Here is a 58,367-nt window from a genome sequence, read left to right as displayed (position 1 = left end):
AACTGTTAGACTCTGCCTCTTCTCTGTCCCACAGAGTTTGAGCATAATGCAGCAGAAGCTAAAGTTGGGCTGGGGAGAAACTGTGTGTGTGTGACTGACGGTAAATGTGGTTAAGAGGAAACATCCCTAGCAGCGGGTGGGGTGTGCAATGCTTGGTGCATATACTATTTTGCAGAGCCCCAGCACCTGGTGGGCTGCTACCAGATAAAATCCATGTATGGCAGGGGTGGGAACCTCAGACCCAGGGCCAAATGTGGCCCTCCAAGCTTCTCTGTGGCCCTAAGGATCCTTCAGATGCCATATCCCCTCCTAATCCACACTTCTCCATCCCTCCCCAAGTGCTTTGGTATGTCCTTAATCTAGCTTGTCAGGATGGCATCGTAAGAGTGTAGAAATGTCTCTTTTGTGTGGCTGGAATGCGGCCTATCATATAAAGGTAAGAGTAACACCTTTTGCCCACGCACTGTCATCTCTAGCCCTATCCACCACTGGCAAATGGCTCCTGGAAGTTTTCCCTTGAGATAATGTGGGTGTTTTTTTTTACTAAAAAAATGTTCCCCATTCCTGGTGTAAGGGATCTGGGCAAGGTTATCCACACTGCAGTTAGAGCAATTGCAGCAGGGCCCATGCCTGCAGTGGGCCCCAGATTCTGAGCTTCCTTTTTTTTCAAGAAAAAAGCAACAGTCTTTTGGAAGCTGAGTTAGGAATCAAAATGTGACTGGAGAGGACCCTTTTTTTACTCGAAGTCAAGGATGCAGGTTTCATATAGCTCGCCTGAGCAATTCCCGATGTCTGAAGGGTCCATCACCTTCCATTGTGATTGTCTGTGAAGTAATCCTCTCCTTTTCCTTGGAGTTTGTGTTGTAAGGGGGTTGCAGCCAAAGGTAGCCCCCCCCCCACTTTTTGTGAGATATTTGGAGGTGGGTGGTGGCAAAAATTGGCACTGGAATGGTGGCAGAGGTAATATTTTGTGGCCCAGAAGGGTTTTACTAGAGGGAGAAGAACCAGACCGGAGAAGACCGCCCGCTCCTCCTTCCACTCCTCCCAGACTGAGGCTGAACTACATGCGACAAGAGCCAGCATGAGAAACAGCCTCGCGTTGAGCTCCGCGCTGGCCACGCCCCCCGGGTCGGTGATTAGCCGCTGAGTTTTGCGCGTCCTGATTGGCTGAGCGGGCCGACCGCGAGGTTTGAAAGAGCAGGAGAAGCAGAAGAGGATTTCGAGGGCTCCATTGTGGCTCGTACGGACACCGGCGATCGAGCGGACAAAGCTTGGCGGGCCGGGCAGAGGAGAGCACGGAGCGGGGGAAAGCCTGGTGAGAGGGGGGGCGGGGGGGAATTGCTTTGGACTCAATCCTTGCTACTGGTGTCGGGGAGAAGGCGGCTCGGGCGTGAGTTGCTCCTTTACTTCTGCAACGGCCGCGGCGGGTGATTTAAGTCTCCCGCTGCCCCTCCTAATGTAAGCGCTGAGCATGTCTCATTTTAGGTACTCGTGAAAACCTCCCCCTTTCACTAGGTTGGCAGTCGTATTCGTAATTCTGGGCATTTATTTACCCACCTTATTCCAGTTCCTCTTTATCTTATGGGACCTGGAAGATACGTTACAGACGCTAGGCTTGAGGCGGGTCTCCTGAATTGAGTTGCTCTCATAGGGAAAGGAAGAGGTGGATCCCAAAGCAAGGCAGATTAGGTCGAGTGGCATGTTCTTTTTAAATAACCCTTTGCAGAAGCTGGTTAAAGAAGCTAAGCTTGCACGAAGGTCACATTCGTTGCTGCTACAATAGTGTCTGAGCCAAACAATGCACTTTCTAGTACAGTACTCCCATAACGAAACAAAGTGCCCACATGACAGTGTTTTCGCTGTAGTCCTAACCCCACTTCCTTGGAACTAAGTCCCAGTGGATTTATTTCTGAGGATATGTAGTTGGGAGTGTACTTAAGGGCTGTCCCTTGGTTGGTAGAGACCACATGTGTTGAATACAGAAGGTCCCAGGTTCAGTCTCTAACATCCCAGTACGTTTCCGAGCACAATTCAAAGTATTGGACCTTTAAAGCCCTAAACGGCCTCGGTCCAGTATACCTGAAGGAGCATCTCCACCCCCATCGTTCTGCCAGGACACTGAGGTCCAGCACCGAGGGCCTTCTGGCGGTTCCCTCACTGCGAGAAGCCAAGTTACACTGAACCAGGCAGAGGGCCTTCTCGGTAGTGGCGCCCTCCCTGTGGAACGCCCTCCCACCAGATGTCAAAGAGAACAGCAACTACCAGACTTTTAGAAGACATCTGAAGGCAACCCTGTTTAGGGAAGCTTTTAATGTTTGGTGTATCACAGTATTTTAATATTCTTTTGGAAGCCGCCCAGAGTGGCTGGGGAAACCCAGCCAGATGGGCGGGGTATAAATAATAAATTGTTATTATTATTATCCTCAGGTAGTGCACAGACTGGGAAAGATGCTCTTATATAAATAAATAAAATGCTCTTATGTAAATAAAAGATCACCTTTTCTGTGATGTATGGAGGGCTGGTCTTGAGCTCCAGAGCAGGGAATTTCAAAATGTCTGGGCACACCTTTGTTCTGGGTCCTCCTCTCTCCTGCGTGTGGAGGAGCACCCTGTTGCAACAGTTAATAAAGATCTGGCTTACTAGCTGCTTTGCTTCTCAATATTCTCTGGTTGGCCTCTGTTATTTTCTCCTACCGATGGAGAACCTACAAAGGACTCTATAAGGGCTCTTGTGTACCCCATAAGGGAATAAGGACAGATTTTGTTTACATCATGGGCTGCTTCTTCATTGTTTTAGTTTGGGAATAGAAATCTTGCTGCAACAATAAAGCGATCAAGGCTTCCTAGCTGCTGTTTTGCCTCGATTCGTCCAGCTATGGTTTCTTGCTTGAACCTGACCAATTCAGAACCCGCAGGGCTAGGCCCTAGCGAAGCTGGGAAACGATTTCAGTATTGTACCCCAAGATTATATCCTTATCATAGGCATCACACATTTTGCAGTTATAGGAAGTGTTGTTATAATTTATTTAGAAGTGGCAAGGAACCTGGAAACCAGTGGCAAAGTCTGGCAGTGGAACTTATGCTTCTTTTTTTATTCCTCATCCTATGATGGGCTTCTCTTGCAGCATCAGTGTGTAGCCACTATGGCCTCCCCAGTAGGGCTGTTATCTGACGAAGAAGCTGTCACTTCTCCTGTGCTGGAGTCCACTGTGGCAGAATGTGGGGCTGGCTTGCGCCGAGACCTCTTGGCGGAGTTCTCTGCCATCTCTTCAAGCAGTGAGCAGGTAAGACCAGTGAGGTGAAGAACTAAAACCCTTGTTTGTGCTCCTTCGGGGGTAGCCAATGTGATGCTCTTTAATATGGTTGGACTGCAGCTGCCCATCAGCCCTGTCCAGCAGGACCCATGGTTGGGAAAGATGGAGCTGTAGACCAACAGCGTCTGAAAAGCACCTGATTGGCTACCTCTGGTCTGGTTTCAAAACAATTAAAAAACAGCAAAATGAATGGGCTAGTATTGCCTACCTCTCCTAGGTATGAACCTAAAAGTCACATGTGGCTTCTCCATAGGCCGCTTCTGATGACAATGGAAAAGTGAAGGTATATGCAAGAGTGCGACCCCTGACACCAGCCGAGATGGATAAACAGGAAGATAAAGTGAGTTTATAGGCAATGCATGGGCCAGCATCTAACGTGGGGGGAGGGGGGCTGATTTTGCCAATCTCCTGGGAGGGGATAGACACTGGTCTCTGCCCTTATCCAGAGGTATAATCACACCAGGAGGTTGCCCCCTTTCGCTCTCTGGCAAGGGGAAGAGTAGTCTGGCCCCAGCCTATCCCCCTCACCAAGCTACAATTCCCCGAGTTCCTTATAAAGAAGGATTGATTGTTAAGCCATTCTGGTAATTGCAGCTCTGTGAAGGGAATAGGGGCTCTTAACGACTCTCAGCACCTTTTGAAAAAACAACAACAAAGCTCCCATAATTCTTTGGGGGAAGCCACAAATGTTTAAACTAGTATCAGGGGGTGCTCCTGCTGCGGCACATAATGTTGAATGCAGAATGTTAACTGTCCTCTCTAGGGCTGCGCCTGTATTGACGATTCCGAGACCCTTCTTCTCAAAGCACCAAAGGATTCCTTCACCATGAGAAACACTGAACGGGGGCTTGGTCAGGCGGTGCACAAATTCACCTTCACTCAGGTACATACTTGGGTCTTGGGTTTATGTAGGATTCAACATGGACACCAGTTTTTTTTTTAAGGATTTTGCAGGGCTCCACTGAGGAAAAAGTGGAGAAGCAGGGGCAAGCCTTCCCCTCTTTGTTTGACTTCCTAACTCTAACCCCCTGAGGGGGAATGTGTGGCCTGCCTCATATTTTGACCTGCAACTCCCATCAGCCCTGCCAATGGTCAGGGATAATGGAAGTTGTAGTTCAACAATGTCTGGAAGGCCCCAGTTCCCTTTCTCTGCTCTCTAAAGGGACTAACCTGTAACATTTGGGGTTGCAGATCTTTGGGCCAGAGGTGGGCCAGGCGGCTTTCTTTGATGCAACGATGAAGGATGTGGTGAAGGGTGTGCTCCATGGGCAGAACTGGCTTGTTTACACCTATGGCGTCACTAATTCAGGGAAGACTTACACCATCCAGGGTAAGAAGCACTCACTCTGTGCTGGCTCAGGCAAGCACCTCTGCCTAGTGGCGGCGGCGGGGGCACTTGTCTCAGTGTCTGCTCACTTCTTCTTTGACTTGCAGGTAGTGGTGCTGATGCTGGGATCCTGCCTCGCTCCCTGGCCATCATTTTCAATAGTATTGGGACACGGTTGTACCGGGCCATGGATCTGAAGCCCTTCCTCTCGAGTGAGGTGATCTGGCTGGACAGCAAGCAGGTTCGACAGGAGGAAATGAAAAAGCAGGCCCTGCTTTGCGGCAAGATGAAGGAGGTGAGTGTCCCTCCTGCTCGTCGAGTCTCTTGTTATAAGAAGAAAAATGCCCTGATCTGCAACTCAGTGGTCTTCCTTCCTTCCTTTGGAATTACAGGAGGAGCTGTATACTTCTCTGAATAGAAGTCACAGCACAGCATCCCAGCTGCAAGCAGGCACAAGCGGAAGCATTGACAGTGGCTTAGGTGGCCTCTCTTACAGCTGCCAGTCTGCCAACCTGACAAGCACCAGCCAACTAGAAGGTACCTACCGCCCTGAGCCACCTGTTTGGGGACAGGTGGTTTTCTAATTGTCACGATCAAAGCTGAGAAGTACCTCAAGAGGTGTGGAATCTCAAAATAGATAGGGCCACCCAACCCACAAGAGAGCAAGGGGGGGATATCTAGTGATAGCATCCATATATCAATTTTATAACAATGTTGAGGTGGTTTATGGGGACTCATTGATGGGCTTTACAGGAGAGGGTCTTTGGGCTTCCTCTGGAGGGGCTTGTAAAATACTCCCTCAAATCGCTTTTGGCTTGGCCATTGCTTGATGACCAAAGCCAGTCTTCTGTCACTAACTATAAAGCAGAAAGCTGGACTGTTGCTAAAATCTTATTTACCATTCAGTAGAAGATTTGTATTTTACCACTCTCTGATTTCACACCAGTGAGGGCATGCAAAGGCCTTCAGAAGAGTGAGTGGGCTAACAATGAAGGGACTTACAGGAAACTTAAAATCAAGGCCTTCTTTAACAGAGCAACTGCTGTGTGTTAAAGGGGGGGGGGGGAATTATAAAGTTAATGGGGAGCCAGGCGAGGGCATTGGGAAGGGACATTGTGCCTTTTGGATGAATTTCAGCTGTGGCAATCACTGGCAATATACACGTTTGGCTTTCATTGACAGAGACAGGGCCTCGCTGGGCTGACCCAGATAATGTCTCAGTGCTGGCACAAGACGATGTGCAGTTTTCCATTTGGGTCTCCTTCTTTGAGATCTACAATGAACAGATTTATGACTTGCTGGAGACGACCACACTTGGCCCAAACTGCAAGAGGCCCACCTTGCGGCTGTGCGAAGATCAGACCGGCAACCCCTACGTCAAAGGTAGAGACTGGCCAGCTTACCCAGCCAGCGGTTTTCCCATAGCTTGATCCACTGGCAGTCTGTGGGTGGCAGCATTGATAACGTGGGCTGTGTAATGGAAGAGGGTCTTGTCTGCTTGCTGAGGGTGATCCCTTGTAGGGATGTGAAGCCTGAAGCCACATATTCCTGTTCCCAGATCTGAACTGGATCAATGTTCAAGATGCTGCTGAGGCCTGGAGACTGCTGAAACTGGGCAGGAGAAATCAGAGCGTTGCCAGCACCCACCTGAACCAGCATTCTAGCCGCAGGTCTGTAACAGCACCATAATTTTATTTATGAGCAGAGGGGTGGGGTGAAAGTGTGTGTCTCAGGATTGGCAAAACATCTCTTTCGCACAAGAAAACAAAACCCATGGAGGTAGGAGGGCAGGCCTGTGTGTATGAGATAGGGAATGGGGGTGACAATCTGAGCCCAAGCTACTGGTTTTCATTACTCTTTTGCTCTTTGCAGTCACAGCATTTTCTCCATTCGCATTCTGCACCTCCAGGAAAGCAGCAGTGGGATGGAGCCAAAAATCAGCGAGTAAGTCAAAGTTTTTGCATGCAGCGAAGGGGAGAATTATGAGTTTCCCTGTCAGTTGGCTGAAGGGCAATCTCATTTAAGGGTAGGGGAGTTCAGAAGGGCAAATGGGGTGTGTGGGAGAGAGTCCTCCCCCCCAGTCACAATGGGCACTTCTCAGACAGACGCCCACTGTATGCGTCGGTGTAAAGCTTTCAGGGGCTTTTCCAGTATCCCTGCAATGTGCCAGACCTGGAATGAAAATCTGTAATTAGTCCCCCGTTTTGCTTACCTGAAGCAGAGCAACCTAAATCTTCCACAGTGCTGAATTAACAGGTTTTAGTTGGGTGTATCTGGCAGTGGTTGACCTGTCTGGTGTGCAGGATTTCTAACCTGAAGAATGCAGCACTTGGGTCTGGTAGGATTAGACTTCCTGTATCCTGATACTGACACCACCCTCCCTCCCGCCCAGGATGTCCCTCTGTGACCTGGCCGGCTCAGAGCGCTGCAAAGAACAGAGAGTCGGGGACCGCCTGAAAGAGGCAAATAACATCAACACCTCCTTGCACACGTTGGGGCGTTGCCTCACTTTGCTGCGCCAGAACCAGCAGACCAGGTAAAGCTCTTCCTAGCTCTCAGTCTGACAGCTCCTCATAGCTCTGACTTGAACCCAGCAAGGAGCGCTTCCTGTAGGACGTCCTCTCCAACTTGAGGTGTTGCTGGTTGTGTGTAGGGTTTGTCGAATTTGATTCCCACCAGCAGGTGGGGTGCCAGCTATGGTTGCTGCTTTTCTGCTCCATTTCTGGGGCTTAAATCCTCTTCCTGTACCCTTAACAGGCTGAAGCAGAGTGTCGTTCCTTTCCGGGACAGCAAGCTCACCCGCGTGTTCCAAGGCTTCTTCACAGGACGTGGGCAGTCCTGTATGATTGTTAATATCAACCCATGCGCTTCATCGTACTATGAGACTCTTCACGTGGCTAAGTTTTCAGCTATTGCTAGTCAGGTGAGACACCAAGTTGTTGAAGGTGAAACCTGCAAGGTTCCATAAATGTTGGCTGGCCTTTGAAGTTTCACTGCTAATCCCTCCCCCCCCTCTCTCTTCTCCCCTCCCCTCCCCCCGGTGTACCCCAAAGTGTCCTTGTTGCACTTGTAGTCTCTCTCCTACACCTCTTACGTGTTTCCCCATTTTCTTTCCTTTAATAATAATAATAATGATGATAATAATAATTAATAATAATTTATTATTAATTTATTATTTATACCCCACCCATCTGGCTGGGTTTCCCCAACTCCCAACAGAATATTAAAAACACGATAAAACATCAAACATTAAAAACTTCCCTAAACAGGGCTGCCTTCAGATTTCTTCTAAAAGTCAGATAATTGTTTATTTCCTTGACATCTGATGGGAGGGCATTCCACAGGGCGGGCGCCACTACCAAGAAGGCCCTCTGCCTGGTTCCCTGTAACCTGACTTCTCGCTGGGAGGGAACCGCCAGAAGGCCCTCGGTGCTAGACCTTGGTGTATGAGCTGAACAATGGGGGTGGAGATGCTCCTTCAGGTATACTGAGTCGAGGCCGTTTAGGGTTTAAAGGTCAACACCAATACTTTGAATTGTGCTCAGAAACGTACCTACGTACCTATTTATTTGTATTTATTGCATTTGTTTACTACAATTTGCCTGTAGATCTCAAGGCAGTCCACGACATAAAAATGCAAAATGCATAATAAAAACAAGAATGGAAACAAACTAATAAGCCCCCAGACCCCAGCCTCTCTTCTCCAGTATCTTCTCCACACCTTACCTTGGCAACCTTTGGCTAAGTTCAGCAGCACCTGCAATTCCCTCTCTGAAGGACCCTTGGGTGCTGGTGTGCTATGTAGCACAGCTGGTTGGCTGCAAGAGAGCGGAGAAACGGGCAAGATTAGGGAATATGCTATATCTCAATCCTTGCCAGGGAAGAAACAGACTTTCCAAGGTATGAGGAAGGACAGATAGCTGATTGTACTTCTAGGGAGGGCTAGATGTGGCTTATTAACCTCCAGGCATGGATGTCAACTGGGGCAGGAGAATTTCCGACAATGTGTTAAACTGGCTAGGTTAAACATAAGGCTGTAGCACATGGGTGGGAAAGCGAGGGCCAGATGCAGGCCTCTGCCTTGGCCCTGGGATTCTCCCTAGGCCACATCCCCCTGTGCTATCCTCAGGTGCTTTTGCCTGGCTGGGATGTGCCCATTGCTCTTTGGAATATGCCAACAGCAACACTTTGTATACCTTCCAGATCCTACAAGCTCCTACAAAGCTCCTGTCGATTCAGTCTCTCATCAAGGAGCACAGCCTCCGGGGGAAGAAGATCACTGAAGAAGTACCGTATCAAGAAGCTGAATCGGACGAAGAGAGCGAGGATGAAATGGATGTGACCACATATGACAAAGAGGCAAGTGCTCGTTTGTCTGTCACTCGCTGAGAAAGTCTCCCATTGGCAGGGTCCTTTGGAAGACTGGAGCAGTCAGAAAACCTCTTATGGACCCAGCCAAGAATAGACCGTGAAGTGTCAACTGAGGTTCAAAAATTCTGTGCCCTCACGCAGGAAAAAATGCAAAGCTGTCTGATGCAATGATAGCCAGTTACCGCTAGGCTCCAAAACCTCCTTTGGATACTTACTTGCCCATTAAAAATTGAGTAGCTGTAGTAATGCTTGGATGTCTGGGGCAATTCCTCAACTTGGCTGTTCTGGAAAACCTGGGACTCAGCTACATTAGTCAAAAACCTGCATTTTAAATGCGTTATAAACATGCAACACTAGATGGCGCTGGAGTGCACAAAACTTTTCTGTGCGATTTTACATACAGGTTTTTTTTTAAAAAATTGTTAAATGATTGAATTTATGACTTACAGCGTTTTATTCCTGTGTGTAGATCCACCCCAGTTGTCATGTTCCTTTCCTCTCTTCCTTCAGGACCTGTTGCGTGTGGTTGAAGCTGTGCGAGACCTTCTGCTGAAAGAGCGGCAGGAGAAGTTTCAGCTGGAAATGCGTCTCCGCGATGAGATCTGCAATGAAATGATGGATCTCCTACAGAAGAAGGAACAGTGGACCAGGTACTGTTGGTGGCAGAGGGCTGTGGAGGCACGTCTCCTCCTTTCTAGGATTGGGCCTTGGCGGTCCATCCCACATCTTGTCTGTTCTTGATATGACACTTTCCCTGCCCACCCACTTTCACCTTCCTCTCTGCAGTGAGCATGTGGACATCCAAAAGGAGATGCTGGAGGACGTTTATGAGGAGAAACTGAACAGTCTGAAGGAGTCACTTACGGACTACTATCAGGAGAAGATTGAGGTGCGTGGGGTGAAAGAGCTGTGGGAAGGAGGTGCTGGAGGGTTTCCTGAGGGCAGGACATTGCAGTTCCAAACCTTAGCACTGACCTGAAGCAAGGCACCCAGTTTTATTGGCATCTGCAAAACTGCAGGGCCTCATGACATCTTTTAAAAGATTTAACAAATTTATAACGGCATACGTGTCGTCAAATGTGCGCTCTAAGTCCATGAAAGCTTATGCCAGGGACACCCCAACATTTTTGGAACCAGGGGAACATTTGGAAATCTCAGAAACTGTCATGGGCACTAATCAAAAGCCATTTTACATAAAGAAAAAAGCACACCTGCCAGTTCTCAGAACCCCCAAAACACCCACACCACGCTCCCCAAAACGAAGACAGGCAAAAGCATGCCATACACCCCAAAATAAGGCAACCCCCACAAAGAAAGCCTTTTAAAAGGACAATTGAAGCAATTCAGGAAGAGCAGAGGGTGTTTGGGGGGTTCAGTGAGGGTGTCTGAGGGTTCCATGGTCGGAAACCCTAGCTTATGACATGGTGATTTTAGTCCACACAGAAGCAAGTTTGGGCAAGCAGGAGTGACCTGTGCACAGTTCAGGAACGTTTTCATATAACTGGAGAATGCGGGGCAGGGGGGTGGGGAGAAAAATGCTTTTCCATGTGTGTGTGGAACAGATCTGATCTGCGAAGAGACTAGCTATCTCCCAAACAGCCTACTGAAGGCTTATAAATAAAAATGCAAGAGGTTTGTGTGTGTTGCCACCTAAAACCCTTGGAGGAGTGAACTACAAATGTGATTTGATAGGTTCTGTATGCAGGCGCATTCGTGGAATCCTTTGCACACTTGGCACTGAAACTTGGCTCTGCCATGGATTTCTGGGTGCATGAGAGTCTGCCCAAATGAGACTCTCACAACCTTGCAGGACAGGGATGGCAACCCATGGCCCTTCCAGATGTTGTTGGGCTCCAATTCTCCAGGGGTGATGGAAGCTGTGGTCCAGTAACAACCGGAGAGTAGTTGCCGGTTCCCCATTCCTACTATAGGAGATTCTGGGGAAGTTTGATCAGCTTATCTTCTGCTGCTGCTGCTGTTCATTCTCATCTCAAGTTGGCAGGCTGCATCTTCCCAAACAGAGCCTTTCCTGGAAATTGTCTTGTTTGTCTCCCTCAGAGTCAGGATGAAAAGATAAAAGAGCTGCAGGATGCCTTGCAAGAAGCAAAACGGCAACAGCAGCTCCAGGAGAGAAAGGAGGCAGATCCGGAGCAGACTCCTCGCAAATCCAAACGACTGGCAGCAGCAACGCCTGCCCAGAATCAGGAATTGCTGCAGGCGAAAGCCAAGTTAGAGCAGTGTCAAGCAGAGCTGCAAAGAACTACAGAAGGTGAGGCGTTCTCCCCCTTGTAGTCGCATGGGCGCCAAGCAGGTGGTTGTCAAGAGATCAGGCTGCGCAGCATCAGTCTAGTGAACTGCAAGCTGACCTAGCATTTGGGAACCTTGGCTTCTGTGAGTGAGCGGCCATGAAGTGTTAAAGCACACCTAGGATATCTGCCTGTTATTAGTGTGGGACCCCTGCTCCTCCTTGAGAGCAGGTCTCATTTTAAGAAGCTGTATTATAACAGGTCAGGCCATGGGACCAGTTTTGTCTTTCCCATCCACCGATATATGGCTTTTAAAGTGGAGGTACCTGGGAGGGAACCCGAAAAGCTTTGCATGCAAATCCCATTCCCCATCTTTATCTCTGTAAATGGTTGCACATTGCAAGAAGTACAAGCAATGGAGACTTAATATTAAATACTTTTTTTAATATGGCAGGTTCCCACCTGACAGAGGTCAAAATTAGAGGGGGGGGGAGAATCCAAATAATTGATTTAAGGCCATTTTTGTTTAATATTTTAAATGCCCTACCAAAATTATGCACTTTGGTCAAATTATAAATTTCTTTGAGCATGTTGCTTTGCAAGACAATTGAAATACTCGTAGCCCTGAAATAGCAAGGTCTGGGGTGGTGAAAGGCAAAGAAGGGGGATAAAGTCCCCTTGACTATTAGGATCCCACCCTGTCGTCATCCTTCAAATGCTCCCCCTGCCCCACAAGCATGAGGGCTAGAGACATACCGTATTTTTCGCTCTATAACACGCACCCGACCATAACACGCACGTAGTTTTTAGAGGAGGAAAACAAGAAAAAAATATTCTAAACGAAACAGTGGATGTATGATTTTTGTGGTTCATGCTGTGGCCACAGACATGTGATCTGACGGTGAGTTTGGGGTAGCCCAATGCAAAAATCCTGAGGATCCATGTGGATCCATGCTTTGTAACCACGTTTTTGCGCCATTGCGGCCCCATGAAACAGTGGGTGCATGTGTATTTTTTGGTGCAGGCTGTAGCCATGGACATGCTATCTGATCTGATGGTGAATTTGGGGTGACCCAGTGCAAAAATCCTGAGGATCCATGTGGATCTGTGCTTTGTAACCACGTTTTAAGTGGGGAGGGAAGGAAAAGCACTCAAGGGAACAAGGAGCATGTGTGGGGTGTGTAGAGAAGGATGCTGCTAGTAATGCAGGAGAGGAGTTTAAGGGGAGAAGGAACACGCGTGGGGGGTGTGGAGAAGGATGCTGCTAATAATGCAGGAGAGGCTCCTCTCCTCTCCCGCTTTGCTCCTTTAAAACAAGCAGCACTCGTGTAAGCGGCTCCTCTCCTCTCCCGCTCTGCTTCTTTCCCTCCTCCCTGGCTGGGCTCGCTGACAAGAGCCTCTTACACCCTCTTTGCTGTTTCAAAGCAAGCCACGGACTGCTCACGACTGCAGCAGATTCCCCCGCCATCCGTAGGCATTCGCTCCATAACACGCACAGACATTTCCCCTTACTTTCTAGGAGGAAAAAACTGCGTGTTATGGAGCGAAAATTACGGTAATGCAGAGACAAACCTGGAAAATATACAGTAGTACCTCAGGTTACATACGCTTCAGGTTACAGGCTCCGCTAACCCAGAAATAGTGCTTCAGGTTAAGAACTTTGCTTCAGGATGAGAACAGAAATTGTGCTCTGGTGGCGCAGCGGCAGCGGGAGGCCCCATTGGCTAAAGTGGTGCTTCAGGTTAAGAACAGTTTCAAGTTAAGTATGTACCTCCGGAACGAATTAAATACTTAACCTGAGGTACCACTGTAGTTCATTCCTATGTTTAGTGCCCCTAGTCTAGCAGTATATTTTCTAAATCTTCACCATTTCCCATTTTGCTCTCCTCTGGCCTGGTCAGACTTCCAAACTGCATTCTTGCTATAGGACATGGCTCTGTAGCAGAAGGAAGGGGATTAAAGCGATGCACAACTTCTCTAAAAATGGCACTGTCGGGGTTCAAATCTGGCTTGAAACATTGCTCCTTAAACTGAAGAGTGTGGGGAAAGGCCTGGGTAGCCTGGCAGTTCTTGGGGAGTATGTTCACATTTAAGAATTCAGCTCTTGTGTTGAGGACTGGCAAAAATAATTTTAACGGTTGGGCTAAATTGCAATGATCTGTGGTTTGTCCTTAGAGTTGCGTAAACACCAGAAGATGCTGGAGCCTCCACTTTCCTCAAAGCCCATTACAACAAATGTAGACCGGAAGCTGGAAGAAGGCCAAAAGGTAACTGCCAGACCTTCCTTTCCTGGCATCTGCCAACCTCCTTCCTTTACCCTGGCCTGAATGGCACTGAAACCTTCATCTGCTGCCAATGGGTGCATAACTTCTTGTTCTCCCCAACCCCAACTTGCCACTGTATGTAGTCCAGTCTTCCTTAAGAGGCTGGATGCTACCTTGTGCTTAAATGTCCTTCCCTCTCTCAGAATGTAAGGATGCTGAGATCTGAACTGCAGAAACTTGGGGAGTCCCTCCAGTCAGCCGAAAGAGCATGTTGCCACAGCACAGGAGCCGGGAAACTCCGTGAAGCTCTCTCAAAGTGTGACAACATCCTGGCGAAGCAGGTAGGTGAAGGGGTCTCCCAAATTTCAGCAGCTTACAGGGGGCATGCATGCTCAAGATTTAGTTTTGTCCATTTTAGTTTACATTGGTGCCTATAGACTGAACCATAAAAATTTCAGATCCAGCAGCACAACACACACACACGTATATCCAAGGTGACCTTTGATTTGATGGTGGAAAGCCTATGAAATAGATAGATAAATCCTTAGTGTCCTTAAGGTTCTGTGCCTTGATCCATTTTTATCTTGTAAACTGCTCTGAGATCTTCAGATGGAGTGTGGTGTATAAATTAAATACATTGTTGTTGTTGTTATTACTACTACTATTATTTATTTGTACCAAGATTGTGCTTGAAAGTGCCAGATCTGATGTTTATGTTTTGGTCCATGGAGACAGATGCCACTGGCTGGGGAGAGGTGGGGGAAATACCATATAAAAACATTGTGCCAGTTTTTAAAAAACATTAAACCATTTTCTGGAGTAGTTTGTGCTCACCACCACACTGCATTACACAACAGTAGTGACCATAGAATCAACTCCTCCTCCCTCAGTTGTCATAGACCAGTCCACAGGATTTGGTGGCTGGCTGAAGCAGTCCCAGAGGGCCCTTGTTAAGGTCCAGGCACCTGTCATCTTCATCTCTAATGTTTCTGAGTCCATAAGCATTTTCAGAAGTCTTCACATTCAGGGTAATTGGCTGAAATGATTGGCACCTGTCTGACAAGAGGGGAGGCTCCATCTTCATAAAACTGAATTTCTCCCCTGGCTCTTCCAGGACCAGACTTTGGCCGAGCTGCAGAACAACATGATGCTAGTGAAGATGGATTTGAGGAAGAAAGCAGCCTGTATTGCAGAGCAATTTCACACCGTGCAGAAGCTCCAAGCAGCACCGACCTCTTGCAGCAAGAAACGGTTTTGTACCAACAATGAAAATGTGCAGCCCAGAAGTCAACCTCCCTTCAAGAAGCCTTTCTTGCACAATTTCCTGACTTGCACAACAGCCATGCCTGCTGTAGCAATAGAGACCCCCTATAGTAGTATCCTGCGTGCCCGTGGCTCTCCAACATTTAAATCCACGCCCTTTGGCAAAAAACACTGACTTTTGGGGGGTTGTAGTGTACCTGGGAACAAGCAACCGGTTGATAACTTTAATATTTTTCTTCACATTAATGTGTTGAGGCCTGAGCTAACTAAATCTTTGGCTTCCCAAAGATGGTTACTTACTATGCATGCCCTCGGTTTCAGGCCAGCTGCTACTCCAGTGTATATGGAACCTGGATTCATATTCCTTATGTTTATCACCTCCAATAGCTTATGTTATGCATGTGAAATGTTTATTATCTATGTTAATTGTATAATAAATGTACCTTGTGTCTTCTAAAACCTCATGTTTATGTGAACAAGCTCTAATAAGGGAAACCTTTCTGGCATTTGTTTTTAAGTTTCTTCTATTTGCCTGGTGGACTAGGCTCCACAACCACGAGGCCATAGCTGTTAACTTTTCCCTTTTCTTGCAAGGAATCCTATTCGGAATAAGGGAAACGTTGACAGCTATGCACGAGGCTGATTTTTGTGTCCCTCTGGTAGCCCAGGCATGAGACTTCAATGGTTAATCTACACATGATCCCTAATGCAGAAAGTATTCAAAATTCAAAGATTTTAATGGAACAGGCTATGTATCCTACTCAGTTGTGCATTTCTGGACAAAGGGAATCTAGGTCCTTGGGAGTGGGTAGAAGAACAGACTATATTTTCCATTAGTGCTACTCTTAGTATAAATAAAAGTACTTAACTGATGCTAAATTGGATTCCCAGCCTTAAGACAATTATGAGCAGTGCAAACTATTCCAAACCAACAAGACAGATAATAACTACATCTATGGGCATAAATCCTGACAAAGTTCCAAGTCTGGCCTGCTGATTCCGGTTCTTGACTGAGGGCACAAATAGAAAGGACTCCCATCTCTTAAGGTTGTAGTTTTAAATCATGGCTATAATTCTACAGCGGTGGAGAGAAACTTGTTGCAGGCATCACATACTGACACCAGGGCAAGGTGTCTACTCTAAAAATACCCAGTTTAAACTGATCCTTAGAGGTGGTACAGTATTGTAATTGTCCTATATTTAGTTTTCTACAAAGCTGAAACCAAGGCATATACTATTAGATACTGATAACATACACAGTAGAGCAAATTATGTGTACTACATTTTCTAAAAGCCACTCGCCAGGAAATTACCCTAGAGACTTAACTGTTACTTAGGCAGTGGCACAGCGGGTGTGGTTCTGGAGGGTCAATAATTAAAATTATATATGATTTACACCAAACCTCTATACAATTTTGACAACCTACAATACCCTAAATAGGCAGAATCCTTATTTACATGGTGCCTGGGTTTTGTTTTGCATATATTGCAAGTATGGTGTATGGATTGGAATGCAGTGGATTAATAACTGCATTAACGTGAAAAATGTTAGCCTCCAATATCATTGGTTTTCAGTGCTAAGCAAGGCTATCTAGGATATAAGCTAAGTTAGTACAGTGCTGGCAGAGCTGAACCAAGACATTTTGCTGCCTAAGCCAAGGTAATTTGGCACACAAGATAGAAAATCCCACAACTGCTTTTGCCCGGGAGTAAAAATACATTAAAAATAAAATTTTTATTTACAGTCCTTTCACGGCATCTAAAATCAGCTGTGACACTGCCCAATGGCAGGGTGGCATTGAATGTTTGAATTTGACAGGACAGATCTGGGCCCAAGTTTGTAGCTCACTGACTATGAATCAGTCTCTCTTAGCCTACCCACCACCACCACCAATTGTGATGATAAAATGAGGGCTCTGTATGAAACCCTGCCTGCAAGGATCTCTAGATAAGATAAAAATTAACAAAATGTGAGTCCAACATCTGTGCAGTACAACAGAAGTCAAAGTTCTGTATTTTACTAACATAAATGACAAGAATGTGTAGTAAAAACAATTTAATAGTGGAAGCAGAATTCAAGCTTGCTTGATACCATTACCTGCTCAACTGTAGACAAGCCAAGTTTGGATACCTGAATTCTCATGTCAGCTGAAGAAAATCACACCATTGTTATTCTTTACCACTTAGTTTTTTCTGCTAAGTCACATTGAGGATAGATCACAACCATTATTTTATGTCATAGGATCATATTCAACAAAACTGCATCCCTGCTAGGATACTAGTTTACAACACCCCAGCTTCTAGTTCAAAGAACTAAGCAATAGGTTTTTTTCTACTGAACGTGTGTTCCTGGGCAACAAAAATGTGTGGATGAGTTTTGCCACTCAAATAGTGGTGGATACTTCTAGAGCCCATATATATGGATAAGCTATGTCAACACTGACATAGAACACATAGAAGTCCCACCACTTCATTGTTACCAGGCTACACAACAGCATCAGCTGCTGCATTAGTAAGGGAAATGATGGGATATGAATTACTACATTTTTCACCCATGTCTCTACATTTGTGCTAGACAAACGGCAGTCCCTTTGTTCTCTCCACTTGCTCCTTTTACTAGCTAGTGAATCTAATACAGCGATTTTGCTTGAAAAGTAACTAAAACCAAAAGGAAAAGGGACCAACTGCTGCAAGGACAATTCTTTCCATCATGAAATAAGAGCGAGGCAGCACCATTTCTCCTCCAAAAGATGACACACTGGTAGCCAGCAAGACATTACGAAGGAATGCCATGAACATGACAGGCAGAGAAGCAACTCCAATTGATGTCAGTGGAGGAAAGTGACTTTGGAATCGCTTCTTACACCAAGATGTCATGCTGGAAAGGAGAGGCATAACAGGAGTAGAATGGATTCAGTCACTCACTACGAAATATGGTGCCGCCAGCCTTTGATGCCCGCAATGTAACGATCTTCAACAATGAGTTATCAGCCCTTCTAGGAAGGCATCACTGGATACAGAACTCTCCTTAGAGAGGCAGTATTGGAAGGAAAACCCAGGCTCCAGCTGGATTACATTTGCAGTTCACATCAGCCCAGAGGGGCAGGCACACTTTAAGGTGTAATATTGGACAAGTTCAGGGGTGACACACGGCGTGTTGGAGTGTTATTGGCAGATAGTGAAGAAGGAAGCAAGAAAGGTGTGGCAATCTCTGTGGACGAGGTCTCCCCTTGATTTCGTAACTGTAAGATTTGCCGCAAGAGGGCCTTCCCTTCTTCTCTTGTCTGGAAGAGAAATGAAGTTGCATGAGCAAAGAGCAAACACAGTGCAATAACTAGAAAGGGGGCACATGGGTGTTCCTGTGCAAAGATCAGCCATTCTGAATTGCAATCAGACTTGTGGTTCAATGTCAGATCTAGCGAGCCTTTAGATACTCCAAATCCCATGATATATTTCTCCCTGAAGTGGCTACTCCAGCAAACTATTCACTAACTCTGGGGTGGGGAACATCTGGCCCATGTGCCAAATTTGGCCTGCAAATCTGTTTTCTCTAAACCATGCCCACCTGTCCCATACCCAGTGTCCTATGTGACATCAGGTGTGGAGAAGGTAGAGACATGGCTTTGTCAGCCTCACAACCAAGTTTCCCTTTAAGAAAGCTGGCTGTCAAGCATTTGGGAAGTGCTGAGCAATGAAACTTTGGCAGGTGAGGTAGGGCAACCCACCTGTCAATCATCTGATATCACGATGCCACCCACCTGTCAAGGTTGGCCCAACGGGGTGGGGAACATCTGGCCTGCTGTGCCAAAAGGATTCCCCATGCCAAACCAACTCATCAACAGGATTCTAAATACTTTACTTCCTGTTCATGCTTTCTCTTTATCTATTTCATGGGCAAGCTAACCTGCAGGCCATATAAAGCCCACTAAGATGTTTTTGGGTGACCTGCACATTTTCATGTTTTATCCATGTAACTAGCAACACATTTCTTACCAGGCAAAAACTAGCTACCTCCATTTCCACAAGGAATGAAAACTTGTTAGCAGATTTCTTTACTTGCTTTTCACACAGCTCTTGTCATGATCTGGTGTATTATTGATTGGTTCTATTATTAGAGGTAGATGGGTGAGCTCTTTGACAATCCTGAAGGATTTAGATTGTTGTTCTAGAAAAGAGTTGGGCTTTCAGTCTCTCTTTTAGGTTCTTTCAAAATCCTGTGTAAGTATGACTTAACACATGTGTGGCCTCAAACCATTATAGCCATATCCAAGAGGGGTCTCAGTGGTGGCACTGTGGGTAGAAGCAGGAATTGGACCCAGTGAAGAAGTCCAGAGATGATGTGCTGGGTACTCACGTCATTGAATGCACAGCATTTCTGGGCACAGGCTGAGGCTTCATCCCAGAGTTTACACTTGAAATAATATTGAGCCAGGTAGCGGAAGGCAGTGCTTACTTCCAGGTGCTCCACTATCTCCTAGAATAGAATAAAGGTATTTATGGTTTGGTCCAGGGTAAATTCATTTCTTATATCAAGATTTAGTATTAACCTGGGAGAAACTGAGTATTTACAACTTTTTATTTAAAAAATCCAATTTAAATACAATGTTTTTCTTTTTTAAAAAACAACAACAGCAGCTGTTTTTATCCACTCTGTATATCCTTCACTCTTTCATTCCCAAAATCATTTGGAACTGACTCACCCCACAAGAATAGATATCTTGTATGTATTTGATATAGCACTGAGCAGCTTGCTCCGATTCATTCAACTGTTCATGAAGCCTGGGAAAGAAGAAAAAAAGGCAAAAGTGTGTTCTTGCTTAAAGGATAAGACCACCACTATAATAGAAGAAGCTACCTCTTGTCCACTATAAGTATTCAATATGTAGTTGATGGGATTATCCTAATAACAAATGACATGCTTTGGAGTAAGCCTAGGTAGCCTATCAAATGTGAGCTGCATTTATGGGGGGAAAGACATTAAGCAATGTCTTAATCTCTGCGCCTGTCACTCACAGATATTTCCCAGGGGTCATTTTCATCAAGGTAGGCAAACATCCCATTTCCATACTGTAGCAATTTTAGTTTTATATTTATCTTGATATACATTATAAAATACTTTTTATACTTAGTTCATGTGTAGCCATTTAATTATTGCCAGTACCTGTATGAATGCACACTGTGTGATGCACCAAGAGCACATGCCGATACCAAGAACTATGGAAAAACCACTAGTAGTTATCCAGAATATTGCTGCCATAAAGGTCAAAGATAATCTGGAGTACTTCCCCTAAATAATTTCCTGGTATCGCAAGGACTAAGAGCTATGCAGAAAGACAGGAAACATCCACATCATAAAGTCTGCAGACTAAGATTTCAGTCCAAAAGGCAGTGGTCAGATAAGGAGGTTTTGCCAATCTATCCAAGAAAAGCAATATAAAACTACTACTTACTTTGCTAGTTTCACCAGTGCCATTTTTTCCACATCTCCAACAGCATAGGCTCTCCAATAACACTGTCAAGAAAAAAACAACAAATGCAAAACTGTCTAGTCCAGAGTCAGAGGTGATATTGCCTACTATCCTGCCTAGCAGAGATGAATGAATAGTATGAAGCATATCAGAAGTAACATAATACAAGACTATAGGAGTGATAACTCCAATAAACCTAGCTCCAAGTTTTGGACAATATTTCCCTCTTTTTTTCGAACAGAGGAAGAAGAAATAATGCCATCTGAAGATCTGATTGCTATTATTACATGGAAGAAAAGTGCAAACAGAATAAAAGCTCAATTCTGGAAACTGCTCAATTTTTAGCACTTTCCCCCAGTACCTATGTTCCAGCTACATAGCCTACATTCACCAGTCCGTTCTCAAGAGGCAATGAATGGACAGAGGCAATTCAATTGTTATGACAAAACAGCACAGCAGAAATACACTAGCATTTGCTTTATCTGGTTCAGGATAATCCCCACTGCTGCTGCTGAAATGCAAATCCATGTCCCGCCCTACCTTTTTGGCTTCCACTAGCTGATTCAATTTCTCGTAACATTCTCCAAGAGCTACCAGCATACGGGAATCATTGGGCCTGTGAAAAACATGAAACTATCAGCTGGCTCACAAAAAGACCGAACAAGCTCAGACTTCTAAAGCTACCTAAAACCTCACTTTTAAATCTAGTAGCACAACAGTCTTTTTTTTGTCAACGTCCCGAAAGAAGAGACTAAAATCAAACACTTAAAACCCAGCTGTTGGGACTTGTTATGATTTCAAAATTGAGTTTTAAAATTTGGATTGTCCCATGCACTCTTCCTTTAACTGTAGAGTAGGAAGAGTCTGGGAGCAATGGAGAGATACGGGGAGCTATATTAAGTGCCAAATTCTCATTATTTTTTTGCAAAAGTAAAGATCAGATTATATTTTAAATGACATGTAAGATCTCCTGCCTCTGGTCAATCTGCACTGAAACATTAGATTTTGTAATTTGCAGGGCAGCCATGGCAATGCGCATCCCTATTTCATTTACAGCAAGCTGACTCCATACAAATGGCAGCTACTAAAAAGAGTTAGACACAAGGACAGTTTTACCTGAGCTGATGGGCCCGCCGATAGTAATAGAGACAGTAAAAGGGCATCTTGAGGATCTCATATGTTTGCCCCAATCCGTACCATGCTCTGTAGTCTCTTTTATTCACTTCTATGGCATGTCTAGAAGAGAGAAAGCCACAGGAATTCTTTGAAAGAGTATACAGGGATACGGCACAAATGGAGGTAAGATCATAACAGTCTGCATTTGTTAAAAAAGAAAGGCACAAGCAGAATCAATTGGGAGAGTAACAACAATGGAAAAAGATCTTGTTAAAAGTACTCCCCACCCTAGGTGGGAACCAGAAGTAAGCCTTCGTTTTTGGAAGGCATCTGCACACGCACCTATAGGCCTGAATAGCTGCTGATGTGTTTTTCATTTCCATATATTCGTGTCCCATGAGGGTCCATGCTCCAAGGTATCGAGGATTCAGCTTCAACGCTCTCTGGAAGTAGAGAGCTGCTTTTTCATGCTGTGAGCGCAAACTATAGTAGTTCCCTATGGCAAAATCACAGTGAAAAGTGAGCAGAGAGCAGCCAGGGACTGGGAAACAACAACTCTGCTAACACCCTTTCATGTGAAAGAGGATCATGTCCTGCAGCTTCCTCCCATCCCTCTTCAAGCAAGCAAGGCCTCTCACCAATCACACAGCAGGTCTCAACACGGTACTTGTCAATCTCACATAGGTTGTGGGCCAAATAGCTCAGTTCAGGCTTCATACTCTAGGGGGATAAAGGAAAGTGGTAAGCTTAAGGACAGAAACCAGTGGGTGGGGGTGGAACTGCAGGGATGGAAACACACCCTTGTAACACCACTGCATGAAAAAAAAAGAAGGAACAGCCTTCAAGCCACAAAATCAGTCACTAGATTGTCTGAACTAGGAGAGTCCAACGAGAACAACAAATCTTGGGATATTTGGAAGTCATCAGCAACAGGGACTACCGAGGACTTGGCAATTTCATACAATATCCAGAATAACTTCACAAACCGGTTCCAGGCAACTGGAACATCTCCCTGTAGCAAATGTTTCCTGATTCTGTTTGCCGTTATATACTTTCACTTGATAGCGCAATGCTGTTATTTCCTTACAGACCAAATTTCCCTACTGGGGTTTACCGCTAAGAAAACATGAGTAAGTTTAAGGGATATAGACAGAAAAGTTCTCTACACAAACTGAAGGATTGCGAGCAATTTAAGGTTGAGGTAGGGTCATATGCAGCAGCGGCCAGCATGGTAGCACAGGAAGTGACTGCCTACCTGGCACCCCAATGCAATGCATTGCTGCCAGTTACCAAGACGTCAGGCAGCAGGGAAGTCAGCACAATACAGACAGAGCAGCTCAGCCAATCCAGTGCTCCTCCCACTGTGCCAAGCTCCCTGCTCCCTCCCACTCTCCCCTTCAGTAACATGGCTTTGGGAAGACTGCTAAGCAACTCCATCCTGCCCACACCACCCACTACTCAACCTACAACGTATTTCAGATTGAGAAAAAAAGGACTCACCCTGACATAGAGCAGATTAGAGAAGGTGTCCATATTTTCTATCCTGTAAGGGTCTTGTTTTCTTAGTTCATTGAAGATGGACAAAGCTTTATCAATATCTGAGGAAAGAGAAAGGCAGGCACTGAGGAAAAAAGCAGGAAACAAAACACCAGAAGGCCCAAATCTGGAAGGATTCACTGACCTCTGATATTGTGATAGGCCACTGCAATCTGAGAGATAATGTAGGTGCTCTTCGAAAATCCCGCATCAATAAGACTCTGGTACTTCTGCAAGGCCTCATCTATCAGCTGCAGCTCTGTGTAGATGTGTGCCAGGAAGAACTCCTTTATCCAGGTATCTGGCAAGGACAGGAACTTCAGCTGGCAACAACCACAAACAAAGAGGGACACATTTAGAGAAGCAGTCTACAGCAGCCCCCAAGAACTGCAGGAAAGGTTACAACATGGGCTCCGTTCTCTCTACCCACTCAATGGAAAGAATGCTAACACCTCCAAGTGCTACTGAATTACTTAAGATTTGCTGGCAAATTCAAGTATTCCAAATCAGAAAAACCACCAAATACTGTATTGACCTCATGATAGTTCATGGATCAAATAGTACCAGAAAATAGTGGCCGGATCTGAATTTATATCCTGCCTTTCCTCCCAAAGAAATCCAGGGCAGCAATCATCACACACCTGCACCCAAGAATCCCACAAATTACCATTTCTTTGTCTGTGATCAAGTTACAAAGCTCCAGCCAGGCCCCCCAGTGCAATGGTAAAACATGGGTAGCTTCAACAAATACATCAATGGCCTCTTTCACCAGGTCCAGCTTTCGCAACACAACTCCATACCTAGGGGGGTACAGAGGAAAAGTAAGAGAAACACTACTAGGGCAAGAGCCTATGCCACCCCCCTGCCCTAGCCTGACTTTTTGTGTGGTGAATTGCATGCACACAAACATACAAGAATCTCTATTCATTTCACAATCCCAACTTCATCATACCTGGGTGTAAACATATGGCTATTCCCTACAATATGTCATTAGTGCATCACTTCAGTGCTTACAGATAGAGGCCAAATCCATCCAGCTCTCTGGCTTTGCGTTTCTTGCTAAGCTCTACCCGTAGCTCTCTTAGAACTTCATTCTTCACCTGCCCCTTTTCCAATGGACCTGTAAAGAGAGTAATCTGTTATTTGGTACTATTAGCAGTACGTATTTATAAAACCATTTTTAAATATTGTACTGCAAAGATTCTGCCAAATTTTTGTTTAAAGAAAATGGTGGTACTATTGCAAAACTTTTTGAGGACTACTGCTTTAGACAGATGCTAAACTAGCTTAAATATAGAACAATGTATGATGGGGAAAGGAAAATTTATTTAACAGTTAAATTTTGCTCATGTTTTGCATTTTCTTCTTTAAAAAAATTAATCAATAGTTGAAGAAAAAATAATTTGTAGTCTTGGAAACCGTAAATCAAGCGTTAAAAGCCAAACTGGAGAAAGTTTTGTGTTGGTTTCTTACCCAGACTATCCACTGTTTCATCATCCTTCTTTTTTTCACCTGACTGCAAACAAACAAATTTTTAAAAGAATTTTAAGAACCAGCAATTTTCTCTCATGAGATGTTCACTTAGACATGAAATGGGTCCAGCTACTAGAAGCAAAAAGAAAAAAACTTCACTTTCTAGATATATCACATAATCTTTATGAAGGAGGAAATCAAGGAACAGGAATTGATTTATCTTATTAACTCACCAGGTACCTGGAGTACATATATAGGAAATAGGCCTTCTGGCTCTTGCAGCCCCGGAGGAAGTAAGCAGCCCTGTCATACTCTTTCAGATCAAAGTAAGATTTAGCAAGGGTGTAGGCATCCAAGTCACGAGCATCCTCCTAAGGACAAGAAATTAAAAAGTTGAATTCCAATGCAATGAATTCCTTAGACACCTTCGTCTGTCAAGTAACAAAAGCAAATGCTTTTCTTGCTTCTGGTTTCCATGGAAAGACAAAATACAGGGTTGAAAACAGCAGTTCTCAAATGACGTCTGGCTGACCAAATTCCTATTCTCTAATACAATATGAGCTTCTCTGAGAATAATAGAAAATCAGTTTAATTTTATGATATTTTAAGCCTTGATGACAAGAGAGCAAAGGGGGAGGGATTAAGCCCACACAAGCTAAAAGGAAGGGACCCTAAGAAAGCAAACTGGTTGCATTAAAAACTGTTTGCCTGGCAAGTGACCCTAGCACTGCTAGAAGCAATATTGGGAACCAAGGGTCCTCTAATCTTTGGACTGCAGCCAGAACCCTTCCCTCCAACTCAGCTACAAAGAACTGAGCATTAAATAAACGTACATTTCTCTCATCCCTTCCTTAAACAAGTAAAGCCTTCAAGTGGATTAGAAATGCAAACTGACTTGCAAATGGAGCCTGCTTGTCTTTTTTCTAAGCATTACTGTTTTCAATTGTCACAACATTTAAAGTTATGATTTTATAGGATACTACATCAGAGCAGCCTCATGTTTTATGTGTTGCAAAAACGAGCCCTCCTCCCGTACGTACCTCTGTGAGTTCGGGTGCAGGAGGCAGCTCATTAAAGGGCAGAGGGTCCAGGGCAAAAGCCAGCTCTGAGGCCCTACAACAAGAAAGCCCACTGCAGCTTAAAAAACACCACTTTCTGCCAGTCTGGCTCACAATACAGTGGTACCTCGGGTTACAAACGCTTCGGGTTACAAACACTTCAGGTTACAGACTCTGCCAACCCGGAAGTAATACCTCGGGTTAAGAACTTTACCTCAGGATGAGAACAGAAATTGTGCGCCATCAGCGGGAGGCCCCATTAGCTAAAGTGGTACCTCAGGTTAAGAACAGTTTCAGGTTAAGAACGGACCTCCGGAACGAATTACGTATGTAACCAGAGGTACCACTGTACTCATTACATACAACAGGGGAAGGGAACCTTTTTCTGTACAAGGGCCATTTTCCCTCATATGCAACTTTCTGGGGGCAGCATGATGCTGGGTTGTGCGTGGGTGGGTGTGTAGAGGCAAAGAGTGGGAGGCACAACTAATGTGACTCTCACCTTTGTACAACAGGCAGCCTCCTATGTTTCCAGGCTCACTGCATGCAGGCAAAAACCCTTGAGGACATAGAGGAGGGCCATAGCAGTGTGTAGCCTGGGAAAGAGCCATAGCCAGCAGGCAGTTTCAAGACACAGCAGCTTGATGAGCTGCATTTGGCCCCCAGGACTAAGGTTCCCCAACATGGACAATAGCATGCACAGACTTCCCATACACAGGGCTGGATTTAGGTTTGATGAGGACCTAAGCTACTGAAGGTAATGGGGCCCTTCATATGTCCAGCTGTCCTTTGTCAACAACAAATTGTTGCTGTTTTTTGTGTTGAATATATGCTATATGGTAATTTATGGATCTAACAGGTCCATACACAACACAAAACACTGATGCTGTATGTAGGTTTTATTTTATTTGTTTTTAGCTTGTATTTTGGAAATGTACATCCGGTTTTTTTTGGGGGGGGGCCCTCAAGCGAGTGGGGCCCTAAGCTATAGCTTGTTTAGCCTATATGTAAATCCAGCACTGCTCATACATCCTCACATGGCAGGCGGCCTGCAGCCCGATATAGCTGGCACTTCAATGTGCCCATTGTGCACAGACCCATCATAAGCCATAATACTTAAGCAACCTTAGTAACTAGCAGAACGGCGCTCCCCAAAAATAGACAGTCAGCCCCCTACTATAATTCAGCTGTGCAATAGCCGAATGACACCTGGCCATGCCAAAGAGCACGCTGCCGAGGTCTTTTATTCCTCGCCCTTCCCTACGGCGACAGCCTCCCGTCGCCCCAGAGCGCCCCTTGCAGCCTGCGGAGCCCCCGTTCTGCTGGAGACCCTGCACGCAGCCCTCCCGCGACTCAATAGAGAGCACGCGCAGCCCTTTCTCCGCCACCGCCGCGGCCTCCTCACCACTTCCCGCTGTGCTGCAGGCCGCGCTCCCGGCTCCGCTCCGCCACGTCCAGCAGCTGCTTCTTGATCCCGCGCAGGTCGGAGAAATCCGCACTGGTGGACCCGGCCACAACCGCGGGCGCCGTGGTAGTCGCCGCCATCTTCCCGCAGACGCAAGCGCCGACCAACCAAAGCCAAGCCTCGCTCCTCGGCTCGCGCGCGACGCAGCCCCGCAACCCTATTGGAGGACGCCGCTCGGCTCCTTCACGCGACCTTCGACTAATGAAAACCGGAGGCCTGGAACTCCTGGACCCTGATTGGCCGAGAAGTGACAGCCTGGAGGAGGCGCGAGTGAGATAAATTCCGAGCCCGCCGATGGTTCTTCCTCGGCGTCCCTCTCCTGCAGGATGAGTGTTGTTGCTCTAGCAGGAGGAGGCAAACTAAGGCCCGGGGGCCGGATCCGGCCCATTCACGTTCTAGATCCGGCCCGCGGACGGTCCGGGAATCAGCGTATTTTTACATGAGTAGAATATGTGCTTTTATTTAAAATGCATCTCTCTCTTGGTTAGGGTTAGGAATTCATTCATTATTTTTTCCCAAAATATAGTCTGGCCCCCCACAAGGTCTGAGGGACAGTGGACCGGCCCCCTGCTGAAAAAGTTTGCTGACCCCTGCATGGCATGCAGGAGCTTGAACTAGGCACCTGTTCTGCGATTTAGGGAGCAGATTAGAGTACGTTTATCCTACCTACGTCTAGGTAAAAAATGGTGCAATACCTCAATATTTATTTCCTTGCATTTCCTAGATATAAGGAAAATAGGTATTTGTAAAACATGAATGTGCAATCGGAGTGGGCCTAAAGTTCTGGCTCCTATTCCTTTGCAATCCTAGAAACCTAAAAAAAATACCAAAACCCCGCTGGTTTTTGCTTACTGACAAGCGATTGATGGATGATCAACACGGTGTTTTCCCGTCTAGCAGATGCACACCCATAAGCTGTTCTTTAGCATTATTGATTGTATTGCACATAATCGTTGAATAAATCTGGTATACTATGAAACACTTGGTGTTTTGAAGTTGTAATCCTATGATACTTTCCTAGGAGTAAATCCCATTGGATTTAGTAGGATTTATTTCTGAGTAGACATACATGGGATGCGGGTGGTGCTGTGGGTTAAACCACAGAGCCTAGGGCTTGCCGGTTAGAAGGTCAGCCGCGACGGGGTGAGCTCCCGTTGCTCGGTCCCTGCTGCTGCCAACCTAGCAGTTCGAAAGCATGAAGTGCAAGTAGATAAATAGGTACTGCTCCAGCGGAAAGGTAAGTGGCATTTCTGTGCGCTGCTCTGGTTTACCAGAAGTGACTTAGTCATGCTGGCCATATGACCTAGAAGCTGTACGCCAGATCCTCGGCCAATAAAGCAAGATGAGCGTCCCAACTCCAGAGTCGTCCGTGACTGGACCTAATGGTCAGGGGTCCCTTTAGACATGCACGGGATTGCATTATAAACCTGGATGATCCTAGTCTTGTTATTACACATACAGCCCAAATCTAACCATGCTACTCAAAAGATTCATTAATTTTAGTGGAATGTACAGCCAAACAGGGTTTTAGTTGTACCATGAATTATTATTTTTTGGTATTGTAGCAGGAACCCCCCCCCCATCATTCAGTTTGTACAAACTTCACACACACTCACACTCACACACTACATATGCTACACTTCTGTTATAAATTCATAGAAAATCAACCATACATCAGATTTGCACTGTTCCACTTTTATTTTACTCCATGAAGGAAAGACTACAAAATGGGGAAGGTTTGATACAGGGCACCATAATCCCTTCACCATACCAGCACATCCACAGGAGCCCTGCCCAGTTGCTATGCCAACCCTGATGATCCCAGACAGAAGACAATCAAGATCACAAAGAACTTGCATATGGGAGTGGATTCAGCATGGACTGGAACAAAGAATAGTGATCAGATCTTCCCTCAGGGGGCAGGAAACTGCGACTACCTTTTGTCTTCAGAAAATGACTCATGGGGAGGGGTAGAAGGGAACCAGCCAGGTGACAGGACACTCAGGTTACCACCACAACTCCTCCCTCAACCCTTCCTTTCTGTAATGTATGCATGATGTTTCTGGGGGTGGGCTTGACCTAGAGGATGGGAATTTCAAAAGTTTTTATAAGGTCTTGCACACCATTTTCTGTGTCTTTTCCTCTCTCCTGCAAGTGAGGGGAACACCCTGTTGCAACAGTTCAATAAAGGCCAAGCCTACAGGCTGCTGATTTGCTCCAATTTACTCTGGTTGGTGTCTTTACTTTTTGTCCAAGGGAGCCCTCGGATTTTTCCGGTAACAGTTTGGTATGATTTTATTGATTTTACAAATAATCCAGGCTGAGGCAGATAAATTCCAAAACCAAATAGATTGGTATGGGTAGAAGCTCTGAAGGAAATGTTCTGATATCATCTAATAAAATAGAAATGACAATTTGTGAAGAATTTAGAGATAAAAGAAGGATTCAGTAACTATATCTCATGTATGGTTTTTGTGGGTATGTAGATGTAGTTTATTCTGCATTTGTGGGTTTTTTGTTGGGGGTGTTTACATGGCCTCCCATGGAAATGACTTGATGGTAGTGAAAATATCTGTTTTTGTGCTTGCCGATCAGAAGGTCGGCGGTTCAAATCCCCACAATGGGGTGAGCTCCCATTGTTCAGTCCCTGCTCTTGCCAACCTAGCAGTTTGAAAGCACATCAAAGTGCAAGTAGATAAATAGGTATCGCTCTGGCAGGAGGATAAACAGTGTTTCCATGCACTGCTCTGGTTCGCCAGAAGCAGCTTAGTCATGCTGGCCACGACCGGGAAGCTGTCTGTGGACAAACCCTGGCTCCCTCTGCCTATAGAGTGAGATGAGCACCGCAACCCCAGAGTCGTCTGCGACTGGACCTAAAAGTCAGGGGTACCTTTACCTTTACCTGCGCTGTTGGGATTTCCCTGCACTATGCCTAGTCTATCACTTGCAGTTGCTGTTTACTTCTGTGTGAGTTAAGAGTCCTTAGTCTCTGGCTGGACTACGCTCCTCATCCAGTTGGGCAGTAAGTCCTGCAGCAAGGGATGCTGGGAGTTGTGGTCCACCAATGTCTGCTGGCGGCTATTCCAAGAGTGCTGCAGGAGACCCCTAGCGGTGCAAAAGTGTGTATTCCGTTTCTAACCTCACAAAAGAAATAAACAAGGCAGAGGGTGCTTCTATGCAGACACTCTTTTCAGGAGGGATTCACATACTAGTAAATTCAGGATGTGCAATTAAAGTTGATTTGCAGGTCTTCCAAAAAAGTATTATCTTTCCCTATTGCAGGTTTGTTTTGCAATAAGGAAATTGAGGGCAAAATGCCGTGGAACGTGTGAGAAAACACTTGCTTTGATGTCACATTTAGCCTCTCCACAAACAAATCTGAGCAAATGCTCATTAAACTGATGACATTGTCTAATTGCTCAGCAATCATATCAGGATGAATGCTCAATAAACAGGGTGTCTGGCAGTGCCCAGAGCAGAAAAAGGGCCTTTTCCAAAAATTGGACATTGTATGCAGCCTGAATTAGTAACAATGGATAGATGCCAGTTGCAAATAAATATTATGCAATCTTGGTCATTCCAAAGTATTTAGCCTTATTTACTAAATATAAGTAATTAGATCACTCTGTAGGCCCTAGAGTCTAATGCATCAGGAAATTTTCTAGTCCAAACTGAAAATTCCCTTAAATTGTATGGAGTAATTCAGAAGTTTCCAGAAAACCCATATTACTGGAAAGAACTTGTTTTGTTTCTTTGCAAAGCTCTTTCTTCCTGCTACTCTTTAAAAAGCTTCCTGCATATAACCCTCTCTCCAAAAACACAGAGCACTGATTTCTTTTGCAACCTCTCGCCACTCTGAATGTCTCCACAGAGATGGGAGAATTAATACTGTATTACAGTTTTCCACACACCCACCATCCCTTCTCACACTCTAGTCTCTGTCATAAGGGTTTTAAGTTAACGCCATAATGATCTCACAGAGGTGTGCATTAGGGTCAGAAGTCAGCACCATAAAATAAGAGCATTGATTAGCACGATGCAATCAGACTCGCACTTTGATTATCATGCTGGGGAAATGTTCTGATATCTTTTAAATCAGCAATTGTCAAATCTCCTACATTAACCTGAATCTCTATGGGTACATAAATGGTCTATGGCTACTAGGAGCTATATACAGATAACTATGTACAGTAGTTACAGAAGTGTACAGTTATTTAGAACCCTGTCTGAGGTGTTTTCTGAAATGGATATTGCTTTGTGTGGTTTGCAACATGTTCTTATGCAAAATTAGGCTGACCAAAGCCTGCTGATTTCAGTTGGATGAGGTACACCTGAAGTACACATCATACCTTTAAAGGCTTTCCACAGAGAGCAGCAGCCATAGGCAAGTGAGGATTCTGCCTACAGAAGCAGACCCAGAAGGGAGGTACCAGGTGGCCTTGAGAAAGGATGTGCTAGGTGGCCTCTCTCCACTGCCCTGCCCAAGGAGGTTTTGAAATGTATTAAATTGGGGAAGGGAGAAAGGTCACTTTGTCAAGGACAATTCAATTTGCATCCATTCTGATCTCTGCAGGTAGTAGGGATGGGCGATATCTGGTTTTTAAGATCGTGATATATCACCAACTAAACATCACATTATACCAATATATCACAATATCTGAAATCAGGATGGAGCTTTGTAGAGGCATTGGCTGGCTTCACGGTTTTTCCCACATTGTGAGTTTTGCATAATACACACCCACACACCGTGATTTGTGATATATGGCCAGGTCAAAAATTATGAAACTGATATCACAGTGTGGACTTCAAACTAGTTTGGGACGATATATCGATATATCAGACCCTCCAAGTGTCCCTATTTTCCAGGGACATCCCTGATTTAGAGTAGCCACCCCTGTTTCTTATTTGATCCTGGAATGTCCCGCTTTTCCTTAGGATGTCCCTATTTTCATTGGATAAATGTTGGAGCTGTCTGCAGGGAAGGTTTTTTTAATGTTTAGTGTTTTATTATGTTTTTATATATGGTGGAAGCTGCCCAGAGTGGCTGAGGCAACCCAGTAAAATGTGAGGTGTATAAATAGTAAAATTATCATTATGGAATGGGACGTCCCTATTTTCATCAGAGAAATGATGGAAGGTATGATATATCGCCCATCCCTTGTACCATACTTATCAGTGTCAGTTTCAGGAGGCAGTGGAAGACAGGAGTGCCTGGTCTGGTCTGGTCCATGGGGTCACGAAGAGACGGACACAACTAAACGACTAAACAACAACAAAAACACCAGTTTTATCATCCCATTGTTCTGACTGGCTATTAGGCGACTTGTTGAAAGCTTGGGCACTTCTGGTTGGCATGTGCCATGTGCACACAAGCAGACTGGGTAAGTGATTTAACTGATGGACAGGCAGCTAGATCTAAATTTATAAGGCCTCTCTCTTAGCAATTCCCCTCGGACAGAGCTGAGTGCTCACGTTATTTTTGGTTCCAGTTAGTGAGCAGAAGATGGCGCTTTGGGCTTTTCCTTGAAAGCTGGAGTGAAAAGGGCGAAAGGGTACTGATTGCTAAGAGTTCAGTAATCCAATTTCTCCAGACTGGCTTCATAATGAGAGCTCATAATTCATTCTGTCACTCTGCTATGTAATAGATGCACCTTTTAAGTGACACCCAGGGCTGGCTTTTAAAGCAGGAGGCTAATTAAATACGCCGCGCATGAAGCTGATAACATCTGAGAGAGCTGCAGATTAACTTAGCTGACATTAAGTGGGGAGACGTTGGGAAAGCAGGAGTTAGTTCATCACATCATTGCACAACGGCACGATTTTAGACTCATAATCTCTGCTCTCCCCTGGAACAACCTGCTAGTGAGAGAATGACCGAGAATCAATAAAAAGATGAAGGGTAATGTGTCCATTACATGAATAAATTGCTAAGATGCAACAATTATTGGGCTATGAGCGTTTATTTGTAAGGTTATGGACCCCAAGCTCACAGTTTATGCTAAGAGAAATTCAGCCAGAATAATCTTTGATGGGGCAGAGAGCATTGTGCAGAAGTGGACCAACGTTGCATACTTATGAACAAATTTTGAACTCCTAAGAGGAACGGAAAAATCACTGCCCATCTATAACAGCTAGTAATGCACATTTGTACTGTATCTGAATTTTGTGAGTTGTATTCATTTTAATGGGTTTTTACACAAACCTCTTGTGTTTCTAAATTCCATTTCTGTCTAAAGATAACTAGATTACGTTTAACCTTTGATTACTTGGACGGGCTTGCCAGTCTGAAACCAACGTTGGCTCTCCTTTTAGGGTTTCTCTGGGCAGTATCTTTCTCAACCAATTAATTGGAAATGCTGAACCCAGCCAGAAGCGGGTGGGTAAGGAACTAGAAATGAGATGTACCAAACAGCATTTCTTAAACTGTACTGTAAAGGTAAAGGTACCCCTGCCCGTACGGGCCACTCTTGACAGACTCTAGGGTTGTGCGCCCATCTCACTCAAAGAGGCCGGGGGCCAGCGCTGTCCGAAGACACTTCCGGGTCACGTGGCCAGCGTGACATCGCTGCTCTGGCAAGCCAGAGCCGCACACGGAAACGCCGTTTACCTTCCCGCTAGTAAGCGGTCCCTATTTACTTGCACCCGAGAGTGCTTTCGAACTGCTAGGTTGGCAGGCGCTGGGACCGAACAGCGGGAGCGCACCCCGCCACGGGGATTCGAACCGCCGACCTTACGATCGGCAAGCCCTAGGCGCTGAGGCTTTAACCCACAGTGCCACCCGCGTCCCATAAACTGTACTGTAGGTCTTTCTTATTCCCACTGTATAGGATTGCATCTTTAATCTGTTTTGCCAATTGATAAATTGCTTTCTGCTTTGGAGTCTCTTATTTTCTTGGCTTCTTATCAGTCTGTACTTCAGTCTGTCTCTATTTGCCTGCTCTTCTCTATTTTCTTGATTCTCTTGATGGTCAGATTAATCCTATTTAACACTTCCATCCATCCTCTCTCTTGATCTTTCCCCACCTACTCACATTAGCACCTCTCTCTCCTTGCAAGTGTTTGAACAGTATCTGGAAATGTGTATTTTCTCCCCAAACCTGAGATTTCCACCTCTTCTCCTAACTTTGCCTTCCCCGTCCTTTTCCTAATAGTCTTATTTTTCTCAGATCAAGAACCTGTGGGCAGGGTTTGCTCTTTTTAACTTAATCATTGTGCAGTGACGGGTGGTGACTGAGGATGATGATTACTATTCTAAAATAGGCCACTACTCAACTGATGTTTAAGGTAAAGGACCCCTGGATGGTTAAGTCCAGCCAAATACGACTATGGTGCTCATCTCACTTTACAGTCTGAGGGAGACGGCATTGTCCACAAACAGCTTTCCAGGTCATGTGGCCAGAATGACTAAACCGCTTCTGGCGCAATGGGACATCGTGACGAGTGCCATAGCGCATAGAAACACCATTTACCTTCCCACCGCAGCAGTACCTGCTCACCCTGTCACACAGATTTGAACTGCCAACCTCCTAATTGGCAAGTCCAAGAGGCTCTGTGGTTCAGCCGACAGTGCCACCCACGTCTCAACCAGTATAGAACAGACCCACAACCATGTATATATAGGTCACTCAGCACAGCTCCCACTGCTGTCTTCTCAGCATAATAGATAAGACCATGGGGAGGTGGCAAGTCCTGTTTAAATTGTATCCTAAGTGATTCCATTCTACCTTGTGTACATTAGCCCTTATGATAAACTTGCAACTGAAGTAGCAAGACTCCAGGCTCACATCTCTTATTTGTCTAAGTTTATAGTTCTAAGATGTGAGAGTATGTCACATTTTGGTCTGACCAAGCTGCAAAACTTAACCTTTTTTATTTTATTTTATTTTATTAACAAGTGTCTAAATTTGAGGCCCTCTTTGAGAGGGAGGCCCCAGGCCAAATGGCCCTCCTGGACCCATCATTAACAGGTCCTGGGCAGACATGCCCTAAATGAGCAGGTGTTGCTGTAGATAGCGGCTGCAACAACGGTGGTGTCTCACAGTATACTAGTGAGGTCTGAATGATGGTCCACAATTTATCCTCAAGCACAGTAAGAACGAGTCATTTTTAATCAGCTGCTCAGCAGGGAGAGAGGTGCCACACAGGACCACAGAAAATGGGGGAATAGATTCCCAGGATTAAAACCCACAGTCAGTGTGTGTGGAAATGTCATCTAATGGGCACTGTGGGTTCCCTTCTTCAGTAATGAGAGAGAAAGAGCTTACAAGGCATTGAGGTCTTGCAGATGCTTAGAGATTGATGAGAACTCTTAATGCAGAGTTCCTGAGAGTTTCTTCATTTTCATGGTTGTAGAAAAAGGTTTGTTAAAATTAGATTTAGAATTCAAACTTGGAACATGATAGTTGTTGAGAGCGGACTTCTCTCATACATTTTTATCTCTCTTTAAATTGTGGTTGGAATTGATACCGGAGTCAGCGGATTTACCTTTAATTAGAAAACTTTGAAGACTGTTTTGAGCTTGGATTTTATTTATGCAGGGAAACAGAAGGATGTGATCCTTTAACAGCTGTTCACATGAGCTCCTGAGTTCACTCCTAGTTACCGCAGTGATAAAATGAAGATGGAGAATATTCAAAATACAAGATAAAATGATTTTAACTTACAGAATATGTGTGTAATGAGCACGAAATCTCCAGCATGATAAATGAGATGTGAAAGATGTCTTGGGATCTACTATTCACAATTTTATCCCCTGGGATAATATGGGATGTATTTCCATAAGACATAGAAAGGCAGCACATACATTAAATATGAAAAACACATATTCTTTACAATGCACAATTGACCTATGGAACTAGGTTCCTTTGGGAGGAAGGATGGGATATAAATTCAATAAATAAAAATAAAAGTCAACTGCCCCAACAGATCCCTGAAAATACATAAATGTATAACAAGTAGAGCCAGGAGGAATTATTGAAGATGGTTTTTTTAAAGTGTTTTAAAACTACTTTGGAGCAAAGTGCTGGTGTGTTAGACACTTGGAACATTCCCTGCAGGCAGATATATCCTTAATTGGGTCCAGGTCCAGATTAATTACTATGCTAAGCACGCTGCAGAATGGTATTAAGCTCCTGTAGTAAAGCTGGGGTAGCTATGCTCCCCCCCCCACCCCCCGTTCTAATTTACCAAAGATGCCTGAGGTGTCAAGAATTAGGAGAGAAATAAAAAGCAGCATAATACCATTCTATCAGTATGTAGATGAACAGGGACAGGGTCCAAAACTAACCACCAGAACATTTCCTCCCACCCTTTGGTAATGTTTTAGATTGGTAATGTTTTTCGCTTCATAGTACTGTAGCACATTAGTATATGCTGTCTGATCTTCTCCCCTTCAATTTAGTTCAATTTCCTTTTCCCCCAACTGAATGTAGGCACTCTGTACCAATTATTATTGCTACTTATCATTCCCTAACAAAATGACCATAATTTTATATGGACACTCTGGAATGTGCAATAGAACTCTGTATGCACTCTGTACATGAAGAAATACCACCACTTCCAGGGCACAGGTGGGCCAGGGACTGACTTTTGAAAATTTATTTCCCCCTCTTTCCATGTAGTTTCACAATAATTGTAAGTGGTAGACCCTTATTTGTGAAAAATAAACTGATGTGGATTTATTGATGTTACTTTTTTCCTAGTGATGTGGCTTGGGGAGTGCGGGCGGCTGTGGTCTAAAGCACTGAGCCTCTTGGGCTTGCCGATCAGAAGGTCAGCGGTTCGAATCCCCGCGACAGAGTAAGCTCCCATTGCTTTGTCCCAGCTCCTGTCAACCTAGCAGTTCAAAAGCATACCAGTGCAAGTAGATAAATAGGTACCGCTGTGGCCGGAAGGTAAACAGTGTTTCCATGTGCTCTGGCACTCATTATGGTCCTTCATACGCCAGCAGTGGTTTAGTCATGCTGGCCACATGACCTGGAAAGCTGTCTGTGGACAAATGCTGGCTCCCTCGGCCTGAAGCAAGATGAGCGCCTTACATAACAACAACAACAACAACAACAAATCATTTATATCCCACACATCTGGCTGGGTTTCCCCAGCCACTCTGGGTGGCTCCCAACAGAACAACAACAACATGATAAAATATCAAACATTAAAAACTTCCCTAAACCCCGCATTTGCTTTTGACTGGAGTTAACCATCCAGGAGTCCTTTACCCTTTTTCCTTACTTGGCATGTCTTTGGGATATATGGTAATATTTCAAGCCAACTACCATTGCCTTTAACTTTTAGTTCTCTATGTTACATGATTACTGCTTTGCAAAAGTTTGTAAATTATATGAATATTCTGTATTCATTATTATTGGGAGGGGGCTCAAACAAAATGGAAAACAATAAACAATAAAGCATAAACAATTATGCTTTTTTAATGAAAACGTAAGTTACAAAGAATAGAAAAAATGAAGAGTAATAGTATCAAAAAGAATGTTATTGTTTTATTTATTAAATGTATAGAAACTTATTATGGCATAGGCTTCTGCGAACTAAAGGTCATTTCATCAGCTACAACTTAGATGAGAGCCAGTATGGTACAGAGGGTAGTGTATTGGACTTAGGGTTTAGAAGACCCAGGTTCAAATCTCCGTTCAGCCATGAAGCTCACTGGGTGAACTTGAGCCATTCACTGCCTCTCTCAGCCTAACTCTACCTCACAGGGTTGTAGTGAGAATAAAATGTACATCACGTTGAACTCCTTTCAGAAAAGCGGGATATAAATGTCAAAGTAAATAAAATGATAATAAATAGTTAAATGTGACACAAGACTCTATGTTGCTTTTGCTGCAGGAGACTAATGCAGCTGTCTACTCCCCTGGAAAAGAATAAATAAGTTAAATAAGCTTGAGAAGTAAGTGCAAACAAGAAGCGCCATGATGTGCCTCAGCTTCTGAGGTAAGTTGAGCCCTGTAGAGGGGGCTAAAGCTGCAGCAACTGCAAGTCCTTCACACACGGCCTGGTGCTGGTTGCTATAGCAGGCAATTATGTACCACAGTTCCAACTCCAGTCTCCAATTGTCTCTCTCTTCCACCTCTCTGCTCATTTCCCCTCTTTACCCCTAGCTAGACATCTTATAAATCAGCTGCTTTGTGTTGCAAAAACCAGGCAGGCTGTTTCATTGGCTGTTGCCAGGAAGATGTCTCATGTGACTGAGGTACACACACATCCGCATGGTCCTTGGTGGTGGTGATGATTAGCTCTCAATCTGAAGCATCTACTATCTGGAGAGCCTGTTAACATGAGTAATAGAACACAGAGTTTGACTTTCCAATTATTTGATGCAGTGCTATCTGTGCTCCAGCCCTTAGGGGACAATCAATGACAGAATACACTTAAGGGAAAGCAGGGAGCAGCACTGATTGAAAACAGACCCTTCCTCATTACAGAAATGGCAGTAGCAAACCATTCATTGCAAGAGTTTATTTATTCCTGTCATCTTTTGCTGGCAAAAGGTGCTAGGCTGTTAGCCCTCGAGACAATTCTTCCATCTGCAAACCTAGAGCTCTGTGCAGCAAAAGCCATATCTCACGGCTGCATTTCAAAAAACAAGGATTATTTCTGTGACTGATAATGAAACCTCGTCTCCATGGCTTTTTCAGACTGTGACCTCTGTTGAGATTGAGGGCTGGTGGCTAGGTTGTATGGTGAACTAGGAACGCCTGAGAGCTAAGGCATTATGAAATTATCTTTCTGCATGGAAGGTACTAAGTGGAAATGCAATAGGAGCAGGTTACTCTCAGCATGTGCTAAATGTATACTAGTGATAAAAACAGAAGATCCTGCTGGATTAGGCCAATGGCCCATCTAGGCCAGCATCCTGTTCCCACAGTGGCCAACCAGATGCCCATGGGGAACCTGCAAGCACATGAGCACTCTCTTCTCCTGTGGATTCCAGCAACTGCTATTCAGAAGCTTTACTGCCTCCAACTGTGAAGGGACGCATAGGTGCTACTGGGATCCCGTGCCAATTTCTGTATCCTAGGCTGGATCTAGACACATCAAAGAAGCGTTTCAGGTAGGGAAGAAATGGGACTCTGCAGCGTCATCTAGTGGCACATTGTTATATCGCATATACAACGCATATAAATCGCTTTTTCTTTACCGATCTAGCTGAGTCCCCAGTACAGTGGTACCTCAGGTTACAGACGCTTCAGGTTACAGACTATGCTAACCCAGAAATAGTACCTCAGGTTAAGAACTTTGAGAACAGAAATCGTGCGGCAGCAGTGGGAGGCCCCATTAGCTAAAATGGTACCTCAGGTTAAGAACAGTTTCAGGTTAAGAACAGACCTCCAGAGCAAATTAAGTTCTTAACCTGAGGTACCACTGTATCTCCTTATGCGAACAAAGAAGCTTCCAGATCATCTCTATTTTTGAGTGGAATTCCAGCAAACATACCAGCAAAGGATCAGACTTCTGAGGTAAGGAAAGTGACGGAAAATGTGGAATAACACTTGCTTTGATGCAACATTGTCTAACCTCCCCACAAACCAATCAGAATGAATGTTCATTAAATAGCCAATGTTGTCTTATTTCATTGCAAACAAATCAGGATGAACATTCAACCTTAATAAAGAGGTTGTCTGGAAACATTGTATATTTATATCTATCTGCAAGCCATGGAGATTTTCCCACTTCTTGTCGTCTATGAAAAGTCACTTGCCTTATGAGTGAGTTGGGGGTCTCAATCCACCCAGAGTTCACTGGGCCCAGAATATCCTGTTGGCACCCCTGAATGACAGGGTCTTGAGAATGCTCACTGAAATGAGATTGTTTTCTGGGCCCTGGGAAATTTATCTGATTTATAGTTTGTCCCTTGTTTCAGAACTAATCATCATGCTTTTCCTGAATTAATGTATGTTCTACTCATGATTCTGGGGTAACCTAATATTATGCTAAATTTATTCATTTATATTCTGTCTTTGCTCCTTGGAAATATATATATTTTCTCAGCCAGTCTTTTCTCTAGGCACTGATAAGACGCAGAGTTTCTGCAAGATTGCAGCATCACTTGTCTTCAAATTATGCCACAGAATGTGTCAATAAACCCCTACACACACCGCCACGCATTGGCAATTCTGATGTGGTGTACAAAAAATAAGAAAATGTGGGGAACTATGAAGTGTCTCCATTGAGTTGTGAAGTAGCTAAGAATGCAGAAGATCAGAAAAAGGCTCCAATTCCAGAAAAAAATATTTCTTTATAATTTAAAATATTTGAAGGCCCTGTCCCTGTACCTGCCATAGGAGTGTGCACCAACCATAAAATCTGGCTTGGATCACACAATTCAGTGTTTCATAAAACAGTCCATTCTGGATGGAACAATTTCAGTGGATTCGTATCAGGAGTTCAAGTCTGCTTCATTTCACCTCATGGGAAATTAAAAAAAAAAGTTTTTCTCTTTTGGCAGAAGTAGATGGCATTTGCATGCATAGTAGCTCATCACGGTGGCTAAAGCCTACTTACAGGCAAAGAGGTCCAGGGTCTTTAAAATGTGACCTCATCCCCCCCCCCCCCAAAAGGAACCAATTATAACTTTTTAATTTGGGGGCAAAAATGGATGACATATGTATTCTGAGGGCAGGTTTAGGTTTAGGGTGGGAATCATCACTCATTATATTTAGTGGCTGAAAATTGCATATATTATAGATACACTCCTGTTGGGCACGGGGAACATACAGGTCTACGGACTTTGTGCTGGGCACCTTTAAAATGGATTTTGGAGTAGAAAGAACTAAGGGATTCACTTTCTGAATATAAAAATTCCCTTTGATTACAAGCTTGACCTGTCAGTCATTATGGGGCACTCCTCCTGTGCCTTTTCTCTGTTTGCTCTCCCTTCCTCCATCACCCCACCCAAATATTATGGTATCTTTAGAGACATTTCTTTTGCTTTCAGCAGACACTTCTCTGCTGTATTTTTTGATGTCTGGATCGCTGAAGTCCCACAAAGCACTTCAGGGCTCCTTGCTTCAACTTGTACCATATTGTAAAGATCCTGCTTCACCTCTGACAAGTTCAAAATGCCTTCACAAAGTATCCCATTTTGATTTGGGATTTGAAATTCATCTGAATCTGCTCTCACACACAGGCAGGAAAATAGGGCTTCTGAGGCAGGTCTCAGGCTGTGGGCACAGGCAGTCATCATGAATCCTTGTCCCAAAACATTTAGGGCTTTAAAGTTCAATTGCAGCACTTTAAGTTGGGCCCAGAAATGCACAGGCTGGTCTCTACATCCCCTAATAGAAACCACCTCCTGATCAAATTTTTTAAGTACTCTTTTAAAGCAGTCAGTCGGTTAAACCACAGGAGTGCTCTAGACAATGGTTGCAGAAGACACCATTGCTAAACCACTTACATGGCAATCATGCTATTGATTATAATGGGAATATATGCTGCTTAGTGGCTCAGCTATAACCCAAAAGCTACATTAACCTGGCTAAATACTCTTAGGGTACAATACCAGTTTGAAATGCTTGTTTAATATGCAATAGAAATGCAATTTCACTGAGGTCTGATTATTCTGCACCTCTGCCCTGATCAGCTTGCTGCATGAGTGCCTCTCTCTTTCTTCCTTAAAAAAAACACCCCACACCTCATTTTTCTGCATTTCTCTCATACCTTTTCAGCACTTAATTCCAGGCATCTAGTGATCTGTCTCTGACTTCACCATTACAACATGGTGACTTCATAGTTGGGTTCAACGTGTCAAGAATGCTATTAATCTTTCCCCGCTTGGGTTCATATAACTCTCAGGTGAGATGAGTGATACAGTTAATAAATTGGGAATGGAATAGCTGCAGTTGTCTCTAGGGCACTCTGATTCATGCAATGTAAAGACAGACACCTCGTCTTCAGCTCCTTCTTTTATAAATGCCCCAGGAATCCATTAGCAAAATGCACAATATCTAAAGCCAGCCAAAAAGCAGTCTTTGTTGCCATCACCAGTGCATGCAGCGAACTCCAAATCCAAAAACAAATTGAATCAGAGCTCTGAGATTCCACATGTGCTCAAATGCTGTCTCATCCCCAAAGGAGCCTTTATAGGAGGAAAAGTTTGGTAAACATTACTTTGGAACAAAGTTGAGTTGTATTGATTAGATGTGAAGTGTCTCCAAAATACAGTGGTACCTCGGCTTAAGAACTTAATTCATTCCAGAGGTCCATTTTTAAGCTGAAACGGTTCTTAACCTGAGGCGTGCTTTCACTAATGGGGCCTCCTGCTGCCGCTGCACTGCTGGTGCACGATTTCCGTTCTTATCCTGGGGCAAAGTTCTTAACCTGGAGCAACCACTTCCTGGTTAGCAGAGTTTGTAACCCGAAGCATCTGTAACCCAAGGTACCACTGTACAGTCATACCTCGGGTTGCGAACGTGATCTGTGCGAGAGGCATGTTTGCAACCCGCAGCATTCGCAGCCTGAAGTGCCGCGTCTGCACATGCGCGTGATGCGATTTGGCGCTTCTGCACATGCGCATGACGTCATTTTGTGCTTCTGCGCATGTGCAAGCACCAAAACCCAGAAGTAACCCATTCCGGTACTTCCAGGTTCAGCGCGGTCCACAACCCGAAAATGCGCAACCTGCAGCATTCGTAACCCGAGGTATGACTGTACCTCGCTTTTGTTATGCACCTAAATAAAGGCACTAGAATGCTAATTAAGGCCAGAGGGTGGCAGCTATGTCGATATCCATCTGCTTGGTGCTTTACCCAAATCAAACCCCAAAAGTGGAGTTAACAGATGGTGTGGTGAAGCAACAGCTGAACTTTGCTGCCCTATACAAGCAGGCCAGCCTCTGGTTTCAGTGCTCAGTGCCAGCTAGTGGCTTTGGGACTTATTGTACACCTCAAATGCCAAAGACCATGGATGTGATTGCACACTGCATGAACAAAACTACAGTTGCAGGCTTGATGGTGGCTTTTAGGGAGCAGCATTGTAATTTTAGATTCCCCACCGCCAAAAAATAATAATGTAGGGTTTTGTTGATATATGTATATAACATACCGGTATTTCCTTATGTTAACTGTGTGGTTCTAAAGGAAATGATTGTCAAACAATGAAATGCTTAGCACATTCTTCTTTCTTTTAAGTGTTAAATATGGGTCAAAGTACAGTGAGTGAGGTTAAATGCAAATTGCATCAGCTGGGGGGGTTGATTGTTAAAGTAATTGGATCAGGGCAGGCATGGAGTGGTAGTTAACCCTTTCCTTCCCCTGCTGCAGTCCTAAGGAAAAGTCCTCTTCTGATGTCTGAGCTTGTTTGGGTGCCTCTTCCCCCCACCCCCACCCCACACCTCAAAAGCAAATACTAGCTTCAGAAGAGAGAGGATCTCTCAGGTCCACACAATGGTTTCATTCATTATCGGATCCCATCCATTATTAGTCCCCAACTGCACTGATGCAAATTGCATTTTTCTAAAAACCACACAGAGGCATTTCACCTCAATCATCCTTTTGCCCTGACTCATCATTACTAGGGAGCTTTTGAATACATGGCAAGTTTATGCAATTCTGACCAGTCATTGAACTCCTTTCTGGGAGTGGACTTGTTGTACAGCATTTAACCCCTGGTCCAGCAACTAATAAAAGAATGATCAGAAAAGAATGAGTGGAAAAGTAAATAAAAAGCACCACCGAGGAAAGAAATCAAACACCGGGACAAAGAGAAACCACTCCCTTTTCCATTTGCACTTGCCATTGTTACGAAAGGCATTTGACTTCCAGCCCATCTATAGAAGCATCGGGGGGGGGGGGGGATGAGAAGAGTGTGTGGTATCAGATATCTAGACAAAAATCAGGTAGCATAAGAACACTAGCTCCTAGCCCTTGTGATCATTAAGAACCATTTGTAAATGCATGTGCAGTATGTGGTGGAAGATTTGCAGACTTGGAAAGGTCTGTTTTGTTGAACAAAGAGTCCAACGGCCAAGACCTTCTACTAACCCAAGTGCTGCCGTGGGACCTGAAAGGTCTGCTGCCCACAATCCCTTGCACATTATAAAGTGTCCTGAGGCGCAGCCCTTCAGTCTCATGCGGTTTTACTGGCACACATACACTTACATACAACAGTGGCGTAGCGTGGGTTGTCAGCACCCGGGGCAAGGCAAGTAATTTGCGCCCCCTAACCCGTGGATTTGTGCCCCCTAACCTGTGGATTTGCGCCCCCTAACCCTAACCCCCAGATGTTGCGCCCAGTGCGGCCGGCCCCCCCTGCACCCCCCATGCTACGCCACTGACATACAAACAGATGGATCAGGCCAGCGGCCCATCTGATTTGGCATCCTATTCTCACAGTGCCACCCCAATACTTATGAGAAGCCTACAAATGAAACCTAAATGCAGCAGCTGAAGTGTACTGCCTCTGACCAGGGAAGCAAAGAATATCCATCGGGGTAGTAGCCTTATCCTCCCTGAATCTGCTTGACTTGCTGAGGACAAAAGCTGGGTCTGCCCTTGAGGAAGGGCTACAGATAGTTCTTGGTCCTTCTCCATTGGCTGCTGCTTCCTCGGCCCTACACTAAGCAGTCCCATTCTCCATTTCTTTTTCTTCCTCCCTTTTCCTCTCACCATGCCCAGAACAGCTCCCATCCTTGTCAACAGCTGTTGCACAGCTATAATAAAACATTATCTAGGCTCAGCTCCGCATTTGTCTGGGGGCAGTGCAGTGGGCTGGAAGTCATGTGACCTGCTCAGAGCACATAAGCTGGTCAACAGGGGCTCAAAGTTCATGAATGTCATGAATTTAAAAAACAGCAATCTTTCCAAGATCTGAGCAAGCTTATTTGGAGCTCCTTGGAAATCAGCGGGGCTTCCCATCGAGTAAATGGGCCAAGCATTGGAATGTATTACATAGCCTTTCTCCTCTGTTGTCCTGGCCCAGGTTCCTTTCCTTTAGATAGGTCTCCTTGTGCCAGAAGAGCACTTCATGGGTCAGACTGTTAGTAGCAGCATTCCTGGATGGAGGAAAGAGGGAGGGTGGTGAGAAACGTCCACTTCACTAAACTGAAAGGACGTGTGCTTACCCTGCAGGGAAGTGGAGCCCACAGGTTTGCTCTGCCACCCGTCAGCTGCATTATCTAAGCATGGCCTACTTTGATGGTGTCTGCCATAGCAGATTTCCTGTGAATGGTGTTCCACATTAGCAGCACACCTTGCCTCCCAATGTTCACTACACTCATTAGCCAATGCAAAGTGACACTGTACCCCGACAAGTCTCCTCTGTCTTGTTGCATTTTTCAGAGAGGCTTCTCTCCCCTTGTTTTATAGAGCTTCATGCTTCCATCAGATCAGATAATGGGGCAACTGCTTCAGTCCTGAGCTTGTTATCGCCCTTGCTAAAATGTGGACATCTTTCCTGCCTACATCTTTGGACTGAGCACTTAGGAATTGTCATTAAAACCTCTTCACAGCAGTTGCCTACATTTTAAACGAAGAGTGATTATTACTAGAGCTACAGGTTTTGTCAATTAATCAGTTCATTTAATTGTTCTTGAGTGGTCAGAAAACTTGCGCCCAATTGCCTGGGCAGAATATTTTTTTCAAAAGGAAGTTTACTTTTAATGCAAGCACTTGCAGTTAAAAATATGTGTATGGCAGCCATCTTCTTTGAAGAGGCATCCCTTCTCTCAGATAAAGAAGGGGCTATCTCTTCTGAAATGGTGTAATAATGGTGGTTTGTCCAGACAACTCTCTTTTAGTTCCCAGTTGTATTCTTGTCCTTTGTATGATACTCGCAGTGCTCTTCAGAACTCGGAGAATACTCTCAAATTTGAGGGAACGGAAGTTATGGCTGCAATCCCATACTCACTGACAGGAAGTGCCATTGAAAATGATTGGGCTAACTTCTGGGTAGACACATACAGAATTGCACCATGAATCTTATTTCTGTTTTTTCTTAAGTCTAATGCATTCTTGGTTGGGCCCAAGGTAATCCGCTAATCTATGAAACAGTGAAATGTGAGCATTGACTCCATTTTATTAATAAGCTATATGAAAAGATAGAGAGGCAACTCCTCGTCTTAGCTTTTCAGCCATACCGTTCATGGTGATATATCTGTGTGGTCGCCATTCTGTCAGAAAAAGTAAACCCTCTATGATTAATTTAAATATATATGCAAATTTAAAACTGCCTGTTTTCTAACATTAGGGATTACTTGTCACTGTCCCAAGGAGGTGGAGAATGGTTTGGCCCTTTCAGCCTTGGCCAAGTGACCAGACATCATGAGGTTCCCAGAAAACTCTGAATGGATAACAACCCTAATGATGAGATGAGATGGGATGCTTTCAAGCTAAACTAATTGGGCGTATTGGAATTCCTATTTTTATTGGCCACATTGACTCAGATAAAAGATAAGATGGTACCATGTACATTCTCATCATGGAGCAGTAAATCAGCCAATAAGGTTTATATGCTGTCAGTACATTAGCTGCAAATGTAAAACTTATTTCCTGGATGTTGCTTCGTAAGATGCACTATTAGACAATCTGAAGAAAATTAAGTCATAAGTGTTGCAGGCTTACAGCATCAGCATCATACATTTTATGAGAGTCATTGGGTTTGCCAGATAGAATCAAGCCCATCAGCTGTGTTTTACTCCAGAATCTGGTTTCAGAAACTTTCCAAATCCATTCATTCTTGGGAAGGGGGACTTTTAAGGTGGCCAGAAAATCAACTGGGGGTTATGAAATTAAGATCTCACCCAGAATAACTTTGGGCTGGTTTCTCGATGTCCAGTGCATTTCCCCCCCAGTCTGATAACTTAAGTCAATTTCAGTGGTTGAAGAGTATCTAAGGCCATGTTCATCAAGGAGCTTCCTGTACTTGCCTTGGGGCAGAAATGCAGACTCTTATATTGGTAAATGTGTGCTCCAGTCTCACACTGTATCATGAGATATTGGGAATGTGGAGAGGGAAACTTACAGAGGACAATTGGTTGGTTGGTTGGTTGGTTGGTTGGATGAAGAGGTGCTCAGCCCCTTCCATGTTTGCCTCTTCTTTCATGCACCTTCCCCACAATGTCTTAATTCACCATTCCCATTACAAGCTGACCATCTTGTTATAATCAGCAGCAGATGCTGGAAACCACCCCGAGCAAGTTGGAGCTAACTTTTTATTAGCAAAAACAGGAGCGTCAGGCCTAATGAGCACAGCAACTTTTCTTCATGAAGCAGTTGTGGAGACTAAAGGTCCCTGTCTCCCCACATCTGCCTAAGTCTCCTCCTCTTCAGGGTTTTCCCCAAGCAATCTGAGACTTTGCCTGCTTGAAGCTAACTTCTCTGCTCTCTTCACGCCTCTCTTGATTCTGGGAGACTATGGGGAGAGGAGCTTGTTGCAGCATGAGGGGGAAACACCCATGACTCTTCACCAGCCTTTTGGCCTCCCTTCTCCCACTCGCCTGCTTCAGCCTCTGCCTCTGATTCTGGACTTTTCTCTGCCACAGACTCTCCCAGCTCACTAAGCCTCTTTAGCTTCTGACACCTCTTCCTCCCAGGCGTCTCCCTCTTCTCCCTCTGACCAATCATTGTCATCCCAGCACCAAGCTCCTGGCTCAGAGCCTTCTTTCCTTGAGGTTTCACCAACTGGTTCCTCCCACCATTCCCACCAGTCTGAGACATGATGATTGTGATGTTTCTGTGCTGAAAGCTGGGGTACAATCATGACACTCTCTCTCTCTCACTCTCTCTCTCTCTCTATATATATATATCTGCAGCCATTAGGGCTGCCATACGTCCAGATTTTCCCAGACATAACCGGGATTTCAAATGTAGAATTGATGTTTGGGATGAATTTCTGATCTTTGACCCTAGCAGCCATCACTGCAGTTACAGTTAAGTGAATGCAGTACATGTACATATCTACTTTTAGATAGAATAGTTAAGAATCTGCCATCCTCCTTTGCACTTGGACAGAGAACCAAGAACCCTAAGTGTGCTGTTAGCTTTCATTATTAAAAGAAACGTAAGAACGGCTTCATTTTCAACACTGCTTTTAGTATGGTCAGACAATGGGAGTTAAAAAGCTTTGTTGATGCATAATTACAGTGAGAAGTGCAATTTTCTAAAGAATAACAAGCACTCTTTTTCATGATTGTAGTTAAAATGTGATTATTACAGTCCCTTAGAGCCAACGATGCTTAAATGCAGAAGAGGCGGGAAGTTACATCAGTTGCAAATAAGAGAACTGCTGATAACTGTCTGAGGACCAGAATGTAGTACTATTGCAATATTTTCAAAAACAGGGTAGGAGAAACAGGGAGGGGCAGGTAGAGCCATGCAACCTCCTGCACTGCGATCCACTTTCAAAATGATTCTCTTCCTCCCATTGCTCCTTGATCTACTCTCCCAGTCCCTATAGGGCAATCTGTATCACTGCTGTATTCCAAAATTCACTTTCTCTAAAACAAATCTGACCCAGGCCCTTTGTTATTTTTAGTGGCCCCAGTTCTTGGAACAGATACAAGGAGCTGGGCTTTCTCCAAGTCAAGAATCCAGCCTTTCTGCATCATTTTTCTCAAGCAAACCCTGTAAAACTCTGCAGAAATAGTTGTTCTAATTGGTGGTTGCTGCTGTGTCTGTGTGCTCTCTGCTAAACCACACACACCCTGCTTCGTTGGGCTTCCTTATTATTGCTTCATATCCAGCCTAGTTACGGGAACATGCGGCAGAATTGTGGTCAGGCATCCGCCTCACTAGAAAGTTGCTGCTGAGTGGACTGTGGATATGTTCCTGTCTCATTTATGTTTGCAAGGAATCAGCTTTGTTAGACATCTGCTGAGGCCTCAGCATCTCAGCAGTGTCTACCACTGATCCCCTGATTCACTGCTGCTGACCAGGAATGGCACCAGCACTTGTGCAACAAGAATATGCAAAGCCCTTAGCCGGCAAGTGGAACTGAGATGGTTCCCTCCACCCTCCTGAATGTCCTGAAGCCTGTTGAAGTTAGGCTGGCCAGAGTTCAGAGGAGGGCTGTTTCCATTGTGGCACCCGTTTTGTGGCATGAGCTCCTTATGCTTTGGAGCTCAGGTGAGCAGCGAATATGGGTGCTTTCACAGGCAATTGAAGGCCTTCCTGCAATCACCCTAACTGTAAGGACTGGAATGTAAGTCCACATGACATGCCACCATCAGCAAAGGCACGAACAGATCTGGTCTCCTTGTAGAAGTGCTTCCTTGGAAGCACTGTCTTCTTACCTTGAACAAGAACCACACAACAGACCAGTCCTACCCCTTTAAAAGTAGAGCCAGGGCACGTGTGTCAGGTGTGGAGGCAACACATTTGCTTTGCCTAGCCAAGTTTCCGCTGGTGTACCTTTTGAGCCTTGCAGCCTGTATTCTGAGACAATGCAGTGTGCTAATTTTCTTAATAAAACTTTCAGAATTTCCTGAACCAAGGGTCCGAGTCATAGGATCACAGGAGATCCTAACCCTCTGCAATGTAACGTCTTTTGTGTGAGGCTGGAAGCCTAGACAGGAGGAGTCCTTAGAATGCACAGGACCCTAGGAGAAAGCATAGCACTTAGAAGTGAGGTTTTATAGGGGAAGTAAAGTTTTATAGGGACGCGGGTGGCGCTGTGGGTAAAGCCTCAGTGCCTAGGGCTTGCCAATCGCATGGTCGGCGGTTTGAATCCCCGCGGTGGGGTGAGCTCCCGTCGTTCGGTCCCAGCTCCTGCCCACCTAGCAGTTCGAAAGCACCCTTAAGTGCAAGTAGATAAATAGGTACCACTTTATAGCGGGAAGGTAAACGGCGTTTCCGTGTGCTGGGCTGGTGCTGGCTTGCCAGAGCAGCTTCGTCACGCTGGCCACGTGACCCAGAAGTGTCTCCGGACAGCGCTGGCCCCCGGCCTCTTAAGTGAGATGGGCACACAACCCTAGACTCGGACACGACTGGCCCGTACGGGCAGGGGTACCTTTACCTTTAAAGTTTTATATGTTTGTAGTGGTGCTAAGTATCCCATCTCCTGCCCCACACCTCTATGAACTAGAAAGGGATGCCCCACCTACGCTGTTTCCCACAGCTTTAAGCAGAATTTGATGCTGTTTTCCTCAGTTATTAGCATGTTGATGCTGCTGATCATAGAAGTGTAAAACTGTAGAGTTGGAAGGGACCACAAGAGTCATCTAATCCAACCCCCTGCAAAGCAGGAATCTTTTGCCCAACCTGGGGCTCAAACCCATGACCCTGAGATTAAGAGTCTCGTGCTCTACTGATTGAGCTATGTTCCTTGCTGCTGTTTTATATATAGTACACACACACACACACACACACACACACACACGTTTTATGTTGAAATCTGCCTTGTGAATCGGTTTTGATTCAAGAGGCAGAATATAAATATTTTAAAGAAATGGTATTAAAAATACAGTTGACCTTGAATCATAGCTCCGTGTCGATCAGTTTCTTGTTTCCAGCCGGCCTTGGAACCAACCCTTGAGATTTCCACATCCCACACCCTTTCTATATAACTAGCACTCTCAATATTTTCAAAGTAGACGCTTGCAATGTTGGACTTCTGCAGTCCTCCATTCTGGTAAAAGATAATGGCTCAAAAGGTGTTTGCGTGTGTGTACAGATATCTAATGAATATAAATAACTCAGTTTCAGAGACATAACAGTTAATAACTGTAGCAAATAAAAGGACTCGGACAGCAAACCTCCCAGGAGTCTTAGCTTTCAGTGAGTGACAGGTACATTAACTGGAGATGATTGGACTGCATCCAGTCAGTTTATAAATGGAGCAGTCAGGAGTAGTAGAAGCACATTGCAAGCATGTATAAACACGAGATTTATCCCGGGAACATTTAATTAAACTGGAAAGGTAATGTGTAACTCTTCCATTTCAGGGAGCACTACATTGGAGTCAGATGAGTTACTGCACAGGGGGGAACACTTTGTCAAGTTCAGGGTATACATACAGCATGTATGACATGCGATGAAAGCAGCCGGAGAAATGCCACTGCTTCTCTTCTTTGTTAAACTGTGCTAGACTGGTTGGTTTAAGCAAGGGAATTGGTAAGTCGCTGCAAAGACACCTATCCTTTAGAAACAAGCAAACAAATAAAGAAATTAGTATGAGAAAACATTGCTTTAAAATTTATTTTATAGTATCTTGTTTTCACTGTAAGGCCCTGATGAGTCTGCTGGACTGAAATGTAGGGTATAGAGGCAGAAAAGAACAAACTGTGTTTTTCATTTGTGGTTTGTTGGGATGGGGCAAAACAAACCATGAACCTTGGCTCAGAGGTAATGCTAAACCAGACCATGGCTTGTTTTCCAGCAGTGCTGCAGCAGCAGCAGCAGCAGCAGGAGTGGTGGGGATCAGTGGCAGAGGAACCCTCTCCGGCACCCGGGGCGGAGCAGCCTGTACAGACTGCACATGTGCAGCATCCCAAACGGACTGCACATGTGCAGTGACCGTACGGGATGCCGCACATGCGCAATCCATATGGGCTGTCGCTCGTGCATGGCGACGGTACAGGCTGCCACGTGAGCACCATCCTATACGGACGCCGCACAAGCGGCGCCCATATGGACTGCAGGCCCCCTTGGCTGCTCTACAGCTGGGGGGAGGCAGGGCCCATCTTGTCACCCCTCCCAGAGTGGCGCCCGGGGGGGGGGGCCCTCCGCCCCCTCTTCCTACGCCACTGGTGGGGATGAGGGAGGAAGCACTCACAGCTTCATCAGTGAACATTGGTACACTGCACAGAGCATAAAAGGTAAAGGTAAAGGTATCCCTTCCCCTTACGGGCCAGTCTTGACAGACTCTAGGGTTGTGCGCTCATCTCACTCTATAGGCCAGGGGCCAGCGCTGTCCGAAGACACTTCCGGGTCATGTGGCTAGCGTGACAAGCTGCATCTGGCGAGCCAGTGCAGCACATGGAACGCCGTTTACCTTCCCGCTAGTAAGCAGTCCCTATTTATCTACTTGCACCCGGAGGTGCTTTCGAACTGCTAGGTTGGCAGGCGCTGGGACCGAGAGACGGGAGCACACCCCCGCCGCGGGGATTCGAACCGCCAACCTTTCAATCGGCAAGTCCTAGGTGCTGAGGCTTTAACCGACAGCGCCACCTGCGTCCCTTATGCACAGAGCATACCGTAGTTTAATTTAGCTACGCTTTAAAGAAATGTGCAAACCAGACCAGAGTGTTATTCAGTAACAGGCAACCTGTGCTGGGTCGTCCAGGCCTGTCACGAGGGCATTTGGAGCTGCTGGTTTTTGCGTTGCAATTTCTGAGAGTGTAATTTTAGAGGTTAGAGCAAAGGAGGCAGGGTTAATCGAGCAATATCTTCCAGCATACACTGTAATAAAGCCCTTCTGTGTGCTAAGTAAATGCCAGCTTATTTCCGGACTATGCTGTAATGTGCTAGCTGCGCAATTATATTTTTCTTGAATAACACTGTCCAAGCAGCCTGCTGCATAGCATCCTTGTTATGCTGGACACCACCAGCTTCATGAAGCTGAGTTCAGTGAAACTTTGAAAGAGAATGGGCAAATCTGTTAGTACTGGTTTCTCTCAGTTTCCTATTTTTAAGTTCAGTTCACCACATTTCTGCATCAGGTCCTCATGAATATTCACCAGCATTTTAGTATGAATTTCTCCAGGTATACACATTTTTGTAAGCTATTTCCCATAATATAATGTTGAGAAGAGCAGGGCTTCATTGTCCAAACTAGCTGCAGCTTGCAACCGTTTGAATGCTAAGACAGCCCCACAGGTTGAAGGTTCATGGGGATCCCAGACCTACACTGGTGATATATTGGTTAATTCAAGAGAATTTAACTGCACACACACATATCACTGTCTAAGTGGAATTGTTCAGTCAAGTAGAATAGTCTCGCTAGTGACATTCCCTATGCCCATGTAGCTATGCTTTTTTCTTCCCGGCATTGTATTCCATGTTGCTAAGGTAATTTCCCTTTCTGAACGTCTGTGGCCCCATATCACCTCTTCACCTCAACTCAGAAATCAAATGCAAAGGTCGGAATTACCACTCCAGGAAGCCTCTCAGCAGGGACAGCAAACACTGAATTACAGCAAAAAAATAAATAAATGTCCCAACATTTGCTACCTTGAGATGCTAGCCTCACCCTGATCCTTGGTGGGGTCTGCATGCAGTCTGCTTAACTTTCTTCTCGTTCTAAACTCTCTCTCTCTTTCTCTCATTTTTAGGTGAGCAAAGAGCATCCTTCCAGAGCAAGTCTGTAAAAAGCTACTGCCTTCTTGAAAATTGCTCTGAAGAAGACACACCTTTACCACAGGGCCTACTGGAAACTGCCAAATGATAATGGCCAGGAAGAGGGGTGGTGTTCTGTCAAAGGATCTCATTTACTTAATTGTTTAGCCAAAAGCTGAAATGTCTGGAAACCACAAAGTCATGGCCCTTAGAAGTCCGCATTGTTCTGTACTCTCACAACATTATAATAGAGTGATTTCATCACCGTTATTTTCATCTTTTCTCTCCTTCAGTTCTTTTTAAATAGTAAACTAGTGAGGCTGTCCTATAGAATGATGGCCCTATAGAATATATTGAATATCCTTTACTGGACCAAGTAATTGCATAAAATAGGAATGCTCTCCAAACCTTAACTTTAGGAAGAGTTGTTTAGAGCAACAACAACGTTAAAATCCTCCTCTGCCTTTAACAACAGCCCAACATGCGGATGTAGTTGGAGAAGCTTAACCTGCTATATGTCTCTGGATCAGGCTAGTGATATAGGCACAGTAAAAATAAATAAATTTAAGTGGCAAGTCTAGTTTTTGACCAGAGGTTATAGCATAACAAAAATGACCCTGAACAACTTAGCATCATCAGCAAATTTGGCTACCGCACTGCTTACCCCTAGCTCCAGCTCATTTATGAACAAGTTAAAAAGCACAGTGCAGATGACAGAATTAGATCAGCTTATGCTATGCATTTCTGTATTGAATAAACATGACGGAAAACATTTTAGGGAAAGCATTGTGTTATTAGCGCCATTTGTGCAGTTTCATGTAATATTGCAATGTCAGATATCGGCCAATCATGGGTGTTATTGATTGGGCATTTTCTGCTTATTGACCTGATGATTTCAAGCAGGTTCAACACAGTTTGATTTGTGTTCTTTTCGGAACATAAATCCACGATAAAAGGTTGGCGGTCATTTGGTCCGACTGCTGGTGATTTATCTGTTCAGAAGAATTTTAGATCTGGAAAGAGGGGGCTGACCCATTAATTTGGCAAGGAAGGTGGCAGAATTGGCCACCAGGAATAGTTCTGAGTGCCTCCACTTTCTTGCCAATAACACTTGTCAAATCTTTCAAGGCCAGTTAATTTGGGGGGGGGGAATCACTATTAATATGCATCAGAAAAGAAGGAAAGCTATAATTAAAGAGAATGTGGCTTCCTAGGCCCTGGGCTGTCCATCATATAAGGAGAGCGATTCTGCTTAAAGCTGACGTCTTGTTTAGCATTGATAATTCTAGAAAGAGTCCAATTAAAGTATTTCAAGAAGACATCCCAGTGCAACTCTCCATTGATTGTGTTGCTAATGTATATTGAGTTTTAGCTAAATACAGCCCCAGGTGCTGTACTGGAAAGCACAGGAGCTTGCTGTCCAAAGCTCTTAATCTTTTTTGTATCGATTTGGCCGCTAATGATATAACCTTCTCCTCTAATTAACTGACATCTGCATTAGGCGGAACAAGAACTCCCCTTTACCAGACTTTGCCCACCTGTTACCTACTCAAGTTTTTGTTTTGAGAAATATGGCCTCCTTCTCGGTGGTCATTGTACCCAAATCTCATTCCCCACAAGGACCATCGTGGGAGAGAACTGCATGCCCGCCAAGTGTCCAGGGACAGTCCTGGAATTGTGAAAGCCATCCTGGCTCCTTATTTGATCCCAGAATGTCCCTGTTTCCCCTCTCAGTGCCAAACTAGGGGATGAGGATGAGCTGGGGCTTGTCCCAAGTGACAGCAGCAGTGGCAGCTGTGAGGGAGCATCCCATTGCCTCTCCATGGCCGTTGCTGCCAGCCTCCTCCCTTGGGCAGCTTGTAGCAGCTGCTGGAGAGCAGGCGAGGAGGACAAGAGGCTGTGGCTGCTGAGGCCTAACCCCCCTGTGTTGCGCCAGATTTGAGGGGCAGGCAGAGAGCAGGGCCACCCTGGGTGAAAAGAAAGGGGGGGAGCAGAATGGAGCGGAGCACAAGGAGTCTTGATTTGTAAAATGCTTTGTGTGTCCACATCTAATCTTGCCCCATTCTAAAATTTATTAATTGGCGTGCGTTTTTAGTTTTGCAAATCTACCAAAGGTTTGTTTGATAATGGGAGCCATCAGCCAGGGAGAAGACAGTGCCGGCATGGAGGGGGAAGTTACCAGGGTAACGGGGGGGCGGGCCACAGGAAAAAGGTGTCCTTTTAAACTGAGGTTTCGAGCAAGGGTTTTTGGGAAGGAAAAAGGAGGGGCCAGAACTGGCTGGGAGATACTGCACTGAAATATCAGGGGACATGACTAGCTGCTGCTTTGGCCCCAAGCATGCTGAAGCCATGAGAGCAGCCACGAGAGACACGCTTGGGGAGTAATGTTTTGCATTTCCTCCATCAAAACTCAGGTTGTAAATATGTGTAAAATAAACTATATTCCTTAAAGATACTAGTCTCCGCTGTGTCTCATTCCAAAAGATCACAAATCCTAGTTAACTGCCAACACCACTGCAATCTTGCTACCGCTTAGCAGAGATTGGGGTGGCCTGTAACAATATCATTGCCCCCTTTAAAACCATGTCAACAGTACTTTGCTACACAACATAACCAAGGTATAGCCAAGTACAATATATTTTCTTGAGTCCTCAAAAAATTGGCTTACAAATCGGAGAGTACTTGCTTTTCAGTTATAACCATTTAAACATTTTTATCTCATGTTAATTGGTATATGAGGTAAACTGTAACTGCACGATGTCATCCGGCCAACCTCAGATGACATACCCAGATGACATACCCTATTTACAGGGGCTTTTTGTTTGCATACACTGCAAACATCTTATCTGCATCCTCAATGGGAGATTCTTAGCACTCTCGCCCTGTAAGAACAAACAATCATCCTGGTCCATTCAGCAGAGAAAGTTTTATCTCTTCTCTCAGCCCAAACACCATCCAACATCACAAAATTCATTACTAAAGTTGTTGCTTTTTAAAATTCAAAAGCTGGATCTCAAATACTTTTTATTACCAATTATTGTGAATGGGGGAAGAAAATAAACATCAAAGAAATAAATAGCCATATCCCTCAATTTCTATAAATACTAAATGACATACTGAAGTGGGTAGTTCATCTTGCACAGTTAAGTAAACTTTCCCTCTGATGGAAGGAAGCAATATCACTTGTCTTGTGTGTATTGCTGGATGGCCTCTCCACTGTTAGTTTATTGCTTTCCAGATTTGATTTGTAAGATTCATGGTTATGGGCTGATGGCAACATGCACCCTTGGGTGGTACAGCAAATGGCACTGCTCTGGGCTTCAGCTTGCCAGGTTTAGGGTTATAGCCAACTATGTTCTACTCAAGAGTAGTCCCACTGAAATTAAACCCATTCACCACATACATTAATTCCAGTGGGTCTGTCTAGAGTAGGACTCATGTTGGCTACAGCCCTTAGCATGGGAGAAGGATAATGCACCTGTCACATTTTATATAGCAAAGAAATTTTAGCATGCAACTTTCCCCACCCCATGCTGTGAAAAGTGATTGAATTTTTCTATTCCACATCAGCAGTGAGGACTCAGGAGCTCTGTGGTGCCATGAGCAGGTGCACTGATACTGTACCTTGTGAGTGAAACTGGTATGGGATTGGTCATGGTGCCCCACACATTAAAAAACTGTGAAATTGCTCAAACATACGCTGTGTTAATGGAGCACTAATGGTTGCAAATATCTTTTTATCAGATGGCATGCATAGGTTTTGGAACCTGCCAAAGATGATTGACTGCTGTTTAGGTCATGCCTCTGGTTATCAATGTGCTTAATAGCTTTCTGCATTTATGACAGCATAATGGGTAAAAGCAACATGTGATGAAATCATTATTCTAATTCATCAAATTCTAATTCATCAGGGAACGGGAGGAACTCAAGATGTCTTGTTGAATTTGCCCTTTTTAACAGGCTCAGAGGGCAGTGGCCAGAGAACTACAGTTTGCAGAAACCAATATAATATATACCATTTGCATGATCCCACAATATGCTATACTGGGTGTCTCTGCTGTGGGCAACTTGCCTTCTGTTTGCATGTTGTTCCCCAGTTGAATGAAGATTCAAAAATAGAAGTCTGTCTGTAAAACGCCATTAATAAGAGAGTCAGACATAGCACGCACAGCAAGAGAAAAGGTGATGGCATGGAGCCAGTGCAAAAATTGAGGGCACAGTCTCTTCTGCTATACCTTTGTAACCTTGAAAGGATGTGCACATAGGTGTATGTGAAAGCAGAAGCTGGCCTTTTGAAAACAGAACTTTCCCCCAACTATATAGGCAACCAAAATATTACTTTGTTGGGTATTATGTGAGCTTACACTCCTCTATAAGCTGATCAATATGCAGAGCAAAGGTGTTTAGTGACTCGTCCCTTAATTTCCATTTCCAAAGGAAGTATTGATTAGCTTCCTGCATGGTTCACCTGCCATGCCAAGAAGATTTCTATATTGCTGGAGTCCCCTAACTTCACTCTACAGGTGACTGCAGTGGGCGCAAACTCTTTGCGAGCATGACAGCGGAAAGGAGTCTAGCTCTACACTGGCTGTCCTCACTGACAGTATTTGTCTGCTTTTAAAAGTTCTCTATCCCATCCAATTTTTCTCCCACTGCTTTCCCAGGGAAACCTCACTCTTTAGCACTAAACCGGAGCAAATCCCCAATGGTCGTTTGCTCCAAGTCAGCACTAAACAGTGGGTTTTGCCAGGGGAAAGTGGTGGAACAAGTGTAAGTCTGGGTGAGCCCTACGTTGTTTTCAATGGTGACTTACATCCAAGGAGGGGTGCTTCAAGGCAGGAATTAATCACTGTGTCCTACATTTGCTAAATCTCACTGACTTCCTGTCTTCTCTTGGCACAAACTTGTGTCGTTTGCATTCCCACATTCCTCTGGTGTGCCTAGACTTCCATTTCAATCTGGTGGATCCCTAGCACCAACCTCTACTGTTTATGCAGCAGCACTAAGATCCCCCTGACTCTGTCTCTGTCATAGAAACTAGTTAAGCAAACACTATCGGTCCAGGCAGTGCTTTTCCCCACCTAAAAAATGTTTAGGCGTACTCTCAATTTTCCTACCAATATTGAAATACTGCCCTCAATGAAGGCAAACTTTGATTCACAAAATGTTTAGAGGTATGCATACCCCTGCATACCCGCCCCCCCCCCCACAAAGCACTGGGTCCAGGCAGCAGGGATTTGG

At 44.8% G+C, this 58,367-nt stretch overlaps 2 protein-coding genes and 2 long non-coding RNA genes across 5 annotated transcripts; 3 read left to right on the top strand and 1 right to left on the bottom strand.

Moving 5' to 3' along the window:
• The first annotated feature begins 1,171 nt into the window (after window positions 1-1,171).
• KIF20A (kinesin family member 20A) lies at window positions 1,172-15,244 on the top strand. The gene is made up of 19 exons (XM_083422225.1): window positions 1,172-1,315; window positions 3,126-3,284; window positions 3,568-3,654; window positions 4,078-4,197; window positions 4,506-4,644; window positions 4,749-4,936; window positions 5,034-5,178; window positions 5,824-6,024; window positions 6,200-6,311; window positions 6,514-6,585; window positions 7,034-7,177; window positions 7,399-7,564; window positions 8,845-9,000; window positions 9,523-9,662; window positions 9,799-9,901; window positions 11,071-11,281; window positions 13,434-13,525; window positions 13,726-13,863; window positions 14,637-15,244. Exons 2-19 carry the CDS (start codon window positions 3,144-3,146, stop codon window positions 14,958-14,960), a joined length of 2,679 nt encoding a protein of 892 aa, XP_083278351.1. The 5' UTR covers window positions 1,172-1,315; window positions 3,126-3,143; the 3' UTR covers window positions 14,961-15,244.
• A 1,582-nt stretch (window positions 15,245-16,826) lies between these two features.
• CDC23 (cell division cycle 23) lies at window positions 16,827-27,058 on the bottom strand. The gene is made up of 16 exons (XM_083422232.1): window positions 26,842-27,058; window positions 25,419-25,491; window positions 24,612-24,749; window positions 24,379-24,421; window positions 23,920-24,025; window positions 23,573-23,705; window positions 23,051-23,228; window positions 22,870-22,967; window positions 22,008-22,089; window positions 21,712-21,865; window positions 21,370-21,489; window positions 20,794-20,869; window positions 20,236-20,297; window positions 19,486-19,564; window positions 19,140-19,259; window positions 16,827-18,069 (listed from the first exon to the last, which is right to left on the bottom strand). The coding sequence occupies exons 1-16, from the start codon at window positions 26,979-26,981 to the stop codon at window positions 17,899-17,901; spliced, it is 1,773 nt and encodes a 590-aa protein (XP_083278358.1). The 5' UTR covers window positions 26,982-27,058; the 3' UTR covers window positions 16,827-17,898.
• Window positions 27,059-27,116: 58 nt separating this feature from the next.
• LOC310668908 lies at window positions 27,117-37,784 on the top strand. Of its 2 annotated transcripts, none has more exons than XR_014506892.1 (3): window positions 27,117-27,171; window positions 36,603-36,699; window positions 37,747-37,784. It is a non-coding gene; the product is annotated as an uncharacterized lncRNA (long non-coding RNA). The 2 variants fall into 2 exon arrangements; XR_014506893.1 differs by lacking the exon at window positions 27,117-27,171 and adding an exon at window positions 32,166-32,282.
• A 5-nt stretch (window positions 37,785-37,789) lies between these two features.
• Window positions 37,790-53,909, top strand: LOC310668836. Its single transcript, XR_014506856.1, has 3 exons — window positions 37,790-37,851; window positions 50,795-50,963; window positions 53,123-53,909. It is a non-coding gene; the product is annotated as an uncharacterized lncRNA (long non-coding RNA).
• Window positions 53,910-58,367: the final 4,458 nt, after the last annotated feature.

Source organism: Podarcis tiliguerta, assembly GCF_965153285.1.
Source record: "Podarcis tiliguerta genome assembly, chromosome: 2".
Lineage (NCBI taxonomy): Eukaryota > Metazoa > Chordata > Lepidosauria > Squamata > Lacertidae > Podarcis > Podarcis tiliguerta.
This window is presented reverse-complemented; position numbering and strand designations above follow the sequence as displayed.

What these genes read in the sequence shown, in the direction of transcription:
- KIF20A (XM_083422225.1), top strand. Translation starts at nt 3,144, where the DNA reads ATGGCCTCCCCAGTAGGGCTGTTATCTGACGAAGAAGCTGTCACTTCT. An exon ending in AAGCACCAGCCAACTAGAAG is followed by an intron (nt 5,179 to 5,823) that starts GTACCTACCGCC and finishes TTTCATTGACAG; the next exon opens with AGACAGGGCCTCGCTGGGCT. An exon ending in CGCCAGAACCAGCAGACCAG is followed by an intron (nt 7,178 to 7,398) that starts GTAAAGCTCTTC and finishes TACCCTTAACAG; the next exon opens with GCTGAAGCAGAGTGTCGTTC.
- CDC23 (XM_083422232.1), bottom strand. Translation starts at nt 26,981, where the DNA reads ATGGCGGCGACTACCACGGCGCCCGCGGTTGTGGCCGGGTCCACCAGT. An exon ending in ATATGTACTCCAGGTACCTG is followed by an intron (nt 24,422 to 24,611) that starts GTGAGTTAATAA and finishes GTTTGTTTGCAG; the next exon opens with TCAGGTGAAAAAAAGAAGGA. An exon ending in AGCTAGTGGAAGCCAAAAAG is followed by an intron (nt 20,298 to 20,793) that starts GTAGGGCGGGAC and finishes TTTTCTTGACAG; the next exon opens with TGTTATTGGAGAGCCTATGC.